This window comes from Lygodium microphyllum, chromosome 15 (genome assembly GCF_053477565.2).
Source record: "Lygodium microphyllum isolate KBCC chromosome 15, Lygodium_microphyllum_v1.1.10, whole genome shotgun sequence".
Taxonomy (NCBI): Eukaryota; Viridiplantae; Streptophyta; class Polypodiopsida; order Schizaeales; family Lygodiaceae; genus Lygodium; species Lygodium microphyllum.
In genome coordinates this window covers 24,828,194-24,900,282 of record NC_141149.1, presented here as the reverse complement: position 1 = coordinate 24,900,282, position 72,089 = coordinate 24,828,194, and positions in this window count along the sequence as shown.

The following is a 72,089-nucleotide window of genomic DNA, read 5'->3' as shown; positions in this document are numbered from 1 at the left end:
AACTGCAGACACCCCTTTTTAAGCCCTGTTCCCCCCCGCAGACAACCGCAGAAAACCCCCCATAAGCCCCCTTGTCACCCGCCGACACACACAGAAACCCGCAGCCACCATTCTCAGTCCACTATCACCCGCAAAGGTGTGTGTACGCGCGTGGCTGTTCGTGTGATTGTGGTTGTGCGTATTCGTGTGCAGGAGTCCGTTCGCGAATGTTCACGCGCGGGGACGCGCGTTAGCTGGTCCGTGAGGTGGTGTGCATCCGGCTATTCACACGCAGCTGACACGCAGTCTATTCCTGGGTATATTCCCGGATTTTTAATTCCCATACCCGAAAACCTTCAAAATACATTGAAAACCTACACAAAAATCATTAAAAAACACTTAAAATTCAAAAAAATTTATAGAAAAATCTTGAAAAATTTCCCAATCTTTCTGTAGTAAATTGCCATATTTTTCTAAATTGAACATTTTAGAAAAAAAAATTAGACCATTTTACAATTCAAAATTCTTTTAAAAATACCCACAACATGAAACAAATTCATTAAAAATTTTCTAAGCTGAAAATGATTTTTGGAAGATTTTCTAAGCTGAAAATGATGTGTCATTTTATTCCATGATTATTTTATGGTAAAAATACTTCATTAGACACCTAATTTCATAAAAAATCCTCTTTAATTCAAAACACAAACTGAAAATTCTAGAAAAATCTAGATACCTTGGTTCTTTTTGGATTGCTAACGTATATTTTGGGATTGAGAAGTGCGCATTCCTTGCATACACATACACCCACTTCCAGGTTTTTTTTCCTTTTATATTTTTTATTTTTTCCCGCTACCCCAAAATCCACGTTTAATTTTTAACATGAACCCTAAACACCACCATGGCACGCGCATTCGCGCTAAACACACCATTTTTTAACTAAAATTAACCCATCGTTCACTTAGCACGCGCTAAGTACGCTTAAGAGGCACTTTAATATTTTTAATTAAAATAAACCAGCCGTCACAAGAGCACGCACTGGCATAAAAGCGCTCCACATGACCTTAATTTTTAATAAATGAATTTGCATTTAGAGACCCAGTCTGGGTATCGAAGTCCGGGATTCAGATTAATGCACCGCTCCAACCTAATAATTGGTAATTAAAATTTTAAGAATGAACCGCCATTTTCTTGTTTAGGTTTATCACTTAATAAAAATTCACCCATTTCTTAATAATTTATTAAAATGAACCTTTCATTAAATTAATTCCCCCTCACTACACTTATTTTCCCTTTTTAATGAACTCGTTTCGTGGGATGGGTACGCGAAGTCTTCGGAGTTGTCTCCATGGTCAAACCTAATTATCAAAGTTGTGGTCTTGATATGTGTGGTTTGTTGTTATATTTTGGTTCAGTTTCTTTGTTACGGTTACGGGTACGGTGTGTAGCTTTTTTTCTTTATTGCCTGACACGGGGATTTGGGTGTTTGCATGTTGCATAGCATAAAGCTTTTGGTCGCATATGTGTAGAGGTCATGTCGAATTTTTTCTAGGTTGTGGTTTGCTTGGGGATAGTTAGTCGAGTCATGTTTTACCACTTTGGTTGATATCTTATCCTTGGTTTTTGTCTGTTGCTTTGCATGCATTCTCTTTGATTGTCTGTGTTTGTGGTGTGTGTGTCACCATCTGAATGGCGCCCTCTTGTACTCCTCCCCCGATTCAGTATATTCCTTTGGCTGTCTATGATTATTCTTTGTTACTGGATTCGGACGTTGTCGCTAAAGTGGGCTTGTCCAAGTTCGTGAGCCTTTCTTTCCCCCTGGTTCCAGATGATCCCTCCCTTTGTGACGAGTTTCTAACCTCTTACAGCAAGAGGTATGGTCCACTCCATGGCACTACTGTTCTTTTGACACCGAAGAGTCTAGGCAAGGCTCTTGGTCTGCCATATCGTGGGAAATCTGTCCCTGCTGCCAGACAGTTGTTTACCAATGATGATATTTTGAAGCTGTTGCAGAAGCAGACTCAAGATATTATTGATCCGAAGAAGGTCATTACCACGTCAGGAGTGGGTGTTTCCATGAGAAACAGATATGCCAATTCCTTCAGGACAGGTTCATGCCTGCAAAATCCCCATCTCATTATCTTTCCAAGAAGTTGTTTACAGCTTCACGAATGATTTTGAAAGGCATCACCATTGACTGGAGTACCTACCTCCTCTCCAAGATGGATCGCCACTTTATCCGAGCTACTCGAGGAAATGTGACTAATGTTACATTTGGGTCCTTCCTCTCATCTCATTATCTTTCCAAGAAGTTGTTTACAGCTTCACGAATGATTTTGAAAGGCATTACCATTGACTGGTGTACCTACCTCCTCTCCAAGATGGATCACCACTTTATCCGAGCTACTCGAGGAAATGTGACTAATGTTACATTTGGGTCCTTCCTCTATGTCTTCTTGCTACATGCTACCCCTGCAAAGGAAGTTCCTTTACCTCCAGTTGATCCTCCAAAAGTTCCTCCTCTACCTCATGATGAAGATGATGAAGTGATAATTGAGGATGATGATTCTCCTCCTCCCCTGGTCATTCAAAGAAAACGCCTCAAGAGGGTGGCTGAGTTAGTGCCTATTCCTCCAGTTCCAGTGACAATTCCTACCCAGTCTTGCAGCAGCTTGCCTGCTTTCCTTCAGACGCCAAATCTTTTCAGAGCCCATAGAGATGGGATGCTCGACCTTACTATTCCTTCTGTTCACTGCCTGGTAACAGGAGATGCTATTCCGTTCATGTGCAAGGATATCCAGAGTTCTATTGAACTTTCGATGACTGCCTGTATCCAGCAATTATATTCTTCATTTTATGATGAAGTTCAGCAGTCTAAGGAGGAACTGAATAAGACCAATACTGAGTTAGCCTCTGCTCAGGAGAAATTCTCTGACCTTTATACGCAAATGGAGCAGCAGACTTAGCTCGTAGATACTCAGAAAGCTGAAATTTCTAAGTTGAAAGCTGAGTTGGCAGAAGCTAGGTCTCAAGTGGTTGCTCTAACAGAGGAGAGGGATAAGTTACAGAAGGAGAGTCAAGAGATGAAGGAGGTGATAGCTGCCCAAGCAGAGAAGTTGAAATCCATCACAGCTATTTTAGACCAGAGCAATGCTCAAATCTAGCAACTCAAAGATCAGTTGGCTCAGTCTCGATCTAATACACAGAGTCCTGTGCAGCCAATTTCTCTTTTATCCCCTGCAAACTTGGTAGCTCTTCAAAAACAAGCTACCTTATGTCCCTTATTTCAAACCAAGGTGGAAAGATTGCAATCTCGCATGGATTTGTTATGGACTTCTTTTGAGCAGTATCAAGAATATGTTCCACCAGATCATTCCTTTTTTGTCCATTATCAACAACAGAAGTTGGCCTTCTATATCAAGCTTTCCACGATGGATTTACCTATTCCAGAGGATGGATGGAGTGGAGCCTGGTCATCAGATTTGCTAATAGAAGTCGTGAGGATGGTTTTTGAAGACTCTGTCACTCCAGATACGATGCTTCTGTCCTGCATGTATTTGAGGGGTGATTTACTGATTCCAGATTAGGAAGATCTCGCTTGGTATATCGGAGATGTGGTATTGCAAGCTTCTTTGTATGTCCGACATTTGGAGTTGAGGATTGATGAGATGTTCCAGGGATATTTTTCCAAGGTGGCTGAGTGTCCTAAGTTTTCATGGTACACTATGGTTGATTCTGTCATTTTGAATCACCGACAGGTCAAAGCTTTAGCTCATGCCCAGAACACTAACCAACTGAGGGTGGATCTTTTAGCCTATCTCTCCAATCAACCTCCATTCGATACTTCTTTCTTTGAAGCCTATCATCGTAGATCAGCTTTAGGTCCATCCTTACCATGCTTAACTCATTATCAACAAATGGCTCATAGGTATGATGCATATATTTCCCTTTTTCAATCTAACCCAAAAGTCATTTTACCCCTTCTTTTCCAACCTCAAGGATCTCCTCAAATTCCTATCTTTCCCCATTGTTCTTTTATTGAAGGTCGAGTTTTTCTACCTCCTGATCCTTGTCCTTCCCCATCCCCTGATATTCTATCAACTTTTCCTAATTATCTTTTAACGCCTTTCTTAACAGAATTTCCTCAATTTTTAGCAAATCCATCTTTAATCCATTCTTTCTTTTATGATTTTGCCTATCCATCACTTCATCCTCTTTCATTAGTCCCCCTTCCGTCTCCTAACACTTCTATTCCTAATCCTCCTCAGTTGGTTAGTGGGTATCCAGGATTTGATCAGAAGATTCTTCGAAGAAGAGACTGGAGTTCAAATGATTCCCTTACTAGACCTCAAATCAATTGGCCATTGATCCCAGGAGAATGGATAAGTGCTAGTCAGGCTTATCAGAATTATTTGCATTTTGCTCAGCAATATTCTCAGTCTGCAGATCCTTCTGTGTGCTTAACTGCTCATTTTACTTGGTACCTGGCGTATATGCATAGGCATTCTCATAATGATTCAAATCCTATTCCAAAGTTGTGCATGAATATCAATGTGAGCATTGATTCCCATCAACTGGATGTATTGTACTTTCATGCCCTCTGTTTGCCTAGCAGATACCTTGTCTTGTTGGAAAGGATGTGCTGCCTTCAGTTTTTTCAAAATCCTCCCAAGACATTTGTAGATGAATCCTTATCCATGGATCGTTTTCGAAATCACCAATCTTTCAAGAGGGATCATCTTCATTGATACCTTTGCCATGTATGGTGGATGATTTTTAATGATAAAACTCTCTTTTTGGAGGAGTCGTTCAGATGGTTGTGTTGTGTGTAGTGTTTGTGTTGTGGGTTAATTTATGTAATAAGCTCGTGGTGGTTGCCTATTCGATTTACTTTCGTGCGAGCTACATTTTTGGAGAATTGTGGTGATGGTGTTGCTGGTTGGATAGTTGAAGATGCTGATGCAGAAGAAGAAGAATCCTCTTATATCCTTTACAAGTTTGTTGTGATTTCCAGTTTGATAAGAAGTGTTAATGTATAAAGGATTTTCCTTTCATTGTATTCTTTATATCATATACAGGTTATAAGTTGGGGTCGTGGTTGGATAGACTGTTTTTGAAGATATATTGAAGATCAAAGTTGAGCTTTTGAATGAACTTGTATTCCCTTTTTCCTGGATCGCGAGGACGCTTCCTTATTAAGTGTGGGAATATGTTGAATGTTGAAATGACCTGTTTTTTTGTTGCTTTTTGTTGTTTTTGAGAGCTGAATGGTTGATTTTATGAGATGATTGATTGGTTTGGAAATGTTTTGAGAGTGTTTAGATAGGTTGGATTTTATTAAGCTCATGATATTTATTAGTAGAGATGTGAAGTTCTGATGATATTCTGATATGTTCTGATTGGTCCTGATTGCTTCTGTTGAGCTTCTGTTTTGTTCTGTTTTCTCTCTGTAAGGAGGAATAGAGTATTGATTGATAGGGTTTGAGATTGTTTGAAAGCTTATTGAGTGATTTTTGATGGTTTGGAATGGTTTTGGTATGAGTTATGTGGTTCTGATGCTTTCTCTTGACCTTCTGTAACTCTCTGTTGAGCTTCTGATGAGCCTCTGTAGACCTTCTGTATGCTTCTGTATGTGTTCTGATGGATGAGAGTGTAGCTTGGGAAAGTTTTCTAGCCTTGAAAAGAGGTGAATATAAGTGCAAAAGAGCTAAAACAAGTGAAAGAAGTAGCTGTTGAAGACTCAAGTAAAGACTGGAGTGAAGTGACAGTGGTGAGCTATGAAAGGACACTGTAGTGGCTCTGGTGCCTCTTCATATCAGACACACCTCTTGGGAGGGGTATCCACAACCTAAGAAGGATTATTGAGAGTGATTATTGAGAATTGTAGTGAGGATATGATGTACTATTGATGGAGAGAGAGAGAGAGAGAGTCAGAGATAGTCAAATCTATCAAAACAGAGTGATTGTATATGAGAGATTGAGAGAGAAGACTATGAAGACATTGAATATGAATACTATGTGATGTATTTCCATTCAAAGATGGTGTATTCCTTTGCTTTCTTTGTTCTATTGATGGAATTTGTGAAGATATTGAAGAATATGGTTGATTCTATCAAATCCGTGGGAGATCTACATGATGCTGCATGAAGATTTGTTGTGCCTGGTGTTCTTTTCTTCATTGTGATCATATAAAATCTAATAAAAAATCTTGTTAATGTTACAAGATAGGTTTTCTTGCAAGAGAATTTCCTTTTCCTTGGTGTTCCTCTTGGGGCTCCAAAGCAATTGAGGTAACAACCACTGTACTCTTCCCAAGATACAGTTTATTCTCTTTACTTACATCTAGAACATTACTTCAAGCATCCAAAGGCTATCATCCAAGTATTGGAACCAACAATCATTGTATTCCTTTTGAGAATACAGCTTACTCCTCCTTCAGACGCACCATAAGAGTCTATGATGAGTGAACACTCTTGTTTACTCTCCCCCTTGGCAACTTTCCTCCCTTGGTAGGTATTCGGGTTAGATTTCTCTAGGACTTAGAGGCTTTGTCTCCGCTCAACTTGTCAATGCAAGACAAGCTTGTATTTTTCCCAGAATACATTGTAGCTACCCATAAAAAATTCAATTGTCCTTATTTTGGATTGGAAGTAGTGCCTCCTCTCATGGTCTAGGGTCTTGACAAGTTTATTTACCTATGCACCTCACAAGGTGAAGCCTAGTTAGATCGAGTACCTTGGTATTCCATACTTAGCAACCTTTAACATACGCTAGCTAGGAGGTAGATTTATTTCATGACTTGGCTCCCTAGGTACGGTTTTCAATGATGTATGGCAGTTTCTTTAAGCTTCTTGTTACAAATTGCAACAGTTCCCATCAACGTTTAATCCTTTGTTGCAAGAAGAGACATCACTCTACTTTTGAGAATCAACGATGACATTAGGTCCCAATACCTTTATGTACAAGATTATTGGTGTTTAACTTAACACAATTTAAGATTAAACTATATGCAATGTGAGGTAATGAAACCTTGCCTTCACTTTAGTTTTATCTAAATGTTATGATTCCAGCATATCTCCTTTGAATGCAAGACATCCACAATACTTCCGTGATTACCTCGTGAGTAAAACCTATTATTTTATGTGTGCGAAAAACCATGCAAAATCCATCATAATTTTATAAAAGAACATGGTTTAGTGCCATGGACTGGGGTGTTAATTCCCGCTTGAGCTTCTATTGGCTCTTGTAGCTCCCGCATCTCTCATGACTCTCAAGCTTCTTCTCTTCATCTCCTTCTCTCTCTCTCTTCTTCTTCTTCTTCTTCTCTTCTTCTTTTCTTCTCCTTCTCTCTCTTCTCTCCCTCTTCTCTCTCTTCTCTCTTCTCCTTCTTCTTCTTCTTCTCTTCTTCTCTTCTTCTCCTTCTCTCACTTCTCTCCCTCTTCTCTCTCTCTCTTCTTCTTCTCCTTCTTCTTCTTCTTCTTCTTCTTCTTCTTCTCTTCTCTCTTCCTCTTCTTCCCCTCCTTTCTCCTTCTCTCTCTCCCTCTTCTTCTCCTTCTTTCTCTCCCTTCCTCTTCTTCTTCTTCTTCTTCTCTCCCCTCTCTCCCTCTTCCTCTTCTCCTCCTCCTACTTCTCTCTCTCACTCTCTCTCTCTCTCTCTGATCTAGGGGGGCTGCCGCAGTCTGCAACAGAGGGGGGGAAGGTGACAAGGGGGGGTCTCTATTCAATGCAGGGAGGGGGCGCTGTTATAAGGGGGGAGAACGGCACCTCCCGCCAACTGGGGGGGCTGCATGGCCCCCATCACACACTTCACTCCCTCTCTCTCTCTCTCCCCGACGTGCTGTCGTCGAGGAGAGAGAGAGGGATAAAAAATTCAAATAAATTTAAAAATTTGAAGGGGGTGGTTCGCATGGGGAAGGCACGGGGGCACACGGGGGATGTTACAATTGAATGCGTGGAATAATCTATATCGGGATTATATTTATGATGCCAAGGCATTCCTAAGATAATGTCACTAGATTGCAAAGGCACAACTAAGAAATTTATGTGCTCAACATAATCACCAATTTTAATTTCTAATTCATGCACTTCTTGTGTTCTATTGTATCTAGTGCCTAAGAATGTAGCCTTGATGCGATAATGAATCGAAACAGTATGTAAATTCAATTCTTTGACCAATTTTGTAGAAATCAAATCGTGTGTGCTCCCGTCATCATGTAAAACAATCTTTTCTCTACCATGCACAAGACATTTCATTGCTAATAAACAATGAGGATTTGGCATACCTAGTAAAGTATCTGAAGTAGTACCGATATCATCATCATCTTCTGTGAAACCTGGCATTTCTTCATGGTCTTCATCTTCAATCGCTCCCAAGTAGTTGATGTGAATAGTTGGCTTTTTGGATTGACAATTCACCGCTAGATGTCCAAGTTGATGGCACTTGTAGCAGACTATGGGTTTGGCTTTGGAAACATTATTGGTAATATCAGGGAGTTTAGGAATGTTGGGGTTTGGCTGGAAAGATGGCTTAGGATTTGGATTTGTGTTTGTTGGTAAAGCAGGGGGTCGTGTCCAAGATTTACGGAAAGAAGATGGAACAAAGAGGTTTTCATTGAATCTTCAAAAGTTAGAACTGAATTGCTTTGTACCGAAGTTACCGTTAGGTGGGAATTGTTGTGGTCGCTTCTCTCGTCCTCGAATTTCATCTTCAGCATCATGGGCCAAAAAAATCGCATCCTCGAGAGTTGTTGGCTTGAACATGTTCACTTCCGCATAGAAGTGACCAAGCAAACCAGACATAAACTCGTGCTTATGGATCGCCTCAGGTACATCTTCGAGCATTCGAAGTTGCAATAAGGCATTTCAAAAACGCTCAGTATATTGTGAAATAGGCTCACGATCTCTTTGTTGCAGAAGATCCCACTGTTTTATTACTTTTTCGTGGAATTGAGATGGAAGAAAATCCTGCAAAAATTTCTTTTGAAAATTTTCCCAAGTTGTAGGACAATCAATGCTTTTGCGGACAACAGTCTACCATAGCAATGCTCTGTCCACTAGGTGATTAGTACGGAATTTGAAAGTGAGAACAGTTTTTCCATCACGTAACCCATTAAAAGTACAGAATTTGAAATTTCTTTTACTTATCTTGGCTTCTTTTTGGATAGATTGTGCTTCGAGTGTCGCATCCATCGTACGTCGTATAACATCTTCGAGTTGCGATCCATCTTGATCGGCAGTAGATCGTCGAAGAGTGGCCAGTTGAGCTTGCAAAGTTTGACGTGCTCTTTATTCCTCTTGAAGCTGCATCATAATTAGATCTAGTTTTTGCTCCATTATTGGTTCCAATAAGTCATCTTCGGTCATAAAATCTTCCATATTTTAATCGGTCATCCCGCAAAATTTCAAACAACCTCACACACTCAAAATCTTGTTAGCGGGATGAGCGTAGCTCAAAGTCGGGTTTACAAGGCTTGTTTTTTTTAATGGCTTTTTTCTATATTTCTTCTTTGTGGATACAGAAGTTGATGAAATTCTTCTTCAATGAATACTTTGCCCGTGTAGACTGCGTATAGCAATCTCCTTGCTGGAAATTATCTCTATCACAGCATGGGTGTGAACAGAGGCTTGCTAAAGTTGCAGAGCGGGTTCGGGATTGGTTCTGTATGAACAGCTACTATGGAAGAGATTAAGGATGGAGATTTTGAAGCTTTAATAAAGCTTAGCTTTAAGATTTATATTAAAAATCTTAATAAATTGAAAATTCAGCGTGGGGATGTAAGTGTAATGACGTCATTTTCGCTGCCAATGAGTGCATGTTGCCACCACGATTACTTGGATTTATGAGATTAAGCTTCTTTTTAAAGATTATTAATCTTTTAAGCTTAAATTCACTTATCTCTCTTCTCTGCTCTGAGAAAAAAAAAAACGTGTTGATGAAGAAGCTTCCCCGGTGGTCCTCCATCCAGCAAAGACTGGTCCTTTGCGATCCAACAACACAACAGGGGGTTCTTCACCGCTAGGAACACGCTCGTATTGATGGATTGTCAGGAGACTAACTGTAGATCCCGTTCATTCCAGGAGCTTCACCTTCACACGAGATGGTAAGCAATTAGAAGCCCTTGCTCTTAGCTTCACTGCTCTGATACTAGTGCTGCGCCAATCGGATGTTGTATGTGTATGTAGCGAGCGTCGAAAGGCCCCTAAGAAAAAATAACTCTACTTTAAGCTCAAATATCAAGAGAATAGACTTGCATGACATGAGGCAAAAAAACCAATTGGGTTCAATCTCCCCCCATGCCTTGTGTGAGCGCTTCACAAGGCATGTATTTATAAATTTATTCATCTCAAAGCTCAAAAATAACCCAATTTTATAATTAGTATGCTTTAGCTTTTGTGTTTGCTTTTGTCCAAATAAAGAATAAGGCAGTTGGGCGGCCCAAGAGTCAGGAAGTGTCCAAATACAATGTCCAATAATGAATATTTAAACCATGCACCCATGCGCATATAAAATAATAAGTATATGTCAAGGGGTGTGTTATTTTTGCAAGCTTTTGATTTCGTGCTTTTGCAATTGAAATTGATTTTTAGAGCTTTTTGAAACAACCTTGGATGCTTTCTACAAATGACATGTCAAAAATATATTGCGCATCATGCATTACTAACCCATTCACAATAAAGGGAGCAATGGTGTTGAATAATCACAACAAATAATAACATTCCAAAGTTTTGCATTACCCAAAAGGAGTACAATATCTAGAAAGGTTCCAAGATCTTCATGTAACAAAAAGGACATGTCACACCCTAATGAAGTGCATGATGATGAGTCCTCCAGAACAATGAATGAGCCATGCTTACGTTGGGCTTCCTACATAACAGGGCATATCTTACGTGTTTGCCCTAACACAAAGGCAAGGTCTGTGGGGGTTAGTGCAGGCTGATGTATGACCATGTGCTCCTTGGGTTGAAGGCCAAGTATGTGCATGTACACATAATACATATGTTTGCAAGCAAGAAATGCCTTTTGGTTAGATTCTCTTTTTTGAAAATCAGGACAAGTGCACCTAGGCTCTTCTTTGATGTGCACATCATAACAACTCTCTGTCAAGACTCGAAATACTGAATGTTGTCTCTCAAGTTGCACTACCTCCTCCAAAAATGTCACAACCATGCAACCAACTGCCTCTATTCTCTTTTGTGCATCTTTGGAAATTCCATGTCTCCACTTGCGTCTTCTCCCGCTTGAACCACATTCTGTAGAAATAGGAGGTTTGCTCTTCTCGTTCCTTGGTGGTGCTGTAAAGCTAAAGCAGGCAAACTTGAAACCAGCCTGTCTTAGGCTGCTACACTCTTCCTTCGATATATTTGTTCCTATATCAACTGGCCACAAAGATGGAACAATTGGTGATGCTATCACTTGTTTCTGCACAGCGTTTGTATGCTTGACATCATGATTACAGAACCATATCCATTGTGCAATGGCCTTGTTCTTATAGGCTCTCTCAGACCAAAAGCATGGTGCGACTAACCCCACTTGCCGACTCTGTAATTTGCTGCTGCAATTCTTTCTACCCTCCATACCAAAACACTTTCTCACACAGTTAGGTGGTGTCCTTCGTAAAGCCCACTCCTCCTGTGCCACTTCTACCTCTTCTACGTGAGTTGACGTTTCCGCATTTGGTGCACTTACTCCACCTGCAAAGGGCTTGATTGGTATCTCCTCATCCTCTTGGATACATATCTCTTCCATCTTTCCATCGTCAAACTGTATACTCCACGGCCTGCCCCTGATTTTCCTTTGCCTTGACTCCATCACGTATCCCGGTCTATGAGAACTTACAATTGCTCCACCTCCCTTCTTTTTTCTTTGCACAGTCTCCCTATCACCTTGCATTATAGGCTCCTCATACAAAGGACTTCCAGCTACAACACCTTGCAATGCCCGTGCAACAGAGGAGGAATTTGGGGATTCCCTTTTGCTGGCACTAGCCAACAAAGACTCCATAGAAGGCCCAGATCCAATAAACCTCCCCGTGGTATAGCCCAACCTCTTTGCACATTGAATATATGCATTCAAAACATCACTAACACATGCATCATAAAGTGATATCTTTCGTTTTCCACCCTCACCTGCTAACCAACTAGCATGGACACTTTCTGATAAGTTTATGCTTGGAATTTGAGCATGTTCCCAAGGACTTTTGTTAGCCTGCGGAGTCAAATCCAAAAATAGAATCAGTAGCTCTCCCCATTGCTACATTGTGCAACAAATCTTAAGGAGCTGGAAAAAATGTCACACTTACATGAGATTCAATTCCTCCCCAGTGGGCAATTCTTTGCTCCCACCATTTCAACCACCTATCCAAAGCCTTGATGTGTTCCTTGTTGACATTTCGTGCCCACCAATCTCGGATAGCAGAGGCCTGAAGTGAGGCTAGTTGAGTTGTCGTTGCTAGCCTCCATGCTTCACACAATTCAATGTGGTGCATTTGTTTATCCACAGTGACTAATTTCTTGGTATGCTTTTGCAAACTTTGCTCCCAATGAAAAAGACAAGAATGCTCCCTCCCTTCCATTATGTTATGAGGCCCTCCATTGTACACATCCCTTATTGCCATCCAATTCGCACTTGCCTCATCGGACATAAATCCAGCAAAGTCAGGTGGATCATGGCCACATTGAACCATGACAGAATTCAAATTTCTCCAAAACAGGATTTGAGACTCTTCATCCTCCTCTTTAAATTCACATATTGCAATTACCTGCAATGCTCTCATGCTAGTTCATGATTGATACATTAGTATAGTGTTCATCAACAACAATTTAATTTCAATAAAAGCTTTCATTATGTTGCCACATACCCGTGATCATAAACTGAACAAGACATAGTTGCCCACCCATCAATCCTATGGGTATGATCAAAGTGCACCCATGCACGTCGTAAATCTCCAGTCCCAATTTGCCTCATACGATTCACTAAGTCCATCCCTGATGCTCGTCCCTTGGTGGACATTTTAAACAAGTAGCACTTCTCCTTGGCATCACCTTGTCCTGGAAATCTACTTCCATGGAAAAATGGGAAGACACAACGTTTTTGCAAAAGAAGTATGTTGTCATACCCATCACCAACCACCTAACCTTGTTTGGCTCTTTCTTGTGAAACAATGCCTTTGAACCTATGTGTTTATTAGAGGGTTATTTCAAATGCAGGACATACATTGTAAGCAGAAAATAATAATGCACAAACCTACCCTTTATTCTGCACAAGTGGCATCATTTCTTCTAGAAAATGATTAAGATCCACCTCTGTCGCCTCCGACTCGTCTTCTTTTGTTAAAGATTCAAACAACATCTGCCGAGCGACTAGCATCTGTATTTTTCGTGGGCCTCCCTTTTCGATCTTTAGGACGTGCTCACAAGCCTCCGCACCTTGTCAAGGGTTGCCCTCTTAGTGCCATGTTGAACACTGTGAGCATGCTCCCCAACATGGATCACCAAACGTGTCATTGTAGGATCCAGCGGCAACACATAATAGATCATGCATTTGCAAATGGCTACACAAGTAGCAACATTAAGACAATAGTGACATGTTATCTTGGAGTTTCCCTCACTTGCAGGATAACCCATGCTCACGGTTCTATCCAAGTGACCATGGAAAAAAACATCATTGTATTTTCCCTCTGTTATGTAGTAAGGACAAGTGATCCTAAGACATTGAAGACTTCCAAGACAATAGCTCAAGCGCACAGTGCACTCAATTGCCATATTTGTCTGTGAGGGCCGCGACCACAGGTGACCATCATATTTTTGTTCCATACCCATCATTCGTTTCTTGCTATCTGTGGCTGGAAGCTCAAAAGCAATTGTGCCATTATACTCGATTGGGAGCTCATCCACCCTTCGTGGAGGTCCACAGAGCGCTAGTAATTTTTTCAATCTACCCGTTCTAGCTTTCTCCTCAATGAAGGCTGCAATCGAGTTATCATAGGAAGATAAGTCCTCGCTTTGGCTGCCCACACATAGGTCCTCCCCGACATTTGTGTCATCAACATCCTTCTTGTTATCTGAGTGTACGTCAAGACACACTGGAGTTGATTTGCTACAACCTGGAGTACAATCAATGTAGTTGTCAATCTCATCTTCTATTGACTCAATACTGTTAGAGATGCACACATAGTTACTTGAGTGCCTGATAGAGTAGGTGGCTGATAATGTACTATCAATCAGATAGTGCGCATGCCCTTCATGATCCCATCTTGGAGACATAGTGACATTGTTTGCTCCACCATCATTCTCTATGACGGCTTGCAACCCCTGGAATTTTTGTGTTGGAGGCAATAGATTCTGTAGGTAGTACTCACTCAAAAGAATCTCCCCATTTCTTAATGAAACCATGTGCTCTAAGCAATCACTGGCTAGTCTCCATGTCAAAATAGCAAAACTCGACATGTCATGCCCTCTGGTGGGTTAGTATTTGATGAAGAGAAGAAAACTCTGAATATAGCTCATAGTGTGTATTTGATGAAGAGAAGGCAACAGTTCACCGTCACTACAAGCGGAGAGAAATCAATAGAAAAATTTACGACTCAACCACCCACCATCCTTCACCTTTATGCACTCATAATTTATTTATGTTGTATTAATTATTTAATTATTTAACGGCCAACTAGTTACCTAATTACGCAATCAATGGCTAACTTCTTTATTAGGGTTATTAAGTCTCTCCTCAACTCTCTCCTCTCTTTCTCAACTCTCTCCTCTCTTTGCTCTCACTCTCTCTCCTCTCCCTCTCTCTCTCTCCCTTCTCTCTTTCTCCCTTCTCCCTTCTCTTTCTCCCTTCTCTTTCTCTCTCTCTCCCTTCTCCCTTCTCCCTCTCTCTCTCTCTCTCTCTCTCTCTCTCTCTCTCTCTCTCTCTCTCTCTCTCTCCCCCTTCTCCCTTCTCTTTCTCCCTTCTCTTTCTCTCTCTCTCCCTTCTCTCTTTCTCCCTTCTCCCTTCTCTTTCTCTTTCTCCATTCTTTCTCCCTTCTCCCTTCTCTTTCTCTCTCCCTCCCTTCTCCCTTCTCCCTCTCTCTCTCTCTCTCTCCCTTCTCCCTCTCTCCCTTCTCCCTTCTCTTTCTCTCTCTCTTCCTTCTCTCTTTCTCCCTTCTCCCTTCTCTTTCTCTTTCTCCGTTCTTTCTCCCTTCTCCCTTCTCCCTTCTCTTTCTCCCTTCTCCCTTCTCCCTTCTCTTTCTCCCTTCTCTTTCTCTCTCTCTCCCCACAACGACGGTGCCCCACAACGACGGTGCTCCTATAGCTCACGACGGTGCCCCACAACGACGGTGCTCCTGTAGCTCTCGTATCCTGCGACTGTTCGTAACTCCTGCAGCATCCGCGACGATCAACGGCTTCGTCCGTGGCCTCCCAATCAACGGCTTCTTCTGTGGCCTCGTCCATGGCCTCCCAATCCGCGATATCAATGGCTTCGTCCGTCCCAGGTAACATCTTGAGCCCCCCAATCGTCCGCGTCCACGCAGACGATGGGTGGGCTTAAGCTTGGTCATTTGCTTAAGCTTTGTCACGCTTCGTCTTTTGGTCACGCTTTGTCACGCTTTGTCTTTTGGTCACGCTTCGTCTTTTGCCTTTTGGTCATGCTTAAGCTTTGTCACGCTTTAGCTTGTTAATTTGGTCATGCTTCGTGTGGGCTAAGCCGTCGTGTGGGCCTCCAAGGTAACACCTTGAAGCCCCCCAATCATCCGCATCCACGCGGACGATGGGTGGGCATATGCCCCATGGCAACTGTCCCGTATGTCGTCCCATCATTTGGTTATGCCGTCCCATCGTGTGGACCTCCAAGGTAACACCTTGAAGCCCCCCAATCGTCCGCGTTCACGCGGACGATGGGTGGGCTTATGCCCCGTGGCAACCGTCCTGTATGCCGTCGCGTCATTTGGTATGCGCCGTCGTGTGGGCCTCCAAGGTAACACCTTGAAGCCCCCCAATCGTCCGCGTCCACGCGGACAATGGGTGGGCTTATGCCCCATGGCAACTGTCTCGTATGCCGTCCCGTATGCCGTCCGACGGGCCTCCAAGGTAAGAGATTGAACCCCCCATGGATACAAGCGTGTGGCTTCGTCCCATATGCTTCGTGAGAATAAGGTAAGAGATTGAACCCCCCAATCGTCCGCGTCCGCGCGGACGATCCGTGGGCTTATGCACAAGCGTGTGGCTTCGTCCGTGGCTTTGTCCCATGAGCTTAAAGAGATTGATTGTGTTGCTAATCTTAAAGAGATTGATTGTGTTGTTAATCTTAAAGAGGTTGATTGTGTATCTATTTGTAAGTGTGTAGAGAAAGTTATGGCACCTAAAAGAGTGCTTAGAAAGAGAAAGAAATGTGTGTCACCTCATAGTAGCCGTGAAGTCTGTATGAAGCTACGTTCAGGATGTGTTCCTGGGCGGATCTTAGAGCAAGAAGCATCATCATGTTTGAGATCAGTGGACACTCCTTCAACAAAGAAAGGACGTGGTCCAAAAAGATGTGTCTACATTGATGACGAAGCACAAGTGGATGGGGACTCCAATACAATTGATGGGGTTGCGGAGCACACAGGTAGTCACTTATGTGTCCATTTCATTTACATATGACGCTTTGTTCAGTGTTATGTATTAAATATGATTGGTTTAATGCTACTTTTTTTTATTTTTACTTATTAATATCTACTCCTACAGAGACTAATGTGCAGCATGATAGTCTAGATGACAAAGAAGAGGTGAGTGGTGATAGTGATCAAAGGGAGAATGATGATGAAAAAGAAAAGAAGCACTCAAGGAACTTAGGCAAGCAAGTCTCTCTAGGACTGATGAAGGATGTGCTGAGTCAATTTTATATAAAAAAGAGGACGCTACCTCCTCTTGTGCCTCTTTGCAGATTAGTGGCTCATGAGGCAGTCAGATTTGCTACGGATGATGCCCAGTGGTTGATTCCTTCCTTTGATTCCACTGGTTATCTTGAGACTATGGGACACTTCCTTGTGTCAGTTGAAGGTCCGAGAGGGGAGACTATGTCTGTGACAGCCAGCAATCTAGATGAATGGGGTCCAATATGGCGTCAAAGAAATGAGGATTTTGAGAGGGCTCTTGGAAGAGAGTGGCAAGACCTTAAGGGTAAAAAGTTCTTGGTTTGGGATGGAAACCACAGGCTTAAAACGTGGTGGAAACGCATCAAGGAAAGTAATTTGTCCACTATACATGCAAGTATTGAATGTTCGTATCCCATTCTTATGTTTGTTGGTTTTCAATTACAGCGTACTCCAACTGTGCTCACTACCATGTTAGTGTATGGTGCCAATTCATTGAGGTGCCCAAGGCAAAGGAAGCAGAGCTACTACTCGCACTAGACACCACCAACGCATAAGTCTTCTTCCTTTAACTATGCTCCTCTTTGTAATATGTTACACTTACATTCTCATATTATGCTTTTGTTTGTTTTCAATAGTATTGCCAGAGCTCATGTTACTCCAAATATTGTGCATGAGGTGTATATGTTTCAAAAGTTTGGTATTGCAAACAAAGACTCCATTCTAGATAGATTGAGTCCGGCCATGAGGAAGTGGGCTGAGGTTGAGATGAGTATAGAGGCAAGGTATTATCATGGTGTTGCTCCATGGTATAACTCTCCTTGCGGTTTAATATCTCAGCTTGTATGGAAGGTGATTTTCTTTCTATGGCTCACTTGTATGAGATGTGCTTTTCTATCTCTAATTTAGTTTTTTTTTGGAATGATAGGATGAATTTCATGTCTTCATCTCAAAAGAAACTGCTAAGCTTGAGGCTCTTGGTCTAGATGAGGTAGAGAGGAAGAAACGTTTGGAGAAGGCTACAAAGGTGGAAGAGGAGCGCCTTAAGGATAGGGGTTACAAATACCTATCCATTGCTAATCCCCAAAATGGTGATGAGTGAGTTGTTATTTGGGCTAAAGTGGGATTATGCAAGCATGCTCAAGATCACAAGAGACAAGCTGTATTGTCTCACAAGCTCAAAAATCCCTGCGGAAAGGTAATTTGTATATATAACGCAAGGTGTGTGTATGTGATGCTTTTTTCTTCAATGCTTTCTATTTGTGTATATTGTTGTGCATCACAGGAAAAAAATATTGTTGCATCTTATGAGTCTCACAAAGGCCAAAGACCCCCAATACCCGCATTTTGGTGATTATAAGCTCTTTCGGGTTTACATGAAGAAAGAGACATATTGGGCTCACTTGCATTCGGAGGCACTACTTCAGATTGATAGGATACAAGTAGAAGGTCCACAGCTACCAGATTCATTTGAGGAGTTCTTTAAGCTTAACATGAAGAATCATGTCATGAAGGTTGACTCAATGCAGTGCATTCATATTGCGGGACGCGGAAGCCACCAAACAGGTGCAGGTTGAACTGACCCCTGAGCTGATAGAAAGAGCACTGGGGCTTCCAAACAAGGTGGAGAAGAAGGCGAAAAGGGACGTCTACGCCATGTTGGGAATGGACAAAGTGAAAGTCCACACCAACGACGGAGTCAACTTGGTAGACATCCCTGATCCAGAGATCCAACTGCAGGCAAAAATGATGCATACCCTATTTTCGAGTCAACGGTACAATAGCATCATGTCCACGATAAATGTACCTTTACTCGAAAGCATCGCGGCTCAGGCACTGGATGAGGTGAACCTCAACGGGTTCGTGAGAAGGACGAATGAGGCCTCAGCAAAGGCCCTGGCAACAGGAGGAAGGGCCGTAGCAGGAGAATCCCCCTCACCTCGATCAACCCACAAGGCCTCATCCTCCAAGGGCTCCACTGTAGGTTTTGGAGGTGCCTTCACTGCGATCCTCCACGAGGCAATAGGGTAGGGACGTGCGGGAGAGGACAAACAGAGAGATGGTAGAAAAGGAGGGGAATCGCCATTGTAGTCCCAGCCCCAGGTGGAGGAACAGTCGGATGAAACAGAGACGGACACCGACAAGGAGGAAGAACACCAGGCTGCACCAGAAAGGGAAGCGGAGCAACGGACCAAAGCCCTGCACGGAAAGAGAGAGGAGGAGCGAAGGAGAAAAGAGAAAGAGGACCTCGAATGGGCCCGACGAGAGTCGGTAAGAGAAGAAGAGGAAAGAAGAAAAAGGACTGAGGAAGAGCTGAGGAGGAGAGAAGAAGAAGAATTGGAGCTGGCAACGCATCGCTCCATCGAGGAACAGCGGAGGAAAGACATGGAGGGAGCGGGCAGGGCATACCAATCCGAATCTGAAGCACCCGGCCCCAGCACTGGTGCGCTGGAACCTGTGCCGCCACCTCCTACAGAAGGGAAGGGAAAAGACCCGGTCAGACCCGTCTCCCCTCTTCTCACACCAACCATGCAAGCCACTCCCCTCAAGGTGACGCCCCCTGACACAGCCACCCTGATGCACACCCCAAAGGTCGATGAAAGCAATGTAGTCACTTGGCTGCAATTCTTGGTGGAAAGAGAGTTGGCAAGGGAAGCAGCCGGGGCCACCCTAGTTTCAGGGGCCAAAAGGGCAACGACGGCCGAGTTGGAGCCAGGGCCAGAGGAGAAAAGACAAAAAGTGGAGGAGATTGCCACCACTACGATCTTGCCCCACTCCCCACCCCCAACAGGCCACTATGATGATTATGTAAAGGAGCTGCTTGCGCAGTTGCAAACAGCCAGGTAGGAAAGGAGGGTGGCGGTGGAAGAGCTGGCAGCGGAGCGCGAATTGCAAGCTGCCCTCCAACTGGACAGAGTAGGGCAAATAACAGAATATCAAAAAGAAATTGATGTGCTTAGGGAGGAGGCCAGCACCAAGGAGGCGGAGGAGCTGAAAACCCTGAAGGAGCACGACGCTACCTAGGAGGGACGAAGGAAAATCCTAATGGAGCGTCTCACCAGGGAGAGGGAGACAAATGCCCACCTTCAGCGCAGAAATGACCAGCTATCTGTAACCAACTTGGAGGCGCAGAGCCAGCTTGAAAAAATTAGACAAGACATTGCAGAGCTGGATTAATTGAGGGCAGAACAGGTGCGTAGGTTGCAGGCGATGCGGGACCAACTCAACGAGCAGATTGCAGAGCAGCACCGAGAGCAGTCCTGCTTGCACCAAGAGCTCGAAGCCTAGCAACAGTAGTTTATGGCAATGACCCTCCAACAGGGGGAAAGCCTGGAAGACATGGAGAGGCGGGCAAAGGAATGGTCAAATCATAATGAGCAGAGAGTGCGGGACCTAGCACACCGGCTGGCCAAGGCGGAGGGCGACAAAGTGATGGCTGAAAACCAGGCAGAGGTAGCCCAACTTGCTATGATGGCTCAGCAGCGCACCTTCATCAACACGCTGCTCCACACCACCCATTCAGAAATTGCAAAGAAAGCTAACCATTGCGCGCAGGGCCCTTACGGCAGGCCTGCACGTACCACTGCAGCTAGGAGGCCCTCCGCAGAGCCTAGAGGAACAAAGGAAATATCTGGCACAAGCAGGACTGATAACATAGGAGATGGATGACCTGGGGTTCACTGAGGAGAAAATATAGGAGGAGGAGCAAGCGCAAGGGGGTGAGCCCGAGCTTGAACTAGGGCCTCAAGACGAGGAATATGCCTCGCCACCCCCTCAACCCCAACAAATCGAAGTGCCACCCCATGACGCATCCGCCGAACGAAGAGCGGCCCACACCACCCGAAGGAAGGAACTGGTGGAGAAGGCAAGAAGAAAACTGAAGGCCAGACCCGCCCTGAAACAGCCTGCCCCTTTCCCGCTGCGCACCCAAGACTCCCCCGCTGAGTACCGTGCTGAAATGATTATCTGGGAGCAGCAGGAGTATAGCCGAGACCCCTTCGACCTACGCTTCGAGTTTCCCACCGCCTTGAATAGGGTGCTGCCCATTCAATTGGTGGAGGATGTCATCGCCATGGGGGCCCGGATCAAGGCTAGATGGTTAGAAGAGTGTGAGGCCCACCCAACTGCATGGGGGACCGAGGACCGCGAATTTTGGCAAGACAAAGTCCTCCAAGTACCTCGCACAGTGGAAGGCTATAGTTCCCAACCCACCTGGAGGCAGCGCATTTTTTACGTCAACCTGGAGGCGTGGATGGCGTTTTGCAACACCCTCCCTTCGGAAAGAAACGACCCCACCTTTATGCCGTTTCCTCGAAGGGTAGGAGTGGATTTTAACCCGTCCATCCACAGCAGGTTTGACTTTCCCGTCATTAATAATGCCAATACCACTTCCCATAGGAACGCTCTTCTCTTCACCCTGCCCGATTTGTACAGCTCCATAAATAAATTCCTTACTGAATTCACTTCTTGCCCTGACCCAGCCTTCATCATCACCTGTAACTACCTTAGATTAATCAGAATCCTAATACACCAGGAACCTGCACCCCAAGAGCGCCACCTTCCACCCCTCTATTTTGACCCCAATGCCATAGACAGCACCACCATGAGTCATCTCATGACGCGTGCTACTCTTTTGCCATCCTTCTGTGGTGCACTGCTGGAAGACATGAACGACAGTAAATTCACACAGTGCAACCACCCCTTTCTCTCCACCACCACCCTCAAAACCCGCCTCCACACTAAAGGCTACTTGCTGAGCCGAAAATTCCTTACCAAGGCCCCCCGCCCTCTGCCCACCTTTCCCCACCATTCGGATGATGAGGGGTGGAACTCCCGTTATCCCTTGTACTGCTACCCCCATGTAACCATGGCAAAAAAAAAAAGAAAAAAGAAAAGAAAAGAAAAGAAAAGATAAGCAAGCAAGTCCCGAACACAATGGGACACCCTTAACGACGCCTCCAAACAAGAGTCAAAGGTGTACTTCATCTCCCCATTACCACAATTCTGCTCCACACGGCCCCCACCGCCCAGTCTTCTAACTACATAATATTTAAATATGCACACGCACGACACTCATATAATACCTACACAGAACTAATTCACAGTTTGGGTCCTCAAGTGCAGGACAACACTCTCAGCTTTCTTAGAGTTCGACCTGTTTCCCAAACTAAGTCTTGTGCACAATACAGAGACTAGCACTACCCTTAGGGAGAGACCACCTGACAGGTTTTCAATTGTAGGTGTCGACAACCACAACCCAAGTGGCATTCGTTCTTCATCGACCTCCAATGCTAATTGCCCACCCAACATCTAGCGAGCCGGACAAATCATCCTACGCGGCATCCCCAACCAACCCCCACGTAACCGGTCCCCAGTGCAGACCCCAAGCCCCTGTCCCCCCGAAGTCTTCAGTGCATACCACCACTTGCTCCCTGCGCCAGTAAGTGCCATGGGACTGGCACTCGTCTAGGAGGGGGTAAAGGCGAAAGAAAGTGGAAAAAATGCAGGGCAAAGGCGGAAAAAGGTAACCCAACAGAAGGAAAAGAAGGAGAAAAGGCCAAAAGTTCAAGGACAACCGTTAAAGACCAAGGCAACCACGAAAAGGGAAAGGCGCATAAAAAGCGCACCCTAAAATCTTGTAAAAGAGTGCCGGGCTCTCACCGGTGCTATTTGTAAATATAGAAGGGTAGCAAAAAGGAAGCAAGGAAGATAAAAGGACAATGGAAAACAGGGCCTGGGCTATGACCGGCCATGTAAAAAAGGGAAAAAGGGAATGACCGCCCAAAAGGGAAGTAGGGTTTTGTATATAAAGTTGAAAAGTGAATGAAGAGCTCATTCTTTGGTGTGGCAAAACTAGACTTCTTCTTCCTCTCTTCTTCTCTCCTTCTTGCTTGTCTATGCTCTTGAGAGGGGGAGTGTGAGAGTGTGAGGGAGTGAGTGTGTGAGAGAGTGAGGAATCAAGAGGGTGAAGCTCTCCACCATCTCCTCTTCCCTTCTCCTCTTCTCTCTTCTTATCTTCTCTTGCGCCCGCGGCTGTGGAGGATGAGGCTTGGAGATGGAGGAGGCTTGAGGATGCTTGAGCTAGCATCAAGAATCGTAGAGCTACCGAAGTGTGAGAGAGAGGAGGGTACTCGATCAAGCATCAAGGTAAGTTCACTGCATTCGTAGGATTGACGGCGCGTCGGCTAGGTGAGAGATAGCCATGAGAGCTCGCTTGGAATGCTTGAAACAATAAGCGATCCGTGGGCCTTGGCGGTTGAGCGAAAGCTCCCACACTAATGCTTCTTGCTAGGTGTAGCCATATAGCGTGCCACAATACCAACTATAAAGGCAATATCTGGACGAGTGGCTATCATGGCATACATAAGACTGCCCACTGTGGATGCATAGGGAATCTTGGCCATCTCGGCCCTCTGCTCATCTGTCTGCGGACAATCAGCCTGTGATACCTTCAGATAAGAAGGCAATGGATAGCCAATAGGCTTTATGTCCTGCATGCGGAAGCGCTCAAGGACTTTATGAATGTACTCCCTCTGTGACAAGTAGAGGAGTCCCTGATGCATGTCGCGTCTAATGCGCATACCAAGTATGTGAGCGGCATGTCCCAGATATTTCATCTCAAAGCTCTTCTTGAGTTGAGCCTTAAGAGCATCTAGCTCATCATGAGCTTTCCCTGCTATCAACATATCATCCACATAGAGGACCAAAATCAATAAAGAACCATCATGGGATTTCTTCTTGTAAAGACACGGATCCATAGCACTCTTGCTGTAGTCCTGGACTGCATAAAGGCATCAAACTTATGATACCACTCCCTAGGTGCCCGTTTCAAGCCATAAAGACTTTTCTTCAATTTGCACACTAGGTGCTTCCTACTAGTTTCTGCAAAGCCCTTAGGCTGCTCCATATAAATCTCATCATGCAAGTCCCCATGTAAGAAAGCTGCCTTGACATCCATCTGGTATAAGTCCAAGTCAAGCTGAGCAACCAAAGCCAAGACTAGGCACAAGGTGGTCATCTTAACCACAGGAGAAAAGACCTCATCAAAGTCCACACCATGCTCCTGGTTAAAACCCTTTGCTACCAATCTAGCCTTGTATGCCAGCTTGGGGTGTCCAGGGGTACTTTTCAGTTTGTACACCCACTTGCATGGCAAAGCCTTCTTGCCCGTAGGCAAGGAAACCAAATCCCAAGTGTCATTCTTATGCAAGGAGTCTATCTCAGACTGCATAGCCCTCTCCTAGGAGTGACTGTCACCCCTGCGCATAGCCTCATCATAAGTGAAAGGCTCTCCTGCATCTGTAACCAAGATATAATGCATTGAGGGCTGAAATCTATCAGGTGGACATATGCCTCTAGTAGACCGTCTCACGGCAGGCTCTGCTGCCTGTCCAACACCCTAACCATGAGCATCTGCTGCAGCTATAGGCTATCCAACTGGTTGTGCGGGAGCTCTCGGCTCCTCCTGAAATATGACCCTGCGGATCTCAACAACTCTCTCAGGCTACCTATGCATCTTGTCTTCATGGAAGACTACATCATGATTGCGGATGACTTTCCACGCCTACGGATCCTAGAGACTGTAACCCATCTCGCCTGCATCCCCATAACCAAGGAAAATGCATTTGACACTCTTAGGATCCAGCTTACTTCTCTTGTCCCTGGGCACATGGCGAAATGCCTCACATCCAAAGACAAGGAGATGCGCATAAGAGGGAGGTTTTCCAGTCCATACCTCCTTTGCAACCTGGAAATCCAAACCACTAGAAGGTGATCTGTTTATGACATGCACAGTTGTACTAACTGCCTTAGCCCAAAAGCTCTGTGGTAGGCCTACATGGCTAAGCATACTACGGACATGCTCCTGGATGGTTCTATTAATCCGCTCAGCCAAACCATTCTAGGGGGGTGTAGGGGGCGGTCAACTGACGCTTAATACCCCTCTCATCACGTAATTGCTCAAAAGCACTTGAGACATACTCACCCCCATTATCTGTCCTTAGGCATTTTAGCCTATACCCAAACTGGTTCTCAACCAATGCAAGCCATCTCTAAAACATAGCCAAGACATCGGATTTCAGCTTAATGGGATAAGCCCAAACTTTCTGTGAAAAATTATCTATGAAGGTAACAAAATACTTTGCACCACCCATAGATTGACAAGGCATGGGCCCACAGACATCCGAATGTACCAATGCCAAGGGCTCACTCATGCGTGGCCTACCATACTTCTTATGCATAGACCTAGTCTGCCTGCCATAAAGACAATGCTCACATGAATCAAAACATGCATAATCAAGGGGCGGTAAGTACTGCAAACTAGAAAGCATTTTCATTCCCTTCAAAGACATATGGCCCAAATGGGCATGCCAAAGAGATACATGTGGAATAGAACCCACAGACAAAACATGATCAAGGGAAGAAGCTGATACAATCAAGGGATAGAGACTACCGGCCTTGGCACCTCTCGCAATCACAAGTCTACCACGAGTGATCTTCCATGCAGAGTCTCCAAAACATACATGATATCCTGCGTCATCAAGCTATCCAACTGACATGAGACTGCGTGTCAAAGCATGTACATGACGTACATCCTGCATAACAAAACTGCTGCCAGAAGAAAACTGCAGCCTGACGTTATCAAGGTGAATGAAACCAAGTGCATAGAACCCGAAACAGTACGGTATGAATGAAACCACTCTCATCAAGGTGTCACATGAAAGGACACACCTGAGTCCAAGAGCCAACACTGTGCATACATAGAGTATATCTCTGTTATCTACGAAGTACTAGAAGAAGCTGCTAGGATATAATCATCATCATCAACATCCTCAGGCTGCATAACATTGATCTCTTCAAATTTAACACTGGACTTTGCAGGCAGTATGTTGCGATCAAAAGACTTATCCTGCACTTTGTCTTTCCCCTTATCTTTGCGCCTTTCATTGCGCAGTTCATGGCATTGTGGCCTAATATGGCCCTTTTTCCCACAATGGTGATAAGTAACATCTGCATTCCTGCCACGGAATTTGCTACGTGATTTTCCACGAGACTTGGACCGAGATTTGTGAGAATCGCGTCCACGACCACTGCCATTGCCATGCTTTCCATATCCATCATTCCTGCCTCTGACTGTCATAGCATGCAACACACGAGAGGCATCCAAATTCTTACGGTTAACCTATCCCTCATATCTTCATTATCTCAGACAAGTGTCATGCTCACTAATACTTTGATTTGCATGCCATGCAACATGTAATCTTTGCTTCAACCATCTCCATACAAGTGTCAGGGTCACTAATACTTTGATTTCCATGCCATGCACCATGTAATCTTTGCTTTAACTATATATGCCTTATCTCTATACAAGTGCCATACACCTTTTCTATGATTTTCCATACATCATCACAAGTATTTACTTTCTTTATGGGTGGAATCAAGGTCTTCAAATGTATTGGGAAGCCAAAGCAGACTAGAAATGATGTATGGCATTAAGGTCAATGGGTTTTTAGGTTTGGATTGACTTATTTTTTTGATTTCCAAAAGCAAGGCATTTTCTTGAGCTAATGCCCACAACTTAAATAGGGGGCTGCTTGTGGAAGAGAAGCTTAGGGCCTCCTTATAGGAGAATCACAGGGTTTGCTTATGGAAGAAGCAAGGGGTTTGACAAAGAGAGAGTAGAGAAGAGAGAATTATTTATTTTTTTAAATTACTTGCCATTGTTTATAGAAGATAGAGCTTAAAGCTCCAACTTGATCATCATGTACATGAAGATGTTGCCGATGGAATCAAATGAAGTCAGTGCCATGTATGAGACTTGGCTGATTATGTGTCATTTAGAATGGTGTCATCATCTTGCAAAAAATCATAAATGAAGCATTTTAAAAGCTTAGTTAAAGGGCTAATTAAGTCCCTAAACCAAATCTCCTTTCACATTATTTCTTTTGTGAATTGGTTCATATTTGTGTTCACACAGGGAAGAAGTGACCTAGCTATTTAGAAGCTCTGTGTTCACACTGCAAGGAATTTATTGGTTTTTTGTGAAAGATTTGATTCATCATCCATATAAATATAGTTAGTGCATTATGCAAATTGAAAAACATAACAATGAATTCATAAGGACCAAACTATGCCCTAAAAGCTATCCATGTTAGTTAAATCCATATGAATTTGATGATATTCTAATTTGAGATCTATCTAACTAAAAGCATTGCCCCACCTTAAGTCTATCCAGTAAATTTTCCACTCTTGGAATAGGGTGTCGACTTTTGATAATCACTTTTCTTAATACTCTATAATCAATGCATATCCTATAGGTTTTATTTTTCTTTTCAACCAAAATGATAGGTATACCAAATGGGGAAAAAGTAGTATAGATCAAAACTTTATTTTAGCAACTCAATTACTTGTCTTTGTATTTCTTTGATACAAAGGACTATGTCTATATGGAGCTTTGTGTGGTGGGGTTATCCTAGTGAAAAGGTCTATCTTGTGATCTAGGTTTCCATGGGATGGTGGTAGTCCAAGTAGATAATCATTAGCCAAATAGTGCTTATAAGAATCCAGTAACTTTTTCTATATATAGGTCAATACATAGGACTCACGGGATTTTAGTTCAGTCACAAAATTCATGCTTGCCTTTTGTTGTTTTCTAAGTGCTCTATTTTATGGCACTATTTAGTGGGAAAACAATTCAATCTTAGTATCATTAGTCAAAGAAATAGTTTGCTTTGAAATGCAAAAGTGATGGTGTGGGTATGATATTTAATGTCAGGATCATATTGGTGTCCAAAGAACATACCTAGAATTATGCTTGATAATTGGGGAGGTGCAACCTGGAAGTCACATTTTTGTTTATATTTAACCATAGAAATTTCTAGGCCTTTAATTTCCCTTGTTCGATTATATCTAATGCATTGGAATACAGATTTAACTTTGTATAATGAAGGACAAATCTCTAGTTGCAACCTCATAACTATTTTTTTTAAATAAGATAATGAGAACTACCATCATAATGCATAATAGTAACACTAGAATTTTTTTACAAAGCTTATATCTTAAGCAAAGCATGTAAAGAAATAGGCACACCTAGGTTTTCTTTCTTTGATACCTCATGTTGCAATGTGTCCATAGTCTAATCTATTGAGAATAGCAAATGATGCTTGCCCATAGAGGCTAGATATATGCCCTGAAGAGGTTAGAAGATAGACAAATAATGTATGCTCTAGGAAGAGATGTTCAAAATCCCATATGCACACTGAGGAGAGTGGTACTATCCAAAAAGCTATAAAGGCATGTACTTGGTTGACACTCATTACAAGGTAATGGAACTATCAGTTTGAGTCATATCAGTGTCATTGTCCATCTTACACAAGAATGTATTTATGAGTCCAAGCTAATCTATCTTGGAACCTTATTCACTTGTGTAACAGTTAGTCTATCTAAGTCTATGTCATCATGAGTTGTATATTCATCTTCCATCCTCCATGGCTCTTGCCATGCTCTAGATCTGTGTTTTTGACATGGTATTAGAGCTCAGTTAAGCATGGCCCAGCCCTCTTTTCACTCCTCTCAGCTCCTCTTCATCTCAGTCCTTCCAGATCGGTTTGAGTGTATGACCCCCATTCTTCACTTGAATCTCACAGTCACCTTGTGGCAGCCATAGCCAGACTACACCTACCCACCTTGGAGCTTCTAGATCTCTCTCTATAGACCATATCTTCCAATGATTCCCTATGGAGATCTCTTTCTCTATTCAAGGCGCTTCCTCCTGGCACTTTAAACATAGACATTGGTGGTCTACAGCTCCAACATTGTAGAAATTGGAACTCATTGTCCTGTTTGCGCCTACGTCCTAACGTACAGCTAGATCCACACCTGCATGTTGCGATTCACCCTGAACCTATAGGGCATTTGAAGTTCATCACATGAGCTTCCTCTTGACAAGTTTTGAGCCCAAATGCTCTATATAGCTACTATAATATGAGAAAAACTAGTCATTCCCCTGAAACCCTAACTCTCAATTCTCCATAGCCATTTGGGTTGAAGCTCATAAAACACTACATTTTCTCACTCCTGCCACTTGAACCAAGTTCTTACCACTCAAATCTGAAGTTTACAAAACAAACTCAAACCTGGGAAGAAGATTTGGAGCAACCTACCTAAATTCAAGAGTCCACCTGAAGAACAAGAAGACCACCTAAAATCAGGCAACATCAAGCCTGAAATCAAGCTAGTATCTCTTGATATTGTTTTGCTTGTGTCTCTTGACACATTAAAAGCCAGAAAATCTAAAGCAAAAGACAAGGCCAAAGCAAAAGTGAAACAGAAGACGAAGGTGTGGCAAGAAGAATTTGGAAACATAAGAAGTGCAGAAAAGTCCTAAATCAAGGAGAAAGGCGCATGAGAAAAAGTGCAAGTCAATACTTTTGTAAAAAAGGCACAGGGCGCACCATGATTTATTTTAAGAGTGCCCATGCAATTTGTAAAGGTAGATGGGCAATAGGAAGGAAGCTAGAAAGATAGGAGGACAATGGGAAAAAGGGCCACCGGCCATGTAAAAAAGGGGATAAGGGGATGACCGCCCAAAAGGGATTTAGGGTTTTGTATACAAAGTTGAAAAGTGAATGAGAAGCTCGTTCTTGTGTGTGGCCAAAAGTAGCTCTCTTCTTCTTCTTCTTCTTCTTCTTGCTTGCTTGCTTGCTTGAGCCTGTGCTTGAGAGAGGGAGTGTGAGAGTGTGAGGGAGTGAGTGTGTGAGGGTGAGGGACCATGGTGGAGAAGCTCTCCATCTTCTCCTTGCTTCTTATCTTCTCTTCTCTTACTCGCGGCAATGGAGCTTGGAGCGTGGAGCTTGAGGATGAAGCTCGCTTGAAGCTTGCACTTGCATCATGGAGCTACCGGAGTGCTCGAGAGAAGAGGTAACTCAATCGGGCATGGAAGTAAGCTCACTACACCCATAGAGATGGATGGCACGCCGGCTATGTGAGAGGTAGCCATTAGTGCTTAGCTTGGAACGCTTGAAGCAATAAGCGGTCCATGGGTCTTGGCGGTTGATTGCCACTGCATTTTGGTTCCATTGTCAGGACCATGGATTCAAGCCTTGAGCACTTGCATGCTTCGAATCGAGCATTGAGGTAGGGTTTTCCCCGAACTGATGCTTGAGGTAGATAGGTAGGAAGCGAGAGAGTTTGAAGGGGTATTCGATCTCCTTAGCAAGTAGATTTTTGGTTTTTGGACTTGGAAAAGCATGTTGGAGTAGTGTAGGTATTTCCCTTATGATTTTTTCTTGTATTTAGGTAGGATAGGAGCAAAACATTGGAGCACATAGTAGGGTTTTCTATTGTTATATAACAAGTCAAAACAGGGAAAAGAAGGACAGAAAATGAAATTTTGGGTTAAGTATTAGTGAGGGGAGCAAGACTAAGGGGAGTACAGACCTGGGCAAAGTGATAAGGGGCCAGGAGTGGCAAGGAAGATCACATTTTGCATTGCAAGGTTTCAAGAGAGCTAGAGAGAGGAAGAGAGAGCTTCATTACGTGGACTTGCTTCGATCTTGCCATCGAGGAGTTATTTGCCCACCACATATAATTCCACACCTTCCCCTACATGAGTAGCTTGGATCTGGAGGTGCTTGACCAGTATGAAGGCTTTGATCGCTCGACGCGACGAATTCTTTGGAGTACAGTGAAAAATGCATCGTGCTCGGTCCACGTCCGAGTGACGGTGATTCTAGGCCGAGTCCCAAAATCGACCCTCTGCCCACTTGACTCGGACACCCACTGTTTGGCCCGTGCGAATCGACCACTCAAACGGACTTAATATTCCGCTCAACTTGGCACTCGGTCCTCGGCCCATGGACCACTCAGCCCACTCAAACTGGCTGAATTCACCCTTCGTACCGCTTGCATTCAACCCACCCAACTCAGCCCTTGGCCCTCAAATGGGCCGAATCAAGCATTCGGCCCCTACAATTCGGATCTACTAGGCCGAATTTGAATTTGGTCAAATTTTTAACTTGTAGACCTTGAAACTGACCTAGAGACCACATAAAGCCGAAAGCACATCATAGATCTATCATTGGGCTAAAATCTAGAGCAAGTAGTTTAAAATTTGGCTACGGATGACCCTTCAAATCACATATGATATTTAGTGTAACGACACTGCGGGCTGCTACGCAGACTATCCAAGACATCAGTGGAGAATCCACATCTGGTCGTCTAGTTGGAAACTCAAGGGCATTTGTCAGAAGGTTAAAATTATAAGTCAAGACCCGGAAGATGAAGACATAGTACCGCCTGCTTATCTTAGGTTCAAACTCGCTGCGAAAAGAGAGCACACTGTCGATGCTCTCATTGATGAAGGAGTTGATTTTAATATCTTGGCCTATGACACATGGACCCTACTAGGCCAACGAGAGCTCACACCAACTAATGCAACTCTTACTCCTTATGGGGGATACTCACAAGCACTTATAGGGAAGTGTAAAATCCTTGTAATTATTGAAATGGAAAGCTTGCCTATCCTCTTCCATGTTCCTCCAAATAGTGCTAATTGTGGAAAAGAAACCCTCCTAGGAAGACCCTCCAAAAGGCCGACAAAGTGTGAGGCTGATTATGTAGCACAGATGATACACTTGATACTACCAGGTGCAAGGATAGTCACAACCTTTAGCTAGGGTGACCTCATCGAACCTCGAGGGAAAGTCAAGGAAGGTACTGACATAATAGGCAAGCTGACTAACGAGAGCAAGGACTTGTTGAAAGAGTTGGTACAAGTGCATGTTGAACAGAGTGAACCAGTAAGCAAGGCCATGCTTGAAACAAGAAGGTCAAGAGATAATGCCAAGGATAGGCTTTGGACTTACAAATATCGTAGAAGACCACAAAAGAAGCCCAAGCCTTACAAATGAAGGCATCAATGGATTGGAGAGCTAGCACAATGCTGCAATGGATATCCCAAGTGTTGCTACGTGCTCAAGGATATTACGTAGGTAATCGATGGATTTGGGTACCAAAGCCCCCTGCTAAATCACCTCTATTAGAGCTGAAGGCCAGATCGTGTCAAGAGCAAAGAAGTGAAGGAGGACATCTAGACGAAAATCCAAGTCTTCACTCAACAAGGTTGGAGTGACTGTGCCCCTCACAAAAATCAAGAAACCAAATGGGACTATTCGAAGGGTAGATCCTTAGCCTAGCATGCTTAACAAGCGAATATCATATATACACATCGAGTGTGCACAAAAGCCACTAGTGCCCAAGGAGCCTTTGATTTCCCAAGAGGATAACGAGCATCATATGCACAACATTGCTCATGGTTGTTAAAGATGAGTGGGATCTAGGGCATGGCAGTGAGTTATGGTGGATGGAAGGAGAAGTGTGGACTCATGATGGAGAAGACAAAGACACTGGTTGTTACACAAGTGAATTAGGTTCCAAGATTGAGACTTGGACTCATAAACACAATCTTGTGTATGTGGACAATGACATTGACACTTCACTGAAAAGAAAAGAGTTCTATCATTGCATTAAGAAAAGGAAGCAAGTACAATGCTTTATAGGAAAGTAGGAAACTGTAGTAGGCACCACTGTGCATATGGGATAGGTTAGCCTGCATGTCCTTGGCCCTGAAGCTCCATACAAAGAGGCTGTTTAGTGAGTGTGATTGCTGATTCTCAACACCCCTCCTCAATCACAACTAGAAGGCACAAAGTGTGTAGAGGCTATAATGAGAACCACCTGCAAAGTGTGGGCATACCACAAACATGGTAGACACTAGAGGTTGTCGCAGAAAAGGCTAAGTGTGGGCACCAAAACATGATGGACATCCAGAGGCTGTAACAGGGGCCTCACAAAGTGTACAGGGACTGTAATGCCAAGTTACATGAGGAGTTTACAAAGCTTATGGCAGGAAGCATTAGGGCAAGGAAATACAAGGCTTTTAAAACAGTCTATCAGAGTTATGAGAGTAGAAGGACTGATGAGTCTTGTCCTTCCGATCCTGGTGGTCTTCATCTTCATCTTTTGGTCCATGGTCTTCTTCTTCTTTCACAGCTACAAGATAGGCCTTTTGGGACCTTTTCCTAGCATGACAGAACTTCTCAGTATGTCCGGTCCTTTTGCAGAAGTCACAGAAGAGCGGTTCCTTTTTACCTTTGTATCTATTGTTTACATATAACATTTGTTCATCCTTTGAGGTGCTAGGCTCTTCTTTGCTTTTAAGTTTCTTTTCTTCCTCTAGCAGAGAGGCTTTAATATCAACAAGTTGAGGATCAGGCATATTGGTTAGAGTGGTTGATACATTATCATAGGCAGGAGGAAAACTTTTTAACAAGACACCAATACAAACATCTTCATCCATTTTTAGCTTTATTCCTGTAAGTTGAGTAAGCAGGCTTTCCATGTAGTTCAGATGGGATGCCAGGGATGTATGAGGCTTCATATCAAGTCGGAAAATTTCAATTAATAGACCATACTTAGACGACTTTGACTGTGCACCAAATAGGGTACCCAATTTATCCCAAGTGTCATGGGACGTGTCACAGGCATCCACATGATGGATGTAGCTGTCGTCCAATTCCAGTTTGATGATGGCTTGTGCCTTGTCATCATTCTTCTGCCAAGTAACTGCAAGGTCCGCATCTCGGGGTTTCTTCTCTTTACCATTTGTGATAGCCCAAAGACCCTTCTTCATCAGGATGAGCTTGATGCGGGTTTGCCAAGTGTGGAACGTGACTCCTTTGAATTGAGCATTTGGAGAGTCTTTTCCCATGTTGAGGTTGCAAGATCAGTAGCAAATCAACACCAGAATTCTGAGATTTTGTCAATAGAAGAGCAGATTGCAATGTGTCAAGAATCACAGTTAATGACAGTGTGAAAGCACACTATGTCAGTGTTGATCTTGAGCTTGATTCTTCTTATTCGGTCGTTCTTCAATCTTTTCAGGTCCTTCCCCTCCTTGATTTGGTGCTGGAACAGTAGATCAGAGTGGAAAATTTTCAAATGAGTGAGATGGAAGAGGAGCTTGAGCTTGATGTTGAATGCTTGGTCTTCCAATCTTCAAAAATATCCAAAGATATCCAAGAAATTCCCCTCCTTGATGTGTGGCACTGACTAAATCAGTGAATTTGGATGTCAATAGGGTGATCCAAGTAGCATGAGTGAGAAAAAGAAGTGGTTTTATGAGCTTGAGTTAAAAAGCAATGGAGGACTGTGTTAGGGTTTCAAACCCATCTGATAAAAACGATGATAGCAGCTCGATCCAATAGCCATTTGAGTTGATATTTGGTGAGAGGATAGTTCATGGGTTAGGCTTGGAATGCCCCACGATCAGCATCGACATTGTGTATTCTATATATGGCACAGAACAGGCAGCGATGGCAAAATCATGTAATGCTAGGCTGTAGAAAGGCCAATGTTGGGATTTGTCATAATGAGGAGGAGCGCCCTGATCTAGGGGAGATATTCATAGAAGAAATCGACTTAAGATATGGCTTGTAGAAGGAGATCAGGAAGCTCCAAGAGCAGTAGGTTCTGTCTGGCTATGGCTGCCACAAGCTTAACTGAAGATGAAATTGAAAAAATGAAGTCATACACTGACACTGAGCTGGATAGAGGTTGAGAGAAATAAAGAGAGGATGGAGAAGCAATGCCATGCCCGACTGTGCTCTCATACCATGTTAAAGATGAGCGGGATCTAGGATATGGCAGTGAATTATGGTGGATGGAAGGAGAAGTGTGGACTCATGATGGAGAAGACAAAGACACTGTTTGTTACACAAGTGAATTAGGTTCCAAGATTGAGACTTGGACTCATAAACACAATCTTGTGTATGTGGACAATGACATTGACACTTCACTGAAAAGAAAAGAGTTCTATCATTGCATTAAGAAAAGGAAGCAAGTACAATGCTTTATAGGAAAGTAGGAAACTGCAGTAGGCACCACTGTGCATATGGGATAGGTTAGCCTGCATGTCCTTGGCCCTGAAGCTCCATACAAAGAGGCTATTTAGTGAGTGTGATTGCTGATTCTCAACAATGGTAAGGTTAATTGCTCAACAAAGCAAATGGTAGAATCATCTACCAGCCACGAGTAAGTCGTCTAGTTAGTGTCAAAGCCACTTAGGAGTCCCAAGTCTCCTACACCCTCTTTCCCTAAACGGACATAGGAAGCACAATAGCAGTCATCAAGTGCAGCTTCTCAATCCCAATCTCTATCTCCATCTGAGCTTCCAAATGTCCAAAATGCAGGACATGACACCACCCTTAGCTCTCAACCTAAGGATATGCCTATGCAATCCATCGAGACTAGCCCAACTAACGATCTGCACAAGTGAAAAAGACACGACCACTTTTGATCTGCTTAAGGACTTGACACTGTAGCCTACCAATAGCGGCTAGTCTGCTGAACTAGCCGTTACTACTTCCAATCAGGAATCACAATAGTCACAGCCTTTGGCCGTGATGATGCCCCTTATGGAATGTGTCCTTAGCCATTCACCGATGGAAGAGGTGTCACAACCAACATCCTTGATACCTCTAGCACTGCCAAAGAACCTAAAGCCTAGGCTTGAGGAGAAACCTCTCAAAGATGTGTCCCAGGAGATGGCGCATCTGACCAATCAACCTAGCAAAGCTATTCAACAGGTCACAGCTAAGTCCCATGAGAGCACACCAGAGAAAGAGAGTGCTAAGGCCCAACCAAGCACATCAATGGCTGACCTAGTTCAAGGTCCTGAGTCTTTAAGAAAGACAACTTCATTGCCCATGAACAAGATGAGAACACAACAAACACAATGGCAGTTACAAGTGGTTGTGGACACCAAGAAGATTGAGACCAAGAGCATGGAAGAACTTGGGAATAAAGCATCGAGTCCACCCACTAAGGAGCCCATTGCCATCTCCTCTAACAACAGTGAAACCTCAGAAACATCCGTGTGTTTTGATAAGTCAAAGAAACCATCACCATTAGCGGTTGCTTGCAACACTCAATCCACCGACAACAGAACTTGCATTGACGAATTAAGAGTGGATACAACACTGTCACATAGGGTGACAAATCTATACCAGTCACATCCAAGGAGAACCATGACACAATAACAAAAAAGTCTTAGGAGAAACATGGAAACCTCGAGGACATAAGCAATCCTAGAGCTGACCAATCTTTCTCCTCTAGGCTTGAGCCCCCAACTACGCTAAAGCCTAGGGAGACTCCTAGAACCTTGCATGAGATAGCAATCGAGCAAGCCCTCATTGAACATAGAAGATTCACAGAATGCTTAACTGAGTTGGATGCTAAGCTCAAAGTTTTCTCACGTGTCTATGTCCTTGCAGACACAGGCACATTCCCTAGGGAGCAACTTGAAGAATACTCACCATTTTCCCTATCCTGGGAAGAGCAAGAACATCTTGATGAGCACTATGATAGAATCTTGCATGAATGCATGCAAATCATCTCTAACAAGGAAGTTGACGAACTACGCTTAACTGTAACATTGAATGATGTGCTCTGCTAACCAAATCTCTTAGAGATAGAGCAACTAAAGCGACAATCAGAGGGTCCAAGTCAATTTGAAAAACATTGGGTTGAAAATCATGTTACAATGGTCGAACTGGGAGCCCAGATTATGACAGTCTCAGAGGAGCGATTGGCCAAATGGCGGTCTCAAAGAGACCCAACCTATGTGGTGCTAACTTCCTTTCGAGTGCTGACTACATGTTGTGGGTAGGCTCGGACAAGGTACCATGCTACTCGATGTTGCAAAATATCTATTGTTATTGAGTAAGCTGCAACGAGTATGGATGCATGTGCCACACTCCAATATAATCATGAGTTCTACAACTGGTTTTTATCCTCACGAAGTGACATGGATGCATAAATTGTACATAAATGAACAATGTGTTTTGTGACTGTGAATAAATAATACCCAAGCAAGCACACACACAAGCAATGATAATCAAGCACAAAGAGAAAAGTTTGGGTTTGACGGGCTGAGATCCTAGGGTCCTCCTCTCACCACACGTCTAGAAGTCATGTGACCATTCCCGCCTCTGAGTAAAGTGCAGATAATCCTCATGACTACCATGGGATGCCCTGACCAACACCTTTGAGGGTGTACACGGGGCACCATCCCTTTCTACGCACTCTCCCCTCCACTTCTAATCTCCCCTTCTAGAAACGAGTCTTGCCCCAATTCATCACAACCAGTCTGTGTGATTTGGGGTGAGCAAAGATCTACTATTGGCTGGAATACGCCCTGCGGTCGAAACAGGATGAATATTATCACGGGGGCCATCCCTCTATAACGACTACTATGCACTTAATGATCTACTACTTAATCCATGTCATGCAAATAATTCCATCCTGCCTCAGGGCCTAACCATTGGTTCACTTTTTGCAGGTTCCTCACAGTAGCCCTCATGGAGCACCCAGTGCAACTGGCTTGCAAGGACTCTATCTGCCTTTGGAGGGAGCATACGGCACAAGCTCCTCCACCAAAGCGCTATGTGCCTACCGTTAAGAGGTACGCACCAAAAAGAGGCCCTAAGCGACACCACCCCAGATGTAGGCCAAAAACTTCCAAGGCCAAGAAAACGAAGGCTCAAGGGAGCGCCCGGGGGTGGCAACCCTTAAGAGGTATGCACCAAAAAAGAGGCCCTAAGTGATACCACCCCAGACGTAGGCCAAAAACTTCCCATGCCAAGAAAACGAAGGCTCAAGGGAGCACCCGGGGGTGGCAACCCCGGCCGTGCAAACCCTCACGATACGCTCAGGCACCAGGTGCTTGAAAGAGGAGAAGGTAGCTAGAAACAAGAGGGAATTTTATGAATTATTTAAAAGCATTTTTGAAATAGTTGTGGCTAGGGACTACACCATTCGGGTCCTAGCCGACCTGCTCAGCTTGATGGAAGCCCCTCACCGGCACAGTCCTAGTCACCCGACCACTTGAACTCACTCCGCCTGATACAAATAGAATAGGCCATATGTTGTATAAGCTACTTAACAAAGGCCGTCTTGCCATAACGTTTTGTCCTTAAGTGGTTAAAGGGGCAAGCTCCCCCCAACTGTACAAACCTCCCTTACTACTAATACATGGCATGTCTTTAACAAGCGCCGATGAGATGCATTGCAGTCAACACCATAGGATTGAGATGGAGTACTATCTTTTTGTGTTGCATCTGTTCATCATAATTGACACATGTGATTTGCATATACTCTCACAAAGCATCAAGTGGATGATGGAGGACAACACAGGTCTTTGTACGAAAGTGTTTAGGACCCAAGTCACCACAAGACCACCAACCTCACAAAGAGCCATGATAGAAGCCTCACTATTAAAAGCAAAAATCACCCTTTCTAATCGCCTCTACATCACATGACCCAAAGCAAGATCAAGGGCCACTCTCTCTTTCTGGGTTAGACTCTACACTTGGCACTCACGGTAGTTGTTACCTCAATTGTACCAACATCACACGGTACAAAGAGATTTTATAAAATCTCTAGTATATCTCCCCATCTCAACAACTGTTTCTCTAGCAATGAGGCTAGGGCACAATCATCGCTATAATATCCATTTCCACAGCCTTCGAATCTTGACATTTCCCAACCCATTGAAAAGCTGATAGCCTCAATGTATTGCAATGGTTGTACTCAGATTATTCTTTTTGATTTTAAGAGAAAAGAAAAAAAAAACTCACAATCACAGCATGACACCTAGGGGTCCTCAAATTAGGTACGCCGAGTGACCTTGGTCGGCTAGCTCTGTCCCTAGTTCCCTAGCCCTCTACATATCCCCCACAATTATTTAGGGCACATCAAGGGTAGGACATACCTAGGGAGCTTGTCTTGCCTATGGTTAGACCTATCACCCTGACCCAATTGCACTATTCCTTTTTGCACTCTGCCTTAATATCATTGCAATTGATCGTGGTAAGCACCGTACGAATGGCCATGAAAAGTACACCGTACTCATCGAGCAAGCCCAATAGCTACCAGTTACCGAAAGTTTGATGTCAATGTGTTTAATTATGATACATCATGATGTCACAATGCAAAGGATGTATTATACTTCTTCATGTGTACTTCTCCTCAACATGGACAACTTTGCTTCCTTCGCACGTTGTTATGAGGAACTAGACCCATGGTCTTCTAACTACGTAATATCTAATTATGCACGAGCACTCACATAATATCTACACCAAAATATATACATAGTCTGGGTCCTCAACTACAGGACAATACTCTCAGCTTGCTTAGAGTTCGACCTATCTCCCAAACTAATCAAACTACATCTTGTGCATGATAAGAAGACTAGCACTACCCCTAGAGAGAGACCATATATGAGAGGTTTTCAATTGCACGTATTGAAGACTCCAACGAAAGTGACATTAGCCCTTCATCAACACTCAACTCTGAATTCTTATCATTTATCATCATGCAAGCCCACCAAGAATCATCGGTCACAGAATCCCCAGAACACCAACACCTATACCAACCTAGGAATGCAACAACCAGCCCTATCACCAACTTCACCAACCCTACCACCAGCCAACCACCAACCACATACCCCAAACGACCTTCATCCACCCCACCACCAAAACTCCTCCACGGCAAACCATAGTTGTCCCTCCCACCCACGTCTTTGGTGCATGCCAAAGCCTGCTACCTACGATGATGAGTGCCATAGGACTGGCACTCATCTAGGAGAGGGGTAATGTTAACCCAAACGAACAAGGTGGAAACGCTGGAAAATCTAAAGCAGAAGACAAGGCCAAAGAAAAAGTGAAACAAAAGACGAAGGCGGCCCGAGAATAATTTGGAAACATAAGAAGTGCTAAAAAGTCCTAAATCAAGGAGAAAGGAGCACGAGAAAAAGTACAAGTCAATACTTTTGTAAAAAAAACACAAGGTGCACCATGATTTATTTTAAGAGTGTCGAGCTCTCACATGGGCAATTTGTAAAGGTAGATGAGCGGTAGGAAGGAAGCTAGGAAGATAGGAGGACAATGGGAAAAATGGCCTAGGCCACGTCCGACCGTGTAAAAAAGGGGATAAGGCGATGACCGCCCAAAATGAATTTAGGGTTTTGTATATAAAGTTGAAAAGTGAATGAGAAGCTCATTCTTGTGTGTGGCCAAAAGTAGATTTCTTCTTCTTCTTCTTCTTCTTCTTCTTCTTCTTCTTCTTCTTCTTCTTCTTCTTAAGCTTGTGCTTTGAGAGAGGGAGTGTGAGAGTGTGAGGGAGTGAGTTTGTAAGGGTGAGGGACCGTGGTGGAGAAGCTCTCCATCTTCTCCTCTCTTCTTCTCTTCTCTTCTCTTCTCTTCTTTTACGATACTTTAGTCTACTCCAAACAGGAAGAAGATCATAAACCCCAGCTTCGCATTGTCCTTGAGACAATGAGGGCACACAAGCTTTATGCCAAGAAGAAGAAGTGTGCATTCTTCAAGCGACAGATTGAGTATTTGGGATTCATTGTATCAGCGAAAGGAATCTCAGTAGACCCAACCAAGGTCAGAGACGTTCTAGAATGGCCAATACCAACAACTATCAAAGAAATACACAGTTTTCTTGGATTGACAAGATGGTACAGGGTCTTTATCAAAAACTATGCTTTGATTGCTGCACCACTGACCGATCTACTGAAGAAGCAAACATCGATTGTATGGTCAACTACTGAACAATCAAGATTTGATAAACTAAAGCAAAGTTTGGTATTAACACCTATCCTAAAACCAATGGCTCACAATCGGAGGAGGACTCCTTTTGTTTTTCCTTCATAAATGTTTCTTCAGATTCTCCCACTTATATTTACACAGCTTGTCAAAAAACTCTATTCCGCATTCAAGTCACATGCAAGTTCAACCTAGTGCTTCGCCTTGAAGTTGCCCCTGTTTAAAGAAATCCACTTGTCTTCATACAAATCAAGGAGCACCCCTATCTGTGATGGAGACCATATCTCCATGCTCTTCCTCTCTCTACCACTTGCTTGAGGAAGTTACTATATGTATATCCTCTACATCACGTGCGTTCAAGGCCTATTTATAAATATCCTTATCTATGAATTATTCCAAAATAAAACATAAACCTTTTATATTCAATCTGTAAATAACCCCTTTATATCAATACTTCTCTAGGATGTTTAACATGATCGAGGGAACACCAAAGGTGAGTGGTTTAAATGATGGTTTTTTAGGAGAGGACTTTGTGGGTCCTAAGACAATTTCACTAGCAACAGAGGACGAAGACATTGCCATGAAGGATGGAGATGGGGGGTCAACAACCCCTCAAATGGAGGGTGTAGATGATGATAGGACCCCTACCAAGGTTGTTGACATCAACAACAATGAAGGGATTCCTAGGCCTACAATTTGACACAAGGGGCAGAAGACAAAGAAACACAAGACAACTTTGGCCTTAGAGGGGTTGGGAGCATTGCTAGAGCATAGCATGGGTGTATTTGCAAAGGCATTCGAGCATGTGGAGGTGCAGCAAATGGAGTTGGAAGCAAAGTGGCTAGAGACACAACTACAGATAACACAACTCATTGCCCCTTGAAAGAACACAACTAAGTAGAACATTGACCAATAATAAGGGTCCCCTTGCAATTCATGTACTTAGAGTCATGGGTGCTTTGCTTTCAGTAGCAGTGTGCTTTGCTTTCATTAAAATTTGGTACTATTGTCATCCTCATATGCTTTGCCATTGTTGCCACCTATATTATGACTAGTTAATCATGATTTTTGCAGTAGTCACCACCTTTTGTTACAATTTAGCAGTAATGGCAGTAGCCTCTGATACCATTATCAACCTCAAACAAATTGCAATTGTTGACACCTACTATTATGGTTGGATGTTTGAGCTCAAATTATTTATGCTCATTATTACTTCTTGTTATGGCTTGTTGATCATGGGGTTCGAAATGATTGTATCACATCCATAATTAAAAGGAACGAGAAGTTAAGGTTAGACGCCCATACAAGTACACGGCATGCAAACGTCATTTGAAGGGAGCACAAGTTTCATTTCAAAAAAGAGGTAGGAAATGAATACAACAAACTATCAAACGAGCAATGTACATGAATACAACAAACACGACTGATAAACATGAATACAAGGAAAACTGCATAATATTGTAAGCGAGTGAAGATCACTTATTTATTTTCAAAGGTGAAGCTAAGAAAATGGAATGCACATCAAAAGGGGGGTATCCATGTCTATGGGCAAACAATCCAAATGAGAGGAGTTTATGCTTTCAAGAAAATTGAATGCGTTGGGACCACTCATCAAAGACTGGTTGTCTTAGCACCTAGCCCTCAACATGTTCAGGCCTAGTAACATTATGCACAATGTTTACATCAATAAGATGTAGATCACAATCCTCATCTCGATGCTCCTTACATGCATTTTTCATAAGCTTATTGTGCAAAACACAACATGCCACGATGTAATTTGGCACTCGACAAAGATCGACATTAATATCCCAAAAGATAAGCTATCAAATTTTTAGCATCCTAAAGACATGCTCAATGTGCATTCTACCCTTGGAAAGGTGTCGATTGAACGATTTCCAATCTCATGAAGCTTTGTGGGTGACCCTCCCTAAAGGGGTTTATCAAGTCTACAAGCTCCGTAGCATGAATTAGCAAGAAGGTAAGGGAGCATGTGCACACCTTGGAGGATGATGGTTGGGTCCTAAATAATGCACTTCTCCTTGAAGCGCCTGTATAGTGGAGAAGACTTCCAATGTGTAGCACCATTGGTTCCATCGAATGCCAATACACAAACATCCCAAATGTGCTTTTTTACATCACAAAGCGCTTGAAGCAACACAAAATGAAAGTGGTTCTTACACCAGTAGTGCAGTGGAATGTGCTCCATGTTGGGCTTTTGAGCAAGCTTTATGTGTGTGCCATTTAGTGATCCACACACATTTGGGAACAATGTGTGGAAGTCTATCATGTGTGGAAGTCCATGATGATGTTCCTTGGGTGTTCTCGAGTGGGGACCGATATATGGGTTGATGTAATAAGCTTTGTTGTTAGAATGTCCTCAATAACGTGGAAATACTTGGGCATTGTAGATTCACCAATACCGGATGTGTCAGCAATGTGGTGGGTGGAGTCATTATGAGCAAGTCAGAGCAGAGTGCAACTCAAAGCCAAGGCCTAAATGTGACGGTTGTTTTTCTTGTCAAGGGCTATTTTGCCTGTCAAAACAAGCATTTTTGAAAATAGCTTGTCATAATACATGTTCAAGCTTGAAATTTACCTGTCATCATGACATATAGTATTAAAAGTTACTTGTTATTTGACATGTCACATTATATAATTTACCTTTCATTTTTCTTAGTATATGCATACGTATACATACATACAATAATACATATAGACATACATTATAGATATAACTTATAAGTTTATAAATTATACTTTTTTACTATCTACGTAAAATCAAGTTAACTTATTTAATATATTTATAAAAATAGTATTGGTTGGTTTTATTGTGAATTTTAAATTTTAAATACTTAAAGTATTTGCCTACAATCCCAGGCTCATCGATCACCCCTCCAAGCTCTAGCATCGTTCGGAGTTCCTTCAACTTCCAACTTCCATGCTCGAGGCTCCGTTGCTCCAGTGCTCCACCATTGATTGTTCGCTATCCAAGCTCGAGACTCAGGCGCTCTCCATCTCATGAGTTGCATGTCATTCCTGCTGCCTAGTGTACATGAGCAAGGTATTCACTATTCATTGTTCTTCATCTGCCAAGCCGCATTTGTGTCAATGCACTCTGCACTCGTTCATAAGACCGCACTACACTGCCGCGCAACATAACCCCTCCACAGTGGGCCGAAGATGATAAAAACTCGAGTAATGCAAGAAGGAGTTGCCTAAGCAACCGTCGATCCGTCTTAGGCAATCGTCGGTCCGGACTTTCTTGTTTGTAAGTAGTTCTTGTTTGTAAGTAGCTCTAAGCTGACAAATTTGCAGTGCATTAAGCACTCGAAAAGGGACAAACATTCTATAGACGCTAATCTGCAAACCTGAAGCTTCCTACGAACTTAATTTTTTCATCTTCTTCACTGTTTTGATGTGCAACGCCTTGTGGAGCTTGTAATTGCCTGGTTTCTAGTGCTCAAAGAGAAAGGAGTCAGCGACTCGTGAGCTATCTGCAAAAGGCAAATCTATAAGAAAGATTAGATAAGGCTTAACTTAAAGCTTTAGCTTAAACAAGCACATTGTGGTGGCATCAAGAAACTGGGTGCAGACAAAACTGTGTGACAAGTCACAAGCCTATTGCCAAACGCAACTATGTCACATGTGGTCTCAACTCCCTAGCTACAACTCATTGCTCCAAGACGACTCACAAGGGTGATGCGATTCTGTAGTCTGCACATGCGTCCTGCCCCTTCAACGAACAAGCGTCCAAACTCCACTATCAAGTTTCAACCAGTGAGACTGCACGTGTGTCTTGCCCCTTCAACGAACAAGCGTCCAGACTCCACTATCAAGTTTCAACTAGTGAGTCATGACCACAAAAAACTATTGCATTTGAGCTTTGGTTTCAAAATGGAAATAATTAAATAATTGGGCTTCAATGGAAATAACTAAATTATGTATTTCTTGTAGATACTATTTCATTTGAGCTTCGGTTTCAAAATTTGGACTCGAGAGTTCCTTGTGGATTCAACTACTTTATTAGTTCATCAAGTACAAATCTATATCTCAATTGATTATTGTCATGCCATTTTCTTAATGCCATGCATGAGATCTATTCGAAAGTGTTTGTATTAACTTTGATAGAATAGAATTATGTGATACATATACTTATATATTAGATATATGTTACAAAGTTCTTTTATTATGCAGTATGAGATTTGTTCAAAGTGCTTATGTATATCAACAAAATATAATATTTATTATATGGCTTGTTTATGTACAATTAGATAAATCAAGGATGGATGCATATGGATCTCAAAAGGGTGCGACTAGAAAAAGAAAGCCAGATCCTTCTATCACATCTTTCTTTTCTAGAACTCAAAACATTTTTTCAAGACAAGAGGATACATTGTTGGGGAGGAATAGTGACAAGTCTCAAGGGGAATCCAATGTCAATTTTACTCAAGAAGGATCTAATGTAGAGAATCTAAGTGCAATTATGGAAAATGAGCAAACGGAGAGTGCATCTCATGGTGATCCTTCTTCTAAAAGGGTCAAAAGAAAGTGGCGACACCAATGGACTTTGCTTCATCCATGGGCTTATATATGCAAAAGCATATGTAATGAAGAAAGGATAAAATGTCAGTGGTGTGAAGATGCTGGTAAAGTGAATACCTACACTCGAACAGGTTCTCAAAGCATCCAACTATCTGCATTAAATGATCGTGCAAAAACTTTTGATCATGTTACTGCTTCACGTACTCGAATTGCTAAAACAAAAATGAGCAATGATGGTAAAGGACCTATGGATCATGGACTAGACACAATAGTCCATAGTGAGAAAAAGCGCATTAAATCATGCATGAAGCTCGTATACTTTTATGCATGTGAAGATTTGCCATTAGCGAAATATCCACAATTGTGCAAGTTGGAAAGAGAGCTTTCTACTCCAGATGTGCCTGCATCCAACAAATATGGATCCTATGTCAATCCAATTGCAGGAAGAGAGATGTTATTGGCTATGAGAGACCATGTAAGGAAGCAAATGTATGTAGAAGTATGCAAAAGTCCCTTCTTTTCTATGCTCATTGATAAGAACACTGATCGCACCTTGGAGAAACATTTGATTATTTATATTTTGTATATCAGTGATGGGGCAATGGGCATTTTTTTTGCAGATTTATGCGATTATTGCCAGTAGATAATGGGACAACAAAGGCAATGTACGATGCTATCAATGCATTCTTTCTAGAAAGCAACATAGATATGTCTAAACTTGTTGCAATAGCAACAGATGGTGCTTCATCTATGGCAGGGCATCAGACTAGAGTTGTGGCACACTTTCAAGCACTAATTCCTCGTATTATGGGGATACATTGTATGTGTTGCACACCGACAAGCATTAGCAACAAAGGATGGATTTATTTCACATCCTCATGTATTTTGTTTTGTAGATAAAGTTGCAAATAAAGTGATGTGTGGTTAGGTAGATCAACAAACCGCCACTTGGAGCTATGGAAGATCATGAATAAGTATGATATTATGGATGCAAAGATGCTGCAAATTCATACAGTTCGATGGCTCTCTAGAGGTCAAGTGATGGAAAGGTTTGTAAAAATCATGCCTACTATTCTTGAGCAATGGAAAAGACACGAAAAGAAGTGGTATGGATATGCTACAACTTTTATGGTGCAATTTATCGTACATCTTTTGGCAGATGTGCTTGTGGAGTTCTGAATTTCAAAGGCAAGATATGGATGTCACTATGATTGTTGGTGCACTTATTAACTTGACTTTTGAAAAATTTAAAAGAAGGTATCTTATATGTGAGGATAATTAGTTTGGTGTTGGGTCAAAGCATCTTACTGAATTTCTAAAGGTGGCGAGCAATGGAAAGCTGGAGTATACGGATGCAATGGTGTCATACATACACATGTATTGAAGTACATTCCAATTCCCAAAGCATCAAAAAAGAAGGAAAAATCTAAGGCTACAAGTGATTCAAAAAGTGATTCGAAAAGTGAACATGGGGGATTGAGCTTGAATATATCTCTTGAATGTGATGCAAGTGAAATAGGTTCTCTAACTGAATGTATCTCTTTTGCACGAGCATATGTGCAAAACATTTTGGATGCTCTAACTAGTAGGCTTGAAGATTTACCAATCTTCAATGCATTCAAGATATTCAATCCTTCTTCATATCCTATGGATTAGATTGAGAGGGATAAAATGACTCAACAATGGTTAGAAAAACTCATCAACAAACTTAATGTTGATAGTCAGACCATTGACATTAAAAGGTGTATGATTGAACAGGAGGATTTCATTGACATGTTATATCGAGTTGCTCGGAATAGAGTAGTGGCATAAGATGGTTGGTAAACACTTTGTAGATGGTGTTGAGAACAAAGATCAAGTGCCAATCCTTTAGCTTGAGATATTGCTTTTATTTATAGGAACTAAAGGTATTATGCTCTCCACCCATGATTGTGGGAACCTCCTTTAACTTCCAGTATTTGTTGATTAGACAAATGATGCCCAGCCCCAAGGTACTTGATCTATGCTTCAAAAACTCTATTGTGATGCCATCAAGACTGGGGCTTTTGTTGGATCCCAAGCCATTAAGGGCATTCTACAATTCTTTGGCAATGAAGGGCTAAGTGAATTTATTTGTGCCTTGCCATTGATCTTGTTTCACATGTCCTTGATCATTAACTAAGCACATGCTCACATCCAAAGGTAATAAAGACATTGACTGACCTTGTCTCTTGAGAATGGCATCATATTTTTGCTTATTTCTTACAGAACAAACATAGATATATGCATATTTTATATAGAAGAATTAGTTATATGCAATCATCATGATTATGTTCTAACTCTCACATTGTACCTTTTATCTACATCTAGTAATTATCCTTGGTAGTAATGATGATCAAGATTTTCTACAAAAGTTTGTCAATGGCCTCATGCATCGCTCATTACAACATGGTTAGTGATCAATCGACCATTGTCTAACAGTAGAGCAACAAGACTCTCCTAAGGCCTTCTTTTATGCAAGCCTATGATGAAATGCAGTGAGGCACAATCAGGATCCGAGATTAATTTCTTACTAAAAATAAGGTTGATCTTCTTGATCTCTCGAACAAGCACAACATTCTTGATTGATTGGGCTTTTGCTAGCACCTTGTCCTCATGATTCCTCAACGACCAATGGCTCACAATTACAGACAAGGTAGTTAAGATCTTCTTGGTCCACTCATCTTCTTTCCTTTTCGTGAAACACAATGAAGAGCCTTAAATTGTGATCACATGTTGGATGGTGTTTGTAAAATACCCCCTCAAGTCAACATGGTCATTCCCAATGTCCTCCGCTAATTTTTTAGTTGCTCCATTAAGCATTTATTGAAATGGGATTTGCTTGTAGTGTTAAGGATTTGCCACCATGCTTTTGTGACTTCCCATATTTCTTAGAGGCTCCAAATTCCTCCATTCTGGAATGACTAGAAGATGGTTTGAGAGCAGGCAACTAGCATCTACATTCATCAAGGCAATGTTAAAAAGCCACTCCTTTGACAACGAGTAGTACCGTCAGTTGAGCCTAGACTAGTAACCCTTGTGAGAGCAAGCAACTAGCATCTACATTCATCAAGACAATGTTAAAAAGCCACTCCTTGGACAATGAGTAGGACCATCAATTGAGCCTAGACTAATAAACTTTGTGATAGTGTGAAATCTACATGAAAGGAGGATGGTAATGCCTAAGTATTTAGAAATATCCCCCAACATCCACATTTGTTGTCTAAGATTCAAGTTTCTCACCCACCAACACTGCCAAGGGAGAAGAACCATCCTGTGTGTCAAGAACCATATTAAAATCTCCACTCATAAGGCAACTTTCCTCAACTAGGGAAGCTAGGTGTTTTTATTGAATTATCCTAATCCTCTTATCCAAATCCCCATACACATTTATCAGATTAATCAATTCTCCTTTCCCATGTATGGAGACCACAAGCAATCCCCCATCCTTTGATTGGTAAGTGCACCTGGGATTCCAAATATTCTAGACAATGGTAAGACATCTAGTATAGGACAATGGTAAGACATCCAGCATTGGGCAATGATAAGACATCCAACACAGTATGGTCACTGCCTTTCTCCTAACCTTTGCCACCCTAGCCTAAGTTTCACTTGTGCATTGTTTTCCTCACCCTCTTTATCATGCACCTTAGGACATTCCTTGAATTAGTGACCCCATTTCCCACAACTTGGTAGGAGCCCAAAAATTTTCTCCACACCAACCCAAGATGAAGCTCACCAACATGGGGGATATCTAGATCAACATACTCTAGCTTTGCCTCCTCGAGATTCCAAAGTAGACAAACATGATTCTAGAAAGGGTTGGCCAGGGGGGAATATACAAGGGTTTACTTAGCCTCTTGGTAATATCCAGGAGCATACACCAAAGACAGGCCGACATCTCTAAAAACTTGACACAGACGGGGCATTCCTTATGCAATGATTCCTTGCCGAGCTCCAAAGAACACCATGCCATGATGTCGACAAGGTCAACTCCACAAAAATAAATCCCTTGATTGAGCATAAATTGAGTAGCTTCTTCATTGCTAAATAAAACCTCATAAAACCCTTTACCACCATAGAAGATCCATTCAGCTTGGCAAGTGCACTTAAGAATTCCATCAAACCGTGTAGCCACCTCAAGTGCTCATGGAGGTCTACTGGTAAAACAATATCTCCCTAGATTTGAAACAGAGGACATTGTTTAGAATTTGTTGGAATTGAAGGTGATCCTCCTTGCGTTTCTCCATGTTCTTGAGCAAAAAAGTGGCAAAAATAATAGAGATCCCTTGAAGATTAGCCTCAATATCCAAATCGTACTCATTGCGTGCATTCTCACTCTTTGGTAGAATAGTCAATATTAATGTCAAAGATAATGATAATAGCATTAACACTACTATAAACAATGGCATTAATACTAAATTTTAGCATCATCATACTAACATTGAATGTTAATTTAATAGGTAATGCTAAATGTCAAGTTGACATTAAATGTAACTACAACACTAAAATTTACTGTCATATTAAAACAAAAATATGGATACCCATACAGGCTAAAAGAGTTTGGCTACCAATGATGGTCTACTATAGTCCTAGAGTGGTAGTTCCATGGACTCCATTAAAAAAAACCCTTGCACATAAGCATCACCTCAATAAAAAACCCGACCATGAGTATCAAACCAAGACCATACCTTTTATACCCATCACCCACAACATGTGTCCCTCGCATTGCATCCCACGTCAAAATGTAGGTTGACGCTCTGACAGGGTATGCCCACATAGGATTCAACCTACACATGAAACATGGCACAAATCGTATCCACAAATATAATGATACACCCACCTAGGATCCAACCTATGCACCAAACATGACACAAATCATATCCACAAATATAAAGAACTAGACATTAGACTCACCTCCTAGCCATAGAGCCAAATGGGCTCGCCCCTGAGCCTAGGAGCTCGTAGCACTTTGAGTCAAAACCACATCCCCAAGGACTTGCATCCACCAACCCACACCATCTCTGATGCGCAGATCGGATGATGTATGCTCGCGTAGTGAATGCCGGAAGGTCCCCAAGAACAAAAGAACTCTACTTTTTGCACAAAACTCAAGGTAAAAAGCATGCACGACATGAACAAGAGACCAATTGGGTGCAATCTCCCCCCATGCCTTGTGTGAGTGCTCCACAAAGCATGTATTTTATGTATTAATCATCTTCAAGATCAAATAATAGGCCAAATTACAAAATAGCATGCTTTTGGCTTTTGAGTTTGCTTTAGCACAAAATAGAAATAAAGCTAATGGGCGGGTGCCCAAAGAGTCAAGCGGTTCCCAATACAATGTCCAAATACAAATATCATAATCGTGCGCCCATGCACATAAAAAATAATAAATAAATATCCAACGCCTCAATAAATAGGCGCGACAAAATATAGGCACCATGCCTAAGGTATGCGCCCATCAAAATATAAGTGATAACTCGAATACACGCTATCCTCCAATGCTTTCCTCCGCCACTACTACTATCTCTACACATCAACTGAAGCATTCACAATCGTTAGTAAAATAATACAATTAAACCGACAAAAGTGAATACCTAGCAATCTTCAACTACATAAATAAATCAACTGGTTAGAAATCAATCCTAACCTTAATTTATTACGAGTGCGCACTCTAAACTCATAAACGTTTATTAATTTAATATGTATTTTGCGGAATCACCCGCTATGGAATCACCCATGTACACACTAAATTAATGAAATGCCCGAAAAGGATAGGCATCCCCATCAACTTCTCGCACAAAGAATCCACTTTGTGTATGAGCCCCGGTCAACAAAGTTTACGGAATCCACCGTAAAACCTCACGGAATCCATCGTGAAATATGTCTCCTGGCATCATACCCTCGGGGTGGGATAGCAATTGTCCTCAATTGCTATTAGCTCAATGTGGAGCTAACAGAGTGGGGAAAGCATTTAAGTCTCTAGCATGCATCCATTGGGCTTCCTCTACAGGATGGTTTTTAAACTTGACTAAATATCTAGAATATCTTCTACCAGTTCTAGTGGTCATAAAGTCAGTATCTAGAATAGCTTCAAGTTCAAGTATTTCAGTGTCTTCATCTAACAAAGGTGGGTTTTCACAAACAAGGTGTACAGGTAATTGTCCTCTAAAGGGTCGTAATAAACTAATGTGAATGTGTTGTGAATTTTCCAGTGAGGTGGTAATTCTAACTTGAATGCATTGTCATTGATTTTGTGAATGATCTTAAATGGTCCATAGAATCTAGGTGCTAATTTTACAACTGAGTGTTTATCTACACTTTGTAATCTAGGTTTTTCTATTCTCAACCAAACATAGTCATCAACTTTGAAATTCATGGCCTGTCTTTTCTTATTGGCTTGTTTGGTATATGATTGCTGGGCTTTGGCAATCATGTCTTTAACCTCATCAAAAATAGTAGCGTGCATAGTAGCAATATCATCAGCACTCTGAATTCTATTTGATAAAGATGCAACAGGTGTAGACAATCTATAACCATAAATCACTTCAAATGGTGCTTTCTTTGTAGATGTGTGTGGTGTATTGTTAGATGCAAACTGTAGTAAATGCAAATGTATGTCCCATGTCTGTGGTTTAGAAATAGTGTAAGCATGTAAAAGATCTAAAATAGTATTGTTAGTGGCTTCTGTTTGTCCATTAGTTTCAGGATGAAATGCAGATGAGAAATCAATCTTTGTTCTTAGGTTAGCAAACAAAGTAATCCAAAAGTTGTTACAAAATCTAAAATCACGATCAGAAATAATAACTTTTGGTAATCCATGATTAGTGAAAACAGTTTTCAAAAACAATTGTGCTGCTTGAGATGCTGTTAAAGTTTTCTTACATGGAATGAAATATGCTTGTTTACTAAACCTGTCTACTACAATCCAAATCATGTCATGGTTAGCTTTAGTATTAGGTAAACCAGTAATAAAATCCATAGAAATCTGTTCCCATGGTCTTGATGGAATAGATAAAGGCATAAGTAATCCATATTGTTTACCATGATGTCTCTTAACTCTTTGACAAATCAGACATTCAGAAACAAAGTTAGATACATCAGTGTCCATATGTGGCCAATAAAAATCTTCAGTCAATGTACGCAAAGTAGATATGATACCTCTATGACCTTGATATGGAGGACAATGAATCTCATTCAAAACAAAAGATCGGAATGGAACTGTCACACATAATCTCTTTTTATAAAACATGAATCCATCATTATAAGATAGTGAATCAATAGGAATCCAGTTATTTCCAACTAATTTCTTCCAATCAGCATGAAAAGTAATGTCCTGATGATAAGTATCTTGGAGGAGTGGTCCTCCGCCATTACAGGCCGATCCTTCGTGATCAAAGGCTGTAAATAGAGGTTCTTGACCGCCAGGAATCCACCCGTATCGACCATTCGCGATGAGAGTGACCGTAGAGCTCGATCGTTCCAGGAGCTCTGCCTTCGCACAAGATGGGTAGCAATTGGAAGGTCTCGATCTCAGCTTCGCTCTGATACCACTGGTGCGCAGATCGGATGCTATATGCTCGCATAGTGAATGCTGGAAGGTCCCCAAGAACAAAAGAACTCTACTTTTTGCACAAAACTCAAGGTAAAAAGCATGCACGACATCAACAAGAGACCAATTGGGTGCAATCTCCCCCCATGCCTTGTGTGAGTACTCCACAAAGCATGTATTTTATGTATTAATCATCTTCAAGCTCAAATAATAGCCCAAATTACAAAATAGCATGCTTTTGGCTTTTGAGTTTGCTTTAGCACAAAATAGAAATAAAGCTAATGCGCGAGCGCCCAAAGAGTCAGGCATTCGCAATACAATGTCCAAATACAAATATCATAATCGTGCGCCCATGCGCATATAAAATAATAAATAAATATTCAATGCCTCAATAAATAGGCGCCATGCCTAAGGTATGCGCCCATCAAAATATAAGTGATAACTCGAATACACACTATCCTCCAATGCTTTCCTCCACCACTGCTGCTATCTCTACACATCAACTGAAGCATTCACAATTGTTAGTAAAATAATACAATTAAACCGACAAAAGTGAATACCTAGCAGTCTTCAATTACATAAATAAATCAACTGGTTAGAAATCAATCCTAACCTTAATTTATTACGAGTGCACACTCTAAACTCATAAACGTTTATTAATTTAATATGTATTTTGCGGAATCACCCGCTATGGAATCACCCATGTACACACTAAATTAATGAAATGCCCGAAAAGGATAGGCGTCCCCATCAACTTCTCACACAAAGAATCCACTTTGTGTATGAGCCCCGGTCAACAAAGTTTACGGAATCCACCGTAAAACCTCACGGAATCCACCGTGAAATATGCCTCCTGGCATCAACCTCGATGTATGGATGCAATTGCCAATGGGCCTAGAGTTCAAGGAGTGGTGATTGCACAATGGCATGCACATTAGGGTCTTAGTCCTATCAAAAGAACTCAATCGCTCTAATAGCAAAGTGTCCTTAGTGCATTCCCACCAAGTCACTTCATGATTACTATGGCCAATGCTACTAGCACCCATCCAAATATTCAAGATGTAACACTATAGGTTTGTTGGTGGTAAAGGCACTTGTGCATATATGTCACATTGTATTTACTTCACACACTATGACCACACACCTATACACTACAAGTGGCAAGCGCCCATCACTATCACTTTATTCTTTATTCTTTTAGTAACTATTGAATAAGGGAAGGCCAGTCACACATTTGTAAAGATACGGGATCCAGGACATGGCAGTGAGTTATGGTGGATGGAAAGAGAAGTATGTACTCATGATGGAGAAGACAAAGACACTAGTTGTTACACAAGTGAATTAGGTTCCAAGATTGAGACTTGGTCTCATAAACACAATCTTGTGTATGTGGACAATGACACTGACACTTCACTGAAAAGAAAAGAGTACTATCATTACATTAACAAAAGGAAGCAAGTATAATGCTTTATAGGAAAGTAGGAAACTACAGTAGGCACCATTGTGCATATGGGATAGGTTAGCCTGCATGTCCTTGGCCCTGAAGCTCCATACAAAGAGGCTGTCAATGAGTGTGATTGCTGAATCTCAACACCCCTCCTCAATCACAACTAGAAAGGCACAAAGTGTGTAGAGGCTGTAATGAGAACCACCTGCAAAGTGTGGGCACACCACAAACATGGTAGCCACCAGACGTTGTCGCAGAAAAGGCTAAGTGTGGGCACCAAAACATTACGGACATCCAGAGGCTGTAACAGGGGCCTCACAAAGTGTACAGGGACTGTAATGCCAAGTTACATAAGGAGTTTACAAAGCTTGTGGCAGGAAGCATTAGGGCAAGGAGATACAAGGCTTTTAAAACAGTCTATCAAAGTAATGAGAGTAGAAGGACTGATGAGTCTTGTCCTTACGATCCTGGTGGTCTTCATCTTCATCTTTTGGTCCATGGTCTTCTTCTTCTTTCACAGTTGCAAGATAGGCCTTTTGGGACCTCTTTCTAGCATGACAGAACTTCTCAGTGTGTCTGGTCCTTTTGCAAAAGTCACAGAAGAGCGGTTCCTTTTTACCTTTGTATCTATTGTTTACATATAACATTTGTTCATCCTTTGAAGTGCTAGGTTCTTCTTTGCTTTTAAGTTTCTTTTCTTCCTCTAGCAGAGAGGCTTTAATAACAACAAGTTGAGGATCAGGCATATTGGTTAGAGTGGTTGATACATTATCATAGGCAGGAGGCAAACTTTTTAACAAGACACCAATACAAACATCTTCATCCATTTTTAGCTTTATTCCTGCAAGTTGAGTAAGCAGGCTTTCCATATAGTTCAGATGGGATGCCAGGGATGTATGAGGCTTCATATCAAGTTGGAAAAATTCAATTAATAGGCCATACTTAGACGACTTTGACTGTGCACCAAATAAGGTATCCAATTTATCCCAAGTGTCATGGGACGTGTCACAGGCATCCACATGATGGATGTAGCTGTCGTCCAATTCCAGTTTGATGATGGCTTGTGCCTTGTCATCATTCTTCTGCCAAGTAACTACAAGGTCTGCATCTCGAGGTTTCTTCTCTTTGCCATTTGTGATGGCCCAAAGACCCTTCTTCATCACAATGAGCTTGATGCGGGTTTGCCAGGTGTGAAACCCGACTCCTTTGAATCGAGCATTTGGAGAGTCTTTTCCCATGTTGAGGTTGCAAGATCAACAGCAAATCAACTCCAGAATTTTGAGATTTTATCAGTGGAAGAGCAGATTACAATGTGTCAAGAGACACAGGTAATGACAGTGTGAAAACACACTATGTCTGTGTTGATGTTGATGTTGATGAGCTTGATTCTTCTTGTTCGGGATCATTCGGTCGTTCTTCAATCTTCTCATGTCCTTCCCCTCCTTGATTTGGTGCTGGGACAGTGGATTAGAGTGGGCTTTAGCTTGGTAAAGTGTCAAGGAGTGAGAAAATGAGAGAAAAAAGAGCTTGGGAGATTTTAGCTATGGTGGAAGTAGGGTTTCTGAGACAGGGGCCTGGTTTTTTTCAGATCGCAGGAGTTGTAGTTGATCATTTTCAAAACTTTTTACATGTCTAGGAAGCTTTTGTCAAGCGCTATCAAAACCCCATGGAAATCGTCCAGATTGCGGGCAGTACGGCGCACGCAGGGAGCTTGAACAGAAACGGCGCAGATCTGGACAGTGACGACGAATTTCTGCAATGCCAGGGCTGTCAGTTGCCAATGTGCCTCTGTGATGTGCCAACGAGAAGCGCAGGGAGTAGGAGAACAATCCCCTAGAAGGAATCAGGAGCTGAAGTGGCCTGATTGAGGAGTTATGGAAGCTCCAAGTGAGGTAGGTCCTATCTGGCTATGGCAGACACAGGGCAAAGATTGAGAATTTTCACAATGCTGGAGCTATGCTTGCCCAAAGTCAATGATTGATGTGTCAAGAAGAAGCTCTGGAAGTAGGAAAACACTTTCCCAGAAGGAAGCTCCAGGAGGTTTGACCTGTGGAGTGAGATATAAGAGCTTGAGGCAGGTTTGGCTATGGCTGCCAAACAGGGCAGTGAGAAAAAAAGAGTAGAAGATGAGGTCTTGAGCTGGACTGAGCTCAAGCTGAGCTAGATGAAAGTGAAATGGAGCTAAAGGAGTAGTTCCATGCCCGTCTGTGCTCTGATACCATGTAAAGATACGGGATCTAGAACATGCCAGTGAGTTATGGTGGATGGAAAGAGAAGTGTGTACTCATGATGGAGAAGACAAAGACACTGGTTGTTACACAAGTGAACTAGGTTCCAAGATTGAGACTTGGTCTCATAAACACAATCTTGTGTATGTGGACAATGACACTGACACTTCACTGAAAAGAAAAGAGTACTATCATTACATTAAGAAAAGGAAGCAAGTCCAATGCTTTATAGGAAAGTAGAAAACTGCAGTAGGCACCACTATGCATATGGGATAGGTTAGCCTGCATGTCCTTGGCCCTGAAGCTCCATACAAAGAGGCTGTCAATGAGTGTGATTGCTGAATCTCAACAACATTGTGATTGTTGGAGTTCCCACATACAATGTCTCTCTCTCTTGTTATCTTGCTTCATTGGCCATAGTTCTTCCTTCCACTCTAGCTCTACCTTTTTCAACTGGTATCAAAGTGGGTATTTGAAAAGCTTCTTCATTCTTTGCTTCAACCTAGATTCAAAGCTTTAGTTCAAGGTTTCATGGCAACCATTGTTTTTTCCTCTTGAGGTATGCATTGAGTCTTTCCTTCTCTCAGCTTATTCCAACTTGCTCCTAGCTTTGTTGAGAGCTTTCCAAGGCTTAGTTGAGCTTGTTGAGAGCCTATTGAGCTAAGGAGCAGCCATTCTATCCATTTGAGTGGATACATAGTATGCTATAGAAGTCATAAATAGATATGTCAACTTGATAGTACTTTTGTATTTTGGCCATAACTTTTGCATATGATATTGGATTTAGGTGTTCTATACCTAGAAACAAAGAGCATGATGAGAGCTACAAATCTGAGCACTCGGATAGTTGGTTTTGTATAGTTTTTATTTCTTTATTTTACTCAAAACATAACAATTCTTATTTTTTAAGAACAAGCCATTCTATCCATTTAACTGGATACATAGTCTGCTACATAAGTCAGAGATAGATATGGCAACTTGACAATACTTTCATATTTAGGCCATAACTTTTGCATATAATATTGGATATAGGTGTTCTATAGTAGCTAGAAACGAAGAGCACAATAAGAGCTACATATTTGAGTACTCACATACTTGATTTTGTGTAGTTTTTAATTTTTTATTTTACACAAAACGTAACAATTCTTATTTTTGGACAACAAGTATTTGATTTACTTGTGCTTTATTGATGCTTATGGGGAATGTTTGCAATGCCCAAATGATGCATTGATGCTCCAAAAAAGTTTTAGGCTGATTAGAGCTTGATTAGGTGAGGTATTGAAGTATTTATTGTTGTAATAATAGTTTGGAAAACAAGCATACAATAGTGAGCTTCATGCTTTGAAAACCTATTGTGCCTATATGGTATTTTGGGTATGCTACATTTCTACACTGATGTCTAGGATTGATGTACAAGACCGAATATGGTTATGACATACTTTGGCACTTAGATTTGAGCTACATCGATGTATTTGGGTTTGGTCAATTGATTTGAGCTTCCATGCTTACTCACTTATGGTTATTGTAGCTTCATTGGACACTTATGCTCCCATATATATTCATAATGTGCTTGGGCTTCCCGATGCTTTGATGTATATGTCTTGATCTTTGTTTGTTCACTTTGCATTCCAAATTCACTTCCAATAGGAGACACTTGTACTTATTGTGGTTCTTTGAGACATAGTGGGACTCTTGGTTCATGTATATGCTCTCTTGTATACTATTGAATGCAATTACCTCCACTTGTGAACTTATTTGATTTTGTACGCCTTGGATAGTGGCACTTACCTATGTTAGTAGTTTGTTAGTGATATATATGCTTATGGGATATATGGTTTACTGACACTTTGAGTTCGTGACAATTTTTGGTACCAATAGTCAATGTTTAATCCCTGCTAATTGAATTCTTTATATCCCAATTGCTACTTGGATATCCCTAGCCATGAAAGCTTTCTTTCTTGGCTACTTGCCAATAGTTAGATTGACATATACTACTATCTTCATTTCAGCATTGCTGTAATTCGAGTTTTTAACATTGTCTTAGAGAGCAGACATTCTACTTTGGCAATCTATTGCTTACAACTGGTGGACAGCTCTATACATTGGTATTATCTCCTATTTTGGTCGAGTTTTGGGGGGCAATTTGCACTCATTTACATCAACCCATTCTCTTTTAGTTTACATTGGTATACTATCATTATGGCTAGTTCTTCGAATGATAATATTATTTTCAATATTAAAAATCTTGATGACACAATTTTCACCTATTAGAAGACACAAGTATGTCAGTGCTAGTTCAAAAGAAGCAAGTTAGGCCTTCTAAACTAAAGAATGTAAAGCCCAAAGGCATTGATCAGGATACTTGGGATGAGTTGGATGAGTTGGATGAGCTATGTAGATCCACTCTTATATTGCCATTGTGAAAACAGGTTTATTTCAATGTTGTGGCACCTGCGGATAATGTTTGGTAGTTATGGGAAAAGATATGTAATGTTTATGACAAGAAAAGTTCTGCTTCAGAGATATACTAGTTAAAACAGTTCATGGACCTTCTCACGAAGAAAGGGACTAGTGTGTCCATGCATTTAAACTAATTTCATTCTATTTTTAGCAACTTTGCAAGGCATTGAGTTCAAGGATAATCTCTCTTCCTTGTTCTTGCTTGTGACACTTCCTAAGTCATGGGATATTTTTTGTACTACTATGTGTGCTAATATGTCTAGGGATAGTTTGAAACTCCAGGATATTGAGAGTGCCTTACTCATAGAGGAAATAAACAAAAAGAATGTGGATGTGGAGCATGTACTTCTCATGCATTGACTATTAGAGATAGACATGATGGTAAGAGTGGTAATGACCACCGTGGTAGAGACTCACAAAGGTCTTAGTCTCGTAATAAGTCACATGGTCATAAGGTCTCTCTTACATGTAATTACTATGGGAAGCACGATCATATTAGGCCATAATGCCATAAGATCTATGATAATAAGCGCAAGGAGAAAGACAAGGGCAAATTGTAGGATAAGTTTTATTATTGCAATATTGTTTTTAGTAAGTCCAATGTGAAAATTGAGGAATTAAATGCCTTAGATCTTGAGTCTAATGATGATAACATATTGGTAGTTTCTTCTCTTGATGCTAGTCAGTTGGCTAATGTCTCATCCACTTTTTCTCAATGTTGACTACTTGATTCATGGGCTTCTTTCCATGTTACCTTGCATATCGATTGGTTTCATTCCTATTGTAGCATAACGGGTTCTGTGAGATTAGAAAATGACTTGGCATTGGATATTATTAGCCTTGGTAATGTTAGACTATAGTTTGCTTCATGCAATACTTTTGTTTTGCATGATGTACGCCATGTTGCAGCTTTAACCAAAAGCCTACTCTCTATTGGATAGTTGGATGATACATGATATCATGTATCTTTTGGTAATTCCATGTGAAAGATTACCCGTGGGAATCTTGTCTTTACTCGAGGTGCCAAGGCTGACAGACTCAATCCCTTGGCATCATCACCTTGGGCATATATCCTTAGAAGGAATGAAAGCACTTTCTTGTTTATAGTATCTTCCACTCTTTGGCTACAAATGTTTTGATTCATGTGATTATTGTCTTTATAGCAAGCACACATATAGTTCTCATAAGAAGTCTAGCATTATGCGCATGGGTGAGCCTCTGGCCCTTATTTATTCTAATGTATGTGGTCCCATCTCTTATCAGTCACAGGTGGCACGAAGTATTTTGTGACTTTTATTGATGATCATTCACATAAGGTCTATGCATATCCCATAAAGCAAAAATTGAATGTATTGGCTACCTTTCAGCGTTGGCTTACTCTTTTTGAGAACCAGTCTAGGGTATAGGCTGAAATGCCTAAGGTCATATAATGTTGTGTGTGTGTGTGTGTGTGTGTGTGTGTGTGTGTGTGTGTGTGTGTGTGTGTGTGTGTGTGTGTGTGTGTACACACAAATGTACACACACATATATGAGAGAAGAGGAGAGAGAAGAGTTTAAAAATAATGTTTGATGAGAGAGAAGAGACAAAAATAACTACTGGCTAAGAGAATCATATTATGCGTATACGTATAACATTTTCTTAATATGAGACATCGTATATTAGGACTTTGTGAATGAACTATATTAAAATGTTTGGACCTTATGAACAAAAATCAACCACTCTTATTTGGGGACTTATTTTAACATAGAAAATTAACAATTGTGTATTTGAGAAAATAAAGACCTTATCAAAGATAGAAAAGTTTTCTACAATTGAAGTAATAGTCTAAATGTGACTTTTTAGTGTAATTGTATTGGGTAAACAAAAACTTTTAAATAGTGAAATTTTATTACAAGTTGAGAGAGAGAGAGAGAGAGAGAGAGAGAGAGAGAGAGAATGAGGGTTTTGATAAAGGTCCAAAGCTATTAATGTTGGAGTGGCCTAAAGGTAATATCATGGTATTTTAGGAAAGAGTTGCTATAATTATTTAAAGCACAAAGAGAGAGAGAGAGAGAGAGAGAGAGAGAGAGAGAGAGAGAGAGAGAGAGAGAGAGAGAGAGAGAGAGAGAGAGAGAGAGAGAGAGAGAGAGAGAGAGTGTGTGTGTGTGTGTGTGTGTGTGTGTGTGTGTGTGTGTGTGTGTGTGTTGCCATAGAGGTCCAAAGCTACAATATTCGAGATGGTCAAAGGTAGTATTATATAGGTGCCCCCTTCTTTGGCTTTAAAAATTTCCTAGCAACTCTCACCAATGATACAACAATACTTTCTTCTTTGGCTTGAAGAAATTTTAGAAACTCACTTATAATAATAGAATACTTTTGAATTTAAAAATGATAATTCTTCATATGTCTTTCTTTTCTTTCTTATCAATAGTCTTTCAAAAAGACACCTCTCTCTCTCTCTCTCTCTCTCTCTCTCTCTCTCTCTCTCTCTCTCTCTCTCTCTCTCTCTCTCTCTCTCTCTCTCTCTCTCTCTCTCTCTCTCTCTCTCTCTCTCTCTCTCTCTCTCTCTCTCTCTCTCTCTCTCTCTCTCATATATCCAAAAGTTGTTTTTAGCTATCTCTTTTCCATTTAGTCCTAACACTTTTCCAATTGAAATTCCTTAAATTAAAAGCATGTAGTAATATATTTTTTTATTTTAGAAACTAGGCAACCTATTAATAAATTCCTTATTCAAGGTAGATTAGAGTTTTTATGAATAATAACTTTAAAGTGATATCTTTAGTCCTTTGACTAGACGCTCCACCCCTAGATCCTCCCAGCACTTTGTGTTGGGTTCTCTCAATGCTTCGCACTAGGTTTTCAAGCATCAATGTCAATAGTAGTCACAATACTTCACATTCTAATGCATGGTTTCATGTGATAAGAGGATACATTTATATGTATATTAAGAAAACAGCTAAATGTACCTCATACACTTACTGATGTTATTTTTAAAAGTTAGAGCACTACGTGTCCTATGGCACACACTAGTGTTAGGTCCATGCTTGGCACCAATGTTAGTGAAAACAATAGGTTTTGTGCATCAAAGAAGCACAAAACCTATTTTAAAAAACTTGTGTAATGTCATGCTATTTACAGAAGCATCAAGAAGCCTTTGCATCATGTATACATTCACTTATGTTTTGCTTTTAAAGCTACATCTCAATAATGTTTTCATCACTATTATTCAATTGAGAACTTATGTTTGGCTTTTTAAGCAACGTTGAATAATGTTTTTCGCCACTATTATCTAATAGAAATCACATTACACATAAACTAAGGCACACACTTTGGTATGTATATGATATTGTGCTTCATATTTAGACCAAGCTTTTATGCACCATCAGAAAAATCAAATATTTTTCTTTCTTCTATACGGAATCATGCATTAAATACACCCTAAACTATTTCTTAAATTATAAATTTTAGTCTTTTTCCAATATAATTGTATTATTCAATTGAGAGCTTATGTTTGGCTTGTTAAGCAACATTGAATAATGTTTTTCACCACTATTATCTAATAGAAATCACATTACATATAAACTAAGGCACACACTTTGGTATGTATATGATATTGTGCTTCATATTTAGACCAAGATTTTATGCACCATTAGAAAAATCAAATCTTTTTCTTGCCTCTATATGGAATCATGCATTAAATACACCCTAAAATATTTCTTAAATAATAAATATTAGTGTTTTTCTAATAATAAATATTAGTGCTTTTCCAATCTAATACCATTATTAACCATAAATTGTAGAAGGATGTAAAACATATCTATATGCATAGGGATTGATATCTCAAATAGAGGAAAATGTAAATTTTTAAAAATAATATATAAAGCTATAGAGGAACAAAACCCCTACTTTCTTTGTCCAAAATCCCAAAGTTAAAGAGCAAATGTCATAAACATAAATTTATATAAAGGACAACTTCCTCTTCTTCCAAGATTTTCTCAAATTTAGTGCACTAAGCACATGGAGAGGTGAAGCTATTGTACATCTACTCTTAGAGTGTGTTATTCCACCTAAAATTCAAAAGGAACACGTATTGATTAACTTACATATATATCAAATTTTATTTTAAAAATGAGCAAGTCATACTTGGTGAGGCGATTTGTTGAGCCTTTAAATTTTTTAGCAACTTGCAGATTGGGGATGAGATTAATGCAAAGTCGCAAAGCAAGATAGGTCCTAGAACTCCCAATTACTCCAATCATAAGGGATACGATTTGTGTGACAATGAGGTATACTATGCTCACAATCAAATGGCAATAGGTGATAGCATTGAACATAGCTATAGTAGCAAATCTCTATACACAAAGGAGTGCCCATATCAATAAACTTATCATTGGGCAACCTCTTTATTACCCTTGACAAGCTTCTACGAATGATATCATTTCGAGCTAATGGATGCAACATCTCTTGCCAAAAAATTTGTATCTACAAGCATGATAATACTAAAAAATAACGGAGTAACCATCTAAACAAAAAGCTAAAAGGAACATAGTAAGAAATTCTTAAAAGATGTTATCATTCACTAAAATTCTTAATAACTAAAATTCTTAATAACTAAAATAATAATAATAAATAAATAACTTTAAACAACAAAACTAAGTTCAATAAAGAACAAATTGAAATTATAGATGAACATGTTTTTAAGAAGATATAATACTAACGTCTTGAAGAAAGTAATGAAAGACTCTACATTTGCACTATATTATTGACAAACTATTGAAGTAGGAAATGAGAGGTTACAATATTGATGGTAGTATTTATCAAATTCTCTTTCTCACTAAGCAAGACCTTCAATCCATCTAGTGATTTTACTCAAGAGAAATAATACATGAACATGTTCTTAAGAAGAGATAAGTACTAAAGTCTTGAAGCATGCAATGAAAAACTTTACACTTGCACATTAATGTTGACAAACTTTACACTTGCACATTAATGTTGACAAACTATTGAAGCAAAAAATGAGAGGTTATAATACTCTCTATAGAACTTCCTTATATACAATGTTGATGATGGTATGCCTCATATCCTCTTTCTCACCAGGCAAGACCTTTAATCCATGTGGTGATTTTAATCAAGAGAATGCATGTAATGTTATCCATGAGTAAATATTGGGGTCTTTAAATAGAACCCCAAATATGATCGCGTATGTCCTTGATATTTATTAATCATCATTGCAAATGCCAAATGGACAGGAAACTATAATGTAGTTGGGATAAACATTATTATTTGAATGAATACTCTATCCCCAACAATGGTTCCTTTTATTATCTTAACCTCAATGGCCTTTCTATTAGATGTCGTACATATAACTTTGGTGCCATTGCATAAATCTTGAGGAGGAATCAAGTTTCTGAGCAACATTACTGGAGCATTTATCTTTAATAGCAAGACATGAGAAGGAATACCTCCACCATGGTCAAGAGAATTAATAGCAAGACATAAGAAGGAATACCTCCACCATGAGAAGGAATCAAGTTTCTGAGCAACATTATTGGAGCATTTATCTTTAATAGTAAGACATGAGAAGGAATACCTCCACCATGGTCAAGAGAATTAAGGTATTCTACAAAGTATGAGAAGGAGTTCTCATCTATCTCTGCAAGAAAATCAACACTAAAATATTGGTTGACCTATCTTGGCATCAATTGCAATGCATGATTATTTAACGTTTCCATGTCACTATTTCAGCATGCAATAATGGTACACTCACCAAAGAAGGGCATGTGACCATTTATGCTATGTAGATCTTGATTAACGCATTTAACTAAGTCTTCAATTGATCCCCCGTTCAATACCATCCTAGCTCAAATTTGTAGCATTCCATCATTATTTGACAAACATTTCCCATCTCCAATGTCTTGCAACCATTGATAAATCATTGCCCATCCACAGTCACTTCTGTGTTCTATGACAATTTTAAAACCTTGATGTACTGCCACAAATTGGAATAAAAAAGAGTTGCACCCACAATATCCTCACAACTATGCTTTGGTTCTACAGTGAGATTTCCTAAAATCTCCACCAAGCAAAATCACCTTATTGCCAAATGGCTTATCACTATGCATTATATCCTTCAGAGTCTTCTCAAGTGCCTCAAAAGCATATCGATGCATCATTAGAGCTTCATCCCACAAAATAAGGGTGGTTTCTATCAATAGTTCTACAAGCTTGGTCTAAATAGATATATTGCAAGTAGAATGGTTATTGGGTTCCAAGGGTATTTTAAATTTAGAGTGGGCTATATGATCATTTGGTAAAAGCAATGTAGCAATATGAGAAGATGTTGTGGCCAAGGCAATGCAAACTTGACTACCTAACTTTGCTAGTAAGCATTTATAGAGAAATGTTTTCCCTGAACCACCAAGACCATCTAGCAAGAATATTGCACCTAAACCATTATCAATAGCATTCATTATAGCTAAAAAAGCATTTCTTTGTCCATCATTTGAGAATAGCTTCCAAAGAAAAGAAAATTTTCTCTTCTTTTGTTCTATCATAAGTCAATTCTCATATTCTAACAAAGGGTTTGCATAGTGGTACATCCTCAGCTTAGGCTATTATAGAATCCGAGATACATGCTTGACTTTCTTTGATACTTAAAATATATATGGCGGTTGGCACAAAGGGAGAACAGATGAGAGAAAAGAAAGATGTAGAGAGAGAGGTAGAGAAATTGGCAACACACTAGGGATTGGAAGATGGGCCAGTACCCCCCCTTGTGGAGTTATATTATTGACAAGGAGAAAGCTCCTCCATTACACATAAGCCAATTCTTACTTGTAGATCTTGAAAACAAGATCACGGTTCCTTGTATGGTATACGACCGACTAACACTTGCACAACTTGGAAGTTGGCACCTTTTGATCCTTCTTGAGTCTCCTTCTCTCCTACACAATATGTGTAGGTCTCTCCTCTTGGGCTTGATTTTAGCAGAGCTTCCACAGCACTTGCACCTTCTATTCTCCTCTTGGAACTTGATTTCAGCAGAGCTTCCGTAGTACTTGATTTGAGCAAGGCTTCCGCAGCACTTGTACCTTCTCTTCTCCTCTTGGATACATGCAAAGTGATGCTTCCTTCACCCCTCCCTTACACCCAAGGAGAGCCTCCTCTTTTATAGGCTTTCAAGAGCTTCTCTTCTTGGAGAGAGAGTTGAGTTGATCTTCATGCAAGGTGTGGTTTTTCCACTCTGTAGCACTAATTTTGAGATATCTCTTTGTGCATTGTTTGGATGAAAAAACGTCCAACACAAAAGCTATAGATCTCGTTATTTCTGATAACCCTAGTGGCCCGTTTTTAGAGATTGTTTTTCTATTGCAATATATTTTAAAAATGGATTTTCCAAAAAATAGCTTTTTAAACTATACTCTTAACTTGTGGTCCATGCAACCACCTTGAGTCATAGATAAGAAGAGTTCATTAGATTGCCTTGGGCCTCAACCTTAAGATTGAATTTCACGCAAAATCTTGTGTCATTTTAGACCTTAGAGAGAGAAAATCACTTCTCTCCTCACTTCTAGAGGATCATGTCTCTCGTATTTCTTAGTGACTTAGTGAGAGAATTCCCTCTCTCGTCTTTCTTAATGAAAGAAAAGACCTTAAACCTTGACTTGTAGGGGAGAGGATGACCCCAAATGAATGCAATGCTCATTACACACAAGTAAAACATTCCGGGACGTCCCTGGATGCACACATAAATACATATACACAATGCTAATGCACTTCCTCTTCTTAGAACTCAATCCATCTTCATTTATGTGTAACTCCTTGGTTCTTGTGTACACTCTTACTTGGCAGACACTTCTTTCCCCCTTCATAACTTGTACTGCCTATACCAAATATCCTCGTCACAATGCTCTGATCACCCCATTAAGTGATGCACTAGGAATACTTGTCTCTAAATGGTCTCATGGCCATGCTAGATCATCATCAACACTTGAAGAAAAAGTGAGTCATTAATTTATTGACATGAATTTATTAAATAGAGAATGTGTAATAAGCAATCAATTTAGTGACATAGGCAATCCTGGATAGTTAGCTAACGTGCAACCATGTTGTCACAAAAGATTTTGCATATACATCAATGCTTCATTAGTCGCATCATTCTCCAAATAAACATTTAATCTATTTTGCAAAGATAATCAATGTAGTATATCTTCAATGAGTGGTACTAAAAAGTCTTCCCAAAGTTGACCAAGTTGTGCTAGCTCACAAAATACCAAAATAGAGACAAATAAAATCCTCAACTACACACACGTTTGTATCAATGTAGCTTCTTCTAAGAACATATGCCATTCTTCATTGGTTTCTAACATACCTTTTGCTATGCAAGCTTCCTTAAAAGTGGAATATGTGATATTATCAACTATACGCAATGCTTGAAAAGAAGTGCACCCCGTACACACAATAAGGAGTAGACACAAGTGGTATCATTTCCCACATGTAGGTGCAACAAAAGAGATCCGACCACATGTGCTTCCTTGCTTTCTCTTCATCCATATTTTCCTTCATGGATTCCAAACCCAATACATTAAAAACTCTTGATATAGAAGCGTGTTGGCCTTAGGATGCATATGATTGCAAGTAAACCACTCGGAGAGAAAAAAAATTTAAGCATTTTTATTTTGGATCACCTCACGAATATTATCCAAGTCACGAAAAGCAACACTAACTTCACCAAGTAGGTGCTCTTATAAGCATTGAATATCGAGCTTCTCATCATGAAGTTGGTACTCAAACATTTGCCAACATGCTTCAAAAGTAGAAACATATCACGCATCCAAGTAGCTCTCAATTTCATTTATATCTTGTCTACCTATTTCATTTGATGTGGAACCATACATAGTTGTCAATTTGATGGTTGCATGATCATGGCCCTTATAAATATACTTGTACAAATGTTTAATTGCTACAATTGCGGAGCATACTTTTACATATATATGTGAATTGTATCTTAGACTCAAGTAAGGATTGTACAACACAACCCATTGATTATCTAGAATATTACCCTTCACATTGAGTTTATCTCCATCATCTCATCATCTATACACAAGATAACTAGTATTATCAAATGTAGTTGAATGGATATTTTTTTTTGGATATCCCTTCATACATCAACTATCCCTCATGATCCCTCATTATGAAAAGACTTTTTCCATTAAACACCCCACATGGACCATGTATCCTGCATTTAGTTATTGTTATAAACATGGAATTTTATATTTATCCAAAAGCTCAGCACACACTAATCTATCATTGTGTTTTGGTTCAATGGGTTTAGAGCTTGTCTCTAATCATATCAACAGTATGTGAGAATGAGGTAATCCTCTTTTTGGGAATTCTATCATAGAAACATATCTAGCAACCTTGCCAAAGTGTTGTTTTGTTAATATTAATTGTATCATATCCTTATGTTTCTCATGGAAAACCCGAGCAGTAAGATCAAGACGATCATATGCAATTTGACAAAGCAACAAAGCATCATTGATTTATGTCCACTTAGGATTACTTGTCATGGTTATAAATAGATCTAGCTTTCCCTTGCTCTATACAATAGCCATAGCATCCCGATAAAGCTGGTGCATGAACCTTAGTCCACCTATAAAGGAAAATGGCAATACTATTTTTTTGCCTACAACATTTCCACTATCATGATTCTTAGTTGCATCCATTGCACTAACCATATCTATCAATCCTTTGTATAATTCAATTCACAGAGTTGCATGATTATGACAATGACACTAGGTTGAACTACATAACTTAATGCTATAATAAGCATCAACAATGCATTGTTGTAGCCAACGGGCACCATGCAAGAGACATACATTTGTATCATCACAAACCTGAAGTCAAAAAGCATAAAACTACAACTGAGTAATACAATCCTTGTTTTGAAGGTCATTAGGATTTATGTGTGGATATTTATCTCTATAAGAAAAATGTAATTAGCCATCCATCTTCTCCATTTGGAAATACAAGAACATATAACATAGACGCATATGCTTGATGTAAGTTGGATATGGTAATACAACATCCTTGGTGAGTGTATACATGAATATTACAATGATCACTTATATCCTCATCACTTCCATTCTGAGGTAAAAGCTCATCTGTTGTTGCACCCAATTAAAACAAATGCAAGAGCCCTATTATAATCATATATGGTCTTTTTGAATTATTTACTATGTGGATGCAAGCCACCCAACAAATCATGCAAAGGTTGCAATGGAAGATGTAAAGATGGAAAAAGTACTATTTCTTGTGACACAGTTGTGAATATCAATGACCTTAGGCAATGTCTTTGAGGCAATGAAGGTGGAGGTAGTGGGGCTACTATAGTGGAACGGTAATTGCCAATAGCTATGAGGAGTTCAAAGTAAGCAACTATAGTAATCAAGAAGTTTAATTGATAATGGCATTGACTAGTTTGCTCTTTTGTAATGATTTGCTTAAGCCTATGATGGTGCTTGGCAACTAAGCCTATGATAAGACCTTGTATTTGAACTAGATATTGGAATGTACAAAATCTTTTTTTGTCTATTGGACTCATACATGCCATGATTTAAGTTTTTTGTTTTAAAGTTGACCATGCCTAGCAATTTCAGATTTCAAGTGAGCCATAATGCATGGCAATTGATCCATTGGCATGTTAAGCTTGTGCATGACAATTATGCACTTGCAATGCTTGTTGTGGTGATTGGCCTAGGGGTGTGTGGGGAATAAGTTTTTCCTTTCATAACACCTGAAATATTAATGTATCATGGATGGGTAAGCCCCCTAGCTAGCTTCTAACTCTCATAATTCCCTTATGATGCACACAATAGAAACCCACCAGTTTTGCCAAATTTGGACAAACAAGAATCATTATATATCCATAAATGTTATACCAAGTCATACAACATGAATTCTACTATTGCTATGGTTTACAAGGACTATTTTTCAAGTATAGGTCTATGGCACCCAAGCACACTTGCAAAATTGGACAAAATTTGATATCCATAAATCTTATACTTATGAAATGCAATTTGAGATGGTGCACAAAGTCTATTTTGCATTTATAGGTGTGTGTAATGATGATACATCATGTTGGAGAGTTTGCAATGGTGGTTGATAGCCTGAACAGGGGAGGGGGAGGGGGCAAACATTATTCACCCCTCCATGGGTGGGTAAATTTATTTTTCCCTCCCACTAGCCCCCAACCACCAAGCTCTCCAATGTGATATATCATCATTACACTCCAATCCATGTGTCAAACACACATCTTCATCTCTTATCTCAAATCCACATTTATTTTTCCCCCACACATGCCAAATACCACAATAGCCAAAATACCATATCAAAAACATAACCACATAGGTCCACATAACCATCAATCATTTAAAACAATAGCATCAACATCCAACAAACATGAACAAATCATTGAAACCACACAAAAAGGTCTCCAAAACACTACAAGGTTTTTGAATTACATAGATAGCAACTTATCTAACTTTATATAAGCATCTACAAAACTCAATTTTGCATGAGCACATATAAAAACAAGGATTTAATTCCATTCACCCCTAATCCACCTAACCCCTATCTCTATGCATGGCATGGATTGCATATAGATATGCATCTCTAAAGAGAGAGACCAAGTAATCTTTTGCTACTTCCTGGAGGGCCTTCAACACTATCTATTGCATGTTCTTCTCAAATTCATAGATCTAAAATGTATCCTTCATTGTATGAGTGAAAGGTGCTCATTGAATTAGTAGCTATGTGCTTGTTTGATATTGCTTCATCTCTCCTAGTGCTTTCAAGTTATGGGGGGCTTGCCAAGGCCATGCTATGTATGTGAGTCTTCCTTAACCCTCTCATTGATCTCATTGATCACTTCTAATTGATATTCTATGTAGGGTATTCACCTACTTTGGCAGTGGTTGCCCTCACAAGTTGAAATGCCATGGTAGCACTTTCTATGCTAGAAATGGCCATGTTTCCACGTAATGTTGTAATTATATTTGCAAAGCAACTTGGATATCAAGATTCCTCCTTTTCTTCTTCGAGACTTCTTTCCAATCACTAATCTAACACCTCCTTTTCTTGTTTTGAGCTCTCTTTATCACATTTACAAGGATCAGGATTATCAGTATCATTGATCATCTCAAATCCAATTAGACTAAATGGGACTAATGGAATAATTGCCTTACTTTTACTTACATGTCCCTTAGGGAAATATTGGTACATTTGTATTGTATTTCATTCATCACAACTTTTATTGGCTCTATTTTCCTTGAGAGGTTCATATGTTTGTGGGCACTTAGTTGACATATGCCTAGGCCAACTATAGTTCCAACATTCAACAGTCTCATGAGTTTAGATCATGCCTCTACCCCCTACTTTCCTAACATCATCATTGGAATAGGATAGAAGTATAGAAACACTATGTTTCCCTCTTCATCATATGTGATGTAAGGGTTGGTACACTCTTATTCTAGTGGTTCTTCTATGTAGTGCAAACAAGTGTTTCTTGGTACAAGTGAGTTAGAATTAGACCTGATGCCTTTCCTCCTTAAGGGATTGATATTTGTTCATGGTGCAATTGATCTCAGGAGGGTCAAGTAAGGAAAATTGTTGCTGAGGTCTTCCAAAGAAGGGTCCTTTCTCTTCTTGTGATATCCAACACTAGCAAGTGGTGCAAGATAGGGGATCCATATTAGGGCTCTTTGATAAGCCCCTTAATGGCCAAAATGGTTATGACTAGTAGAAACTCTACTAGGTCTAGGGTATTTTGATGGTAGATGGTCTTCACCACATTATATGCACTATGTCTATATATTGTTGGATGCTTTATGGTTTCCAATAGCCTTGAGAGCTCTTGTTGTTGTTGTTTAAATGAAGCCAAAATGTATTGAGTAATGTTGAGTAGGCATATAAATTGTTTATGTTGTCCTACAAGGTTTGGTCCTTCTAATGTGTTGTCCACATGGGGCTTTGGGCTTAGCACTATGCTTAGTTCAATGTATATTCCTTGGGTTTCTTGAGTGTCTTACACCCATGGTTAACCTATTTGTTCTTGGTCTTAGTCTCAAGTCTCTAGCCCCTGACTTATGTTGCCCCTAGGTTTGTTTAGGTTAACCTATTTGTTCTTGGTCTTTGTCTCAAGTTTCTAGCCCCTAGGCTTGTTTAGGTTAGCCCTTCTAGGGGTTGAAAGGTTTTATGTTTATGTTACCTTCTTGATTTATCATTTGACTCCACAACTTATACAATGCACTCACCTTAGTGATTCACTACCAATCCTTTAGCCTTCCTTATATTTAGTCAATACAGGACTTATGAGTGGTGTGCTT